General features: G+C 25.5%; 8 protein-coding genes across 12 annotated transcripts; 3 read left to right on the top strand and 5 right to left on the bottom strand.

Moving 5' to 3' along the window:
* Nucleotides 1-1,317: 1,317 nt before the first annotated feature.
* On the top strand, nucleotides 1,318-4,154 carry LOC126900632 (prolyl 3-hydroxylase sudestada1). The gene is made up of 8 exons (XM_050676487.1): nucleotides 1,318-1,622; nucleotides 1,757-2,062; nucleotides 2,683-2,891; nucleotides 2,946-3,080; nucleotides 3,139-3,335; nucleotides 3,406-3,527; nucleotides 3,589-3,770; nucleotides 3,841-4,154. The coding sequence occupies exons 1-8, from the start codon at nucleotides 1,571-1,573 to the stop codon at nucleotides 4,018-4,020; spliced, it is 1,383 nt and encodes a 460-aa protein (XP_050532444.1). The 5' UTR covers nucleotides 1,318-1,570; the 3' UTR covers nucleotides 4,021-4,154.
* Nucleotides 4,155-5,615: 1,461 nt separating this feature from the next.
* Nucleotides 5,616-7,016, bottom strand: LOC126900633 (peptidyl-prolyl cis-trans isomerase-like). The gene is made up of 3 exons (XM_050676488.1): nucleotides 6,801-7,016; nucleotides 6,099-6,315; nucleotides 5,616-5,980 (listed from the first exon to the last, which is right to left on the bottom strand). Exons 1-3 carry the CDS (start codon nucleotides 6,999-7,001, stop codon nucleotides 5,772-5,774), a joined length of 627 nt encoding a protein of 208 aa, XP_050532445.1. The 5' UTR covers nucleotides 7,002-7,016; the 3' UTR covers nucleotides 5,616-5,771.
* A 1,019-nt stretch (nucleotides 7,017-8,035) lies between these two features.
* On the bottom strand, nucleotides 8,036-9,184 carry LOC126900937 (peptidyl-prolyl cis-trans isomerase-like). Of its 2 annotated transcripts, XM_050676974.1 has the most exons (4): nucleotides 8,955-9,184; nucleotides 8,568-8,784; nucleotides 8,253-8,514; nucleotides 8,036-8,142 (listed from the first exon to the last, which is right to left on the bottom strand). In XM_050676974.1, the coding sequence occupies exons 1-3, from the start codon at nucleotides 9,021-9,023 to the stop codon at nucleotides 8,300-8,302; spliced, it is 501 nt and encodes a 166-aa protein (XP_050532931.1). In that variant the 5' UTR covers nucleotides 9,024-9,184; the 3' UTR covers nucleotides 8,036-8,142; nucleotides 8,253-8,299. The 2 variants fall into 2 exon arrangements, with proteins under 2 accessions (XP_050532931.1, XP_050532930.1); XM_050676973.1 differs by lacking the exon at nucleotides 8,036-8,142 and having other exon boundaries at nucleotides 8,195-8,514.
* A 1,657-nt stretch (nucleotides 9,185-10,841) lies between these two features.
* On the bottom strand, nucleotides 10,842-12,534 carry LOC126900938 (prefoldin subunit 1-like). Its single transcript, XM_050676975.1, has 4 exons — nucleotides 12,367-12,534; nucleotides 11,984-12,106; nucleotides 11,283-11,411; nucleotides 10,842-11,199 (listed from the first exon to the last, which is right to left on the bottom strand). Exons 1-4 carry the CDS (start codon nucleotides 12,391-12,393, stop codon nucleotides 11,074-11,076), a joined length of 405 nt encoding a protein of 134 aa, XP_050532932.1. The 5' UTR covers nucleotides 12,394-12,534; the 3' UTR covers nucleotides 10,842-11,073.
* A 4,109-nt stretch (nucleotides 12,535-16,643) lies between these two features.
* Nucleotides 16,644-20,818, top strand: LOC126901270 (doublesex- and mab-3-related transcription factor dmd-4-like). 2 transcript variants are annotated; one of them, XM_050677654.1, is made up of 5 exons: nucleotides 16,644-16,822; nucleotides 17,875-18,013; nucleotides 18,095-18,343; nucleotides 18,553-18,712; nucleotides 20,538-20,818. In XM_050677654.1, the coding sequence occupies exons 1-5, from the start codon at nucleotides 16,664-16,666 to the stop codon at nucleotides 20,671-20,673; spliced, it is 843 nt and encodes a 280-aa protein (XP_050533611.1). In that variant the 5' UTR covers nucleotides 16,644-16,663; the 3' UTR covers nucleotides 20,674-20,818. The 2 variants fall into 2 exon arrangements, with proteins under 2 accessions (XP_050533611.1, XP_050533612.1); XM_050677655.1 differs by having other exon boundaries at nucleotides 17,875-18,010.
* LOC126901272 (GTP-binding protein Di-Ras2) lies at nucleotides 19,847-45,874 on the top strand. 2 transcript variants are annotated; one of them, XM_050677658.1, is made up of 3 exons: nucleotides 19,847-19,856; nucleotides 40,426-40,756; nucleotides 43,164-45,874. In XM_050677658.1, the coding sequence occupies exons 2-3, from the start codon at nucleotides 40,451-40,453 to the stop codon at nucleotides 43,449-43,451; spliced, it is 594 nt and encodes a 197-aa protein (XP_050533615.1). In that variant the 5' UTR covers nucleotides 19,847-19,856; nucleotides 40,426-40,450; the 3' UTR covers nucleotides 43,452-45,874. The 2 variants fall into 2 exon arrangements, with proteins under 2 accessions (XP_050533615.1, XP_050533614.1); XM_050677657.1 differs by lacking the exon at nucleotides 19,847-19,856 and adding an exon at nucleotides 34,619-35,433.
* Nucleotides 24,864-28,354, bottom strand: LOC126901273 (uncharacterized). 2 transcript variants are annotated; one of them, XM_050677659.1, is made up of 3 exons: nucleotides 28,333-28,354; nucleotides 26,479-26,767; nucleotides 24,864-25,590 (listed from the first exon to the last, which is right to left on the bottom strand). In XM_050677659.1, the coding sequence occupies exons 1-3, from the start codon at nucleotides 28,334-28,336 to the stop codon at nucleotides 25,419-25,421; spliced, it is 465 nt and encodes a 154-aa protein (XP_050533616.1). In that variant the 5' UTR covers nucleotides 28,337-28,354; the 3' UTR covers nucleotides 24,864-25,418. The 2 variants fall into 2 exon arrangements, with proteins under 2 accessions (XP_050533616.1, XP_050533617.1); XM_050677660.1 differs by lacking the exon at nucleotides 28,333-28,354 and adding an exon at nucleotides 27,349-27,513.
* LOC126901269 (exosome complex component RRP4) lies at nucleotides 45,863-51,239 on the bottom strand. Its single transcript, XM_050677652.1, has 6 exons — nucleotides 50,950-51,239; nucleotides 50,286-50,523; nucleotides 49,959-50,093; nucleotides 47,359-47,535; nucleotides 47,162-47,290; nucleotides 45,863-46,200 (listed from the first exon to the last, which is right to left on the bottom strand). Exons 1-6 carry the CDS (start codon nucleotides 51,069-51,071, stop codon nucleotides 46,120-46,122), a joined length of 882 nt encoding a protein of 293 aa, XP_050533609.1. The 5' UTR covers nucleotides 51,072-51,239; the 3' UTR covers nucleotides 45,863-46,119.
* Between the last annotated feature and the right edge of the window lie 8,155 nt (nucleotides 51,240-59,394).

Here is a 59,394-nt window from a genome sequence, read left to right on the forward strand (position 1 = left end):
AAAAAAAAAAAAACACGTCATAGTAAAACCAATACTTTCTCAGCTTCGCATCGGAGCTAAAACTACTTCTGTTATTCAATTTTTCATCAAATATTATGATTAGTATATCAAAATAGTTTGATTTTTACTGTAGAATACAAATTTTTTAGTTTCAAAATTTTAAGTTAAAAATTGATAGCGTGGATATCATAATTAACGCTATTATATGGTATATTTCTAGTAAGTCTCAAGTAAGCTTAAAATTAAAAAAAAAAAATTATGCAGTTTGGCTGATATTTATGTATATAATAAATAGAAAAAAAAATTATTCACTTATCATAAAACCTTATACCTTTTTTTTTTAATTAAAGTGTAAGATTAAAGTTTCGGAGATCGACTTTTTTTTATCCACTCTAATATACATGTAACGAAATATGTAAATAAAAAAATAAAAATTTTGATCGAAGTTACATTGTGTCTTTAATAACCTGCCAAATTGCATTTATGGTGATTTTATCCTACTGCCTATAGCCTTATTAGTGATAAATACACCTTCTCCTCATTTACAGTCAATATAAATTATTCGATTAAAAAGTGATATGTTATACTAAGCAGATATACCCTTTTCTATCTATATTCAAAAATTGAAAATTAAATATATTGTCAACGTATTAATGAATAAGTAAGTTAATTTTTATTGATAAATAGGTTAAAAAAGGTTTGGATACCGCGGAGTCCATTTTAAATTTTACTAACCAGTTTTGTTTATAGAATTTGACAGATGAAAATATTAAAATATATACGGTATTTTTTTTACTTTATATTCGCCTTCTTATGTAATCAAGCTAAGCTGCATAGGAAAGTAACAGTCCCAGAGCCAATGAAGTCGGTATGAAATCAATTCGTGAATTAAAACAAGTTATTCACAAAATATTAAAATTTTTAACGTACTTGATATCAATATGAAAATAAATTTTTAAAACTGCACAAAGTACTGAAATTGGAAAAAATTTGAAAAAAGACCAACTATATGAAAACTAGAACTCACTAGAAGTTACCAAGTAAAAAATCATTCAAAATTCAGTAAAAATGATTTATTTAAGCTTTATGCCTATATTGTCATAAGTTAAAGGAAGGACAATGCTCAAGCGCAATCTATTGAGTATTGTTATAATTTTTTTAAATATTTTCCAGACTTGAAATGTTGAGTCCTTATCATTATTATATGATATAAATACAAGCAAAAATAGTAGCCATTTTGAAAAATAGATAACATTTGTTATGTTTATCAAGTTATATTTAAATTTATTTTTTATCTGTCAAACTATATTAAAGAACCATCATATTTTAATTATTTAGACACTTATTAGCTAAGATTCATTAAAGAATAAAAATTGAATCATAATTTTGGTAAATTTACTTAAAAAGACTGTGTTCAAGCGATTTAAAATAAATATGTTGAAATCATCATTCAAGACAAATAATAATTTATTTTATGAACAACTCAATATTATATTTTTTTAACTGAAATTAAAAATCCAATTCTATTTATCATTTAATAATTTCAAAGTTTCCGTATAATTGCTAAATTATGAGTTGTACAAAGAATGTTCATTTTTCTGCAGATTCTATCAAATTTAGTGGTAAGTATCATAAATAATTTATTTAAAAGATTCACACTTTTGTATTTTTATTTTATACAATTATTTTAAGATGAATTGCCCATTAAATCAAAAGTAATAATTTTGCATTGTTTAAATTAATTACATTTTTTTAGATGAAGTTACGAAATTGGATGCACCTTTTAATATATACAAATTTGATTGTAAAGATATGATATCAAATTCTGATGTATTTAAATTACGCACAGCTTTATTAACTATGAAATTTAAGAAAAAATCATGTGATCTTTATTCTTTTGAACAATCACCAGATTTTTATCGTATAACAGACGAAGAAAAACCTAAAGAAGTACAGCAGTTCTTAAGTGTTCTTGCTGAAATAAAGAAAAAAATTGCTTTGTTTTTGGAAAAAACGTTTAATGAAACAACTAGTGTTTCATGTTCTATGTATAATCAAGGAGGTAAAATTTTGTTCTTATCCTTTTGTGACTTAAAAATAATAATAAATCATTACAAAAAATGAAAAATTAATAAATCAATAAATTACTGAAAAGTATTAATAATGCTGAAACAGATAGCTAATTAAATTTTCCTTGGACCTTGAATAATGGGAATAATGTTTAATAATAAACTTTTCTAACTAATGAATAAGTCAACTTTTAACTATTTTTTTTCTTGTATAATATGTATAACGAATAATTTTTAAAGAAATAATAAAATATGAAGAATTAAGGAATAAATCTATTTAGTTAAAAATTATTTAAATTTTCTAAACAATCTAATTTACCGTGGCACATTAAATACAATTTAGTCTATAGATTTAAAATAAAAATATTAGTATTATTCAATTGTTATGATAATATTATTAAAATTAATTGTTTAAACATTTCATTTTTATTTATCCAATCTATTTTATTTAATTAGGTAGTTCAATGAATTTTTAAATGTATGAATATTGTAAATGTTAACTAACTTTATTAATTTTCTATATATTGTTTTCATTAAATAAACATTACTTTATAAAATCGTTTTTGACATTTTTTTTTAATGTACTTTGTAACATATTTTTCTTACACTATAGATTATTTACTTTGTCATGATGATAGAGTTGATGATAGATCAGTAGCGTTTATTTACTACTTAAATTACGATTGGTTGAATGAATGGGGTGGAACTCTTGATGTATATTCCTCAGATTCAAATTTTAATGCCAAAGAAATAGTAAATAGTATCAATCCTGAATTTAATACTATGATATTTTTTCCTGTAGGGCAAGATACTTATCATCAGGTAAGGATCATAGTTGAAATACTTGAACTAATTATTAAAATGTATATATTTTAGGTTGCTGAAAATGTATCTAATTTTTCTCGAATATCAATTAATGGTTGGTTTCATTGTGATAATTTAGTATGGAAACCCTATGATCAACAAGTTGAATTACCAAGTCCTATATATCTACCAATTCAAGTTTCTAGGGTAAATTCATTAACTTAACTAATAAAATTGCTACTTTTCAAAATAATATTATTTATAGAGTAAAACTTGTGCATCAATGTGTATAGAAACTATTTTTGAGGATCCCGACTATAGGGAGGCAGTACGTGAAATGTTTAATAATGATGGCTATATAATGTTGGAAGGGTTTTTTAAGCAAAATATGGTAGATATTCTTTCCAATGAGATTTTCTCTAATGATTTACTGTGGCAAGTTAAAGGGCCTTTGAATAAACGGTAAACAAAATTACCTTTTCATAATTATATTTCTTTAATCATTAATAATATTGTTAATTATTACTAATAGGCATTACAAATATGTTAATCTTAATGAACTGCCTTTTAAAGTATTATTTGTTGTAAATGTGATGAAGACTGATTTCATGTTTGATTTTTTAAAAGAATGTACTGGATTAAATTTTTCTGGAGGTAAAATTACTTTTCTTTCATCTTCTCCTGATACTAAATTTTATATATATATATATTATAGTTTCAATAGAAGTTCAAAGATGGCATGGTGGCCATTATATGGTATCTGGTGGTAATGATGGATTGGATCATTTGAATGTGTTAAGTGTATACTTATTTTTTAGTCAGTGTTTTGGTGAAATGTCTGATACTATTAAAGATGATCTCCATTATGTATTTGAAGAACGTCATACATTGCAACCAGTAACCATAAAATAATTAGTTTTTTTCATTTTTTAATGTTTTAATATAAAAAATTATTTTTTTTTCTTAGAAATTTGCTTGCAAACCTCAAGATAATACCATTTTCTTGGTAAAACGTGATTCTAATATGGAGTCTTATGTAAAATATTGCAAAAAAGTTGATGGGCATGCTTGGACTGTTATAATAGCAAATTATTTAATTAATGAAAATTTAGAATGTTCAGTTTCAAGTGAAAAAATTAACATTTAGTTCAATAATTTTTCTTTTTCATTATTGTTTTGTTACTTCAACTATTTTTTTAGAATAATTAAAAAGACATGTGATACAATCATCAATTATTGAATTTTTTAATAAAATAATAAAAAGCAAATTTTTGTATAGCTGGTGTTATCTTTGTTTTATTTGTGGAATTAAAGTAACAATGTGATGTAAACTTTACTATATTGTATTCTACATACACAGTATACACATATTGTATAATAGCAATTATTTTAAGCATTTTTTATAAAAAAATAATCATAATTCGCTCCCTTTAAAACATTACTATGATAAAATAAAAAATTAAGAGGTATTATAATCAAGAATGATCAAAGGAAATTTTTTAAGATTTTGAAATGTTTAATAGACAAAGATTTTCTGCCTATTTATTAAAAAATCCAATGATGTACCATAAATTTCGGCTTATGCAGCCTTATTATCAATAAATTATTACTTTTTAGCAATTTCTGTACCCAAGAGGAAAAATATCACAGGTTTTGTTCAAAAAAAGAAGATTTGTATAGTTTAAGGGCGCTTTGTGTTGAACTAATTATTTTAATATCTAAAATAATTTTTAATTTTAAAGGAGTAAAAAAAATACAAATATCCATTATTCTCAAATATTATGTATAATATATATATAATATAATAATAATCATTTTATGATTATTTAAAATTTAAACCCAGTCTTAATCATGGATACAAGCCAAATTTACTTCCATAATTACAATTTGTTTTCAATTAATATTTAATTATTTTTTAACTTCATAACCGAATCTTTTTTTTTTAATACAAATATAATATAATTGAATGTATTAAGTTTTGATAATATCTTTTTTATATTTTTAATAATTATCAAAGCAAATCTACAACATAAAATTGCTATAAAATGTTTGCCTTGTTCATCAAATAAAAACATACGTATATATACTGCTCCTAAAAATCATTACCGTCATGAAAATATCTCCAAGCATTCTTATTTAAAGAAAATTCCATCCAGTATTTGCTTTGTAATTTAAAAAATTTAATTATTCTGCTATCACAAATTGTATATATTTAGTTTAAAAAATATTTGTAACTAAAATTTCGAATAATGTTATAAACAATCATTTAAAATACTAGAAGCATGTCAAATTTATTTCTTCATTAATTATTATTAGATGTTTAATGTTGATTATTCTCTTAATTTTTTCTGGGTATAAAGTACAGAAAAGTTAGTATAACATACCTTTTATTTGACTTTTAATTGGTCGAATATATATATTAAAAACTGAGATGTAAAAGTAATTAAGGGTAGAAAAAGTAAAAAGTTGAAAGATATTGGATATTATTCAAATTTTAAACTAAAAAAATATTTTCTATGTACCATTCATATCATCTCTACCCAATGATAAAATTTATTCTTCACTCAATGCTTAATTTTATAAGTAAAATATAATCAAAATATTATGCAATGTATTACTTTTGGAGATAGTGCTTAATTTGATAAAAATAAGTAAGGTAATATACAAATTTAATAAAAAATATAAACCACTTTATTGACTTTAATTTAAGATTATGATATAACAGAAAACCACGGAGACAAATTATATTAACTATGTAAATTTATTTCCAAATTATAGTATTAATGTTTATCCAAAATACCAAAAGTATTAAATATCAATTAATGTTAACTTAACATATACTTGTTCCATATTATTTTTGAACATTCAAGATGTTAATATGTGATTATAACTGTTTAATTAAAGTTCACCACAATCTTCAACAACTACTTGTTTGGTAGTTTTGCCACTCTGTGAACCAAAGGATTCAATTTTTTTGACAATATCCATACCTTCTACTACTGAACCAAATACAACATGTTTATTATCCAACCATGCAGTTTTGACGGTGGTAATGAAAAATTGACTACCATTAGTATTTGGACCAGCATTAGCCATAGACATGATACCTATGTTAATTAAAAACAAATTTTTCAATACAATAAGTCTTGAACAATAAATATGATTATTTAGTATTTCAAATCACTTATTAGGTATATATTTGAAAATTTATTAAAAATAACAAACCAGGTCCAGTGTGCTTCAATGTGAAGTTTTCATCTTCAAATTTGTTTCCATAAATTGAAACACCTCCAGTGCCATTATGGTTAGTAAAATCTCCACCTTGACACATAAAATTGGGGATGACACGGTGGAAAATACTTCCTTTATAACCATAACCTTTCTCACCAGTACATAAGGCACGGAAATTTTCAGCAGTTTTTGGTACAACATCACTTCGAAGCTATCAAAATTAATATTTTTTATATTAAGTTTCAGTAGATACAGGTAATTGTAATTATTTGCTCTTATATTAAAATATCAAGTTTTAATACATTACAAGTTTAAATACAATTATTCTATTGATAACAAGAATTCGGGAATATTTTAACACAATTAAATCATTATTTAAATTATAGTAAACCTTAATAGCTTCAGTTAAAAAATTGAAATTAAGAGCACCTCAATTTCTATTGAAATTTTCCGTTAACACGAGGTGTGAAATCTTCATGTTCCAATTTATGTAAAATGTCTTTATTAAAAATTTCAAATAATAAGTTATAAGGAAATAAAATTATACTAACAAAATTATACTAACAAAATAGATATAATAGAAACATAAAAATCATTGACATTAGTAAGAATTGAACACACATGAAAAACGTGGGTTGATAGATAGAAAGAGCGACATGTTTTTTGGGATAAATTAATCTTTTTTAATATTCTTACCTCGATTACAATACGGCCAGCTGGTTGACCACCAACGGACATATCAAAAAATACTTTAGGTAAACTCATTTTGGCTGATTTTGGTTTAGCGGAATATGAGCGACTAGCGAGTCCAAAATTCCCGAAGTGATTTAATGGAGTGGAGCCGTAGAACTGATGGAGCGGCCGGTGGACGAACAAGCGGAACGCGGTAGTCGCCATTGTGATTTCATCAACCTGTTTTATAGGTTATGCGGCAGTTACCTAAGGATACTATTGACGCGCTACAATCCAAAGAGGAAAAAACTCGTCATTATATGAAATAACCAAAGAGTTTATAAATGAATATCCTTTGAAGTAAATGCACAAAGGTCCGTTTGACAAATTTTAATTTTTACCAAGACATTTTAAGAAAATATTTTGGATATTTCTGAATACTATTCAGTCTCTAACCAACTCATACAATATTAAAATTTAAGGAATGGAGACTTTTCTCATCAATATAATAACTACCACATGAATGTTTCATATAAGAATTAAGTGATTAATTCATTAATATACAATGTATAAAATAAGTAAATGAACTTTAAAGATTTCATCTTAAAAAATCGATATAATTTTATTATATCAACCACTTTTTATTATTTAATTTATTCTCTCAAAAATTATCCTATAAATATTTAACTATACAATATGTATTATTTGAACTGTCTACTTTTTATATAATTATCTGACAATATTTAACCTTCACAAAATTTGTATACATTTTTATTTTAAGTTGATAATCAGTACTTTGCAATGAATAAATGGTAAAATATTGTATCTAAAATAATATTATTGACTAATTTTAGATAATTTTTTGTATTTGTATTTATACCTAAGAAAATTATTCATTAGTGTTCTAGAATAGTTATAAATTTTACCAAACACTTAAAAATATATAGAAATAAAAAAAGTTATTTTAAAATACTTATTATTCAAAAATTGTATCAATTATTTCATGCATAATAAAATTATTAAAATTCAAATAATTTTTTTTTCATAAATGAATCTATACACTCTCCACAAATAGGCATTTTTCTTTAGAATTAGACAAAAATACAAAATTAAAATTTAAGGTTGCGTAATTAACACATTTAGTTTTAGATTTACTCAGATTTATAATTTGCACATTAAAAACTTTAATTTCTAGTTATTCAAATATTATATAACTAAATTAATATTAACTAATAGATAAAAAAAATTTCTTATATGTATTGTTAATTTTTATTATTTTTTTACTTCTGACAATGCTTACTAAAATAGTTTTTAACAGTTAAAAAAAAATACAGTTGTAATTTTTTTTTCTTCTAAATTTGACCATCTGCAAGTTATAAAATATACATCAATAAATAATAATCTATAAAACTTAAAAATATGTATGAATTAGATGTATTTAATAATCAATTAATAATGAAATATTATTTCCTTTACATTAACTTAATACTTTGAGAAAGAAATTAAGTATTGATGTAAAAAAATTATGATGAATGTTCTCCACAGTTAGTAACAACAATTTTTTTCTTTGTTTCGCCAGTATCACTTCCATAACTTTCCAGTTTTTTCACAACTTCCATACCTTCAACAACAGAGCCAAATACTACATGTTTATTGTCCAACCAAGATGTTTTTACAGTAGTTATAAAGAATTGACTGCCATTCGTATTAGGTCCAGCATTAGCCATTGATAAAATACCTAAAATATAGTTTTATAAATGATAGTTATAAAAATACTATTAAATATATTACCAGGTCCTGTATGTTTTAATTGGAAGTTTTCATCTGGAAATTTATTTCCGTAAATTGATTTGCCACCAGTTCCATTGTGGTGAGTAAAATCCCCCCCTTGACACATAAAATTAGGAATAACACGATGGAAAGTACTTCCCTTGTATCCAAAGCCTTTTTCACCAGTACAAAGAGCACGGAAATTTTCAGCGGTTTTGGGTACTACGTCACTGCGTAGCTAAAAAAAAAATTATAGTTAAAAAGTTTAAACATGAAAATTTGCAATTAATTGAAAAACCATAATTTAAGAAATATCAAATAATAAAGTCATTTAATATTCATCAAAATATCATTTATATGATTTGACAGAATTTTCAATTAAAATATATTAATAAAACTAAAACATACCTCGATAACAATTTTACCAGCGTCGACGCCATCAACAGTCATATCAAAAAATACTTTAGGGTTGCCCATTTTACGTTTGATATTGTAGCTTTTAGTCAGTAATAAGACTTATTCACTGATACATAAATAAAAAAACATTCAAAGAATATGAACACAATAAATTGATACTCTTACAATATTAAAAAGACTTAATCAATAACGCTAAGTGCCGAGAAAATTTAACGACTGTTAAGACCTTATATAATCGCTTACTTATCGACGTTTGCGATAGTTTATAACCTCTAGATAACGATAATACAATTTAACAAATACTGCTATTAAGGGTAAATGAAATTACAGGAAGTTTCATTAAAATTAACAATAAAGAATGTTAAAAGTAATAAAATATATTTTTTTATGTACTTATAATATTTTTAGAATGATTGAATAAAAATAGCAATATTATCGATGTTATAAAATGGAACCGAGAATCGATTATACGAATACAAAAATAGGGTGGAGTTAAGGCACCGGTTAGTCAATATGGAATATGTGCTCAATTTCGTATAATTATTTTTATGAGGTGTTATTTATTATTTGAACTATAATGATTACTACCGAATATAATATATTAGGTGATGTATATTGGATATTATTTTTATAACACCTTATCTGAATTGCTTAAAATTTTCAAATATTCTAATTAAATGAAATTATATTTTCGAAGAGCAAAATATCCCTTTAGAAAAGTGGAGTTATTAGTGGAAGGGAAACACTTCTTGGGGTGAATAGATCCTCACCTGTTTAATACTTTTCTTTTATTCATATATACTCCCTTTAATACAGATATAAGTTAACAAAAGTTATATTTTATTACTATTTCAACGTTTGGGAAAATACATATTTCGCCTAAGAGTTGCTAAGAATTTTTTTAAAACGTAAGATACCCCTGAATTCCTAATAATATAAAATGATTTTGTAGCAATGCCGAGACAAAATACGTATTTATGGTGCAATTAATCAATTATTTCAAAACTAATTAAATATTAATGTATTCTAGCTAATATTCATTTTAACTCACTTGTGGGAAATTCATTTTTTATCAAATTAAATAATATCAAAATCTTATAGAAATAAATTTAGAATACAAATAGATTAAAAGTTCAATTACACATTTTAAATACCTTATATTTTATAAAATAATTTTTCAACTCATCTACAAGAATAAACAGTACCAGATTTCTCAGGTCTCTAATATATAGAACAGCTTTTAGAGGTCTAATTCTTTTAACATTGCCTTTTTTTTTGTTTTTATATATGAAGGGCAAAATGTACAGTTTTAACATAATAGGTCCATTTTTATTCTACAATATATATTTTTTATTTTTATACCCAATTTTTTTTTATGACTAAATAAATAGTGTAAATAGTACACTATTTATTTAATTTAAAAAAAGTAAAAATAAAGGGAGGTACAAAACTTTATTTTTTTTAAATTTGTTAAAAACTATTGACTAAAAAAATTGTATCAAACTTACAAACATTTTGATATTAAAATTTGAATTAATAAAAACTGATAATAAATATTCAAAAATAATAACAAAATTTATTTAAATCTAAATATTTTCCATAATGAGAATAAACACTCAACACTATATCCTTAAAGAATGTACCACACACAAAAAAATGTGTACATGTTTGAAATATGATTTAGTTAAATAATTTTAAAATATGTATAATATTTTACTCATATATTGGAAATGTAGAAAAAATATTTAAATAATGTTTAACATTATAGGCTGGTATAAAAAAAATATTTATTTCATAGCAGTTATTAGTTAGAATATTACAAATAAAAATATGATTAATTTCAACCATAGAGTAATAAAAAAGAAAGCAAGAATGTTTTAACAAACAAGAAAAGAGTTAATTTTATTTTGTTTTGATTTGTTCAAATACAATATTTAAATTATCAAAAATAAATATATAAGTTTCATGTTTTAATTATTAGTAATACATTAAGAAAAAATTATCATAATTTAATATTGCAATATTATTTGAATTATTTTATTAAATGTATAGTAAAGGCTGAAAAATTAATGGGTTTTAATTAATAAAATAAATTAATATAGAATATATTCTAAGCTTTTGAGCTAGCAGCAGAAGATTTTTCAGTTTCTTTATCTCCTTCTCTTTTACGCTGAACCATCTCTCTTAAATTATTTTCACTTTCTTTTAAATTTTTATCCAAATATTGTTTACTATTCTATAATTAAAAATGAAAACTCATATTTAAAAATAATCAATGACAAAATATGTAATATTATATTTAAATAGTTGTTTAATTACTTCTAGAGTTTTAATTTTTTGTTCAGTATCATTGTTAATTTTATTTAAGTTTTTAAATACATCATCTCTTGGTGTTAATATGAATGCTCTTCCTAAAGCTTCATAGGTTTTAACATCTTTAGGTATTGTCTAAAAAAATTTTTTTATAATTATGATTTTTTGTAACACTAATTTAAAACAAAAAAAAATTCATTCCTTTACATTAATCTGATTGAATTAATAATTTATAACTCAGCATAATGAATTTAAAAGAGAACTTTCTTTGCAAATATTTTTCTTGTTTAGTTTTATCGAGTAAATAATCAATTTAACTTAATTAGTTGTTAATATTATAAGTGTGGTGTGATGGGGTAGACACACTGGATGATGACAAAATTCCAGTATTAAGGCATGCCTGCCATTATAGTGTACAGATGGATGACCATAATTGCGTTTTACAGTAGCAAAAAGGACCATGTCCTCAATGCAGATGACAATGGGAAACCAATGTATTTATGTCTTCCCTAGTAATACTAGTTTACCTTAGGGTATCTGGTTTATCTAAACACCAGAAACGGAAAGGAAATAAAAAAAAGGTTGTTAATAGTTGTGCCGAGTATTAAATAAAGAATATTTATTGAAATATCCTGAATTTATCATAGGCAATTCTAGAGATTTGATCACTAAAATTAAGTTATTGAGTAAATTTAGGATATTTATACCTCTAATTCTTGTTTCGTAAGAAGATTATGTTGCTTTGTACGTCGTAATGTTTCAATTTGTAAATCAGCAAGCTTGATTTTTTGGGAAGTATATACTAGTTTTTCTTGAAGTTCATGAAAAGCCTAGAAAAACACTACATTGTATTAAAATTATATATTAATGTAATCATGATCTGAATCAATATTAAAAATAAAATAAAATAAAGATAATCAAACAAAATAGGTTAACTAATACTTTAATTATTCTAAATCAATTCCTTACAATAGAATAAAAATATAAACATATAGCTATAAAGAGAATAAACTTAAGCTATTTATATAGTAATTAAACAAGTGTCATATAAGTACAATTGCTAGTTTTAAATGACGACATAGTATCTTACTCTTTTCAAATCCATATCCACTTCCATGATTGCGACAAGAACGAAACTTTAAAAAATAGTACTATTAGAACTTATACATGCGTTTATTAATTTTACTATGATTAAAAATTTGTAAATTACATTACCATGAATATGATAGATAAGTCATTGATATTATATGATGATAACGATAAGTGTAATATCTCTAAAAGCAAATTTATCCTTAGTCAATTAGATACCCATTTTCTAAATTATTAGAGATGGGATTTTTGACTCACTGATATGAATCTGTACATTAGAATCAGTTCACTCAAATGAGCAACTCCCAAATCGTCGAATCTTAAAAGGCGCGATTCTGACTTGTGAGTTGTAGAAGTTTGTGGAACGCGAATTACAACTCGCAACTCGCAAGGCATACTCATAGAGTGCCTTCTAAATGCGCCTTAATAGTTATCTTAGCTATATTAATATCAAATATGAAATATCAATGAATTATTGTTTTACACAAATGTGAATAATAATTTATTTTACTCATTTGTTTATATATATTGAAATTAAATTAAAGCGCGAAAGAAATGAGAATCAAATTCAAATTGTATGTACATTATGGAAAAAGTAGTTGATTATTACTAATTAATAATTTTATGAGATAATAAGCCTCAAACCCTGATTTTTACCTATAAGATGGTTGAGCTTATTTTAAGTTAAAACTTATAATCATTCAATAGTTTGATTCCTTTTTTCTTCTGTTAAAATTTTGGATTCTCAATACATACCCACAATAGTTACACAAAAAATAATTTATTTGGTTATTTGATATTTATAAAATATTTTTACTAATTATATATAAATTTGTTAATTATTATTGATATAAAGAGTAAATTTAAAATCTAAAAAAACTATTTTTTTTTATTATTAACATCAACATATAGAGTTATTTATGTGTTAAATTAGGTATACAAATACAATGTAGGTGTTATCAATGTTTAATGTTTAGTACATGCAGTGAGAAAAATAGGTATCTTCTCTCGTATATTTCAAAATTATCTTGCATGCAATTACAGATCTATTCTTGAATGAATATTGTTCTAAAAACTGACATATTATGTATAATCTAGTCTCATTTATTTAAAATTTTACTCATTGTTTCAACACTGTTTCCTGTGATTACAATAAATCTTGTGCACAAAATCGAAAATTGTGAAACACTTTATTTAATTTACAAAGGTATTTTATTTCATTTTAAAATGAGTAAATCAAGTGTTATTTGGGATTTTTTTCAGCTTGAAGCAGTTAATATTTATGTAAAGTGTGGACTTTGTCGTATAAAATTAAAAAATAATCATTCTTCGACTTCAAATTTAATTAGACATATTAAATCTAAGCATCCATTAGAAAATTTATTAAATAGACTCATGTAATAGAAGAGATGATTGATGACCCAAATATTACTCCATCGACTTCTACTTCTGTATGTTAAATCTATACAGGGTGTTAGTAAATGGTATGTCACGAGTAGTAGGGTGATATTCAGTAGGACCTAAAAATAGCGAAATCGAAAACTAAAATTTCCTATCTCCAAAATTGGGGGTTTTCCGGTTACCCCACTTTAAATTTTATTTTAATAAAAAATAAAAATCACAACGGTATTTTCCACGAAATTCTCATATAAATTGAGTGGTCACTCAATTTTTTGTAACTTTCGTGCCCTCTCCTGAACTTTGGGTTCAAAATTGGAAAAAAATTTCACTTTAGTGTGACCCATTAATTTGTATTGAAATTTTACTGGGAGTTCTGTGATGCAGTTTATTTTTAGTTTAAACGATTATATAACGAGAAAAACTGGAAAGAGCCACAAATAATTTGGTATTTTTTATAGCTATCAGCGCTATAATTTAAAAAAAATTTCCCTCATTCCCGATAATAAAGAGAAATGTCCTTGTTATACAACATATATTTTTAGTTTTCACTTTATATTGAAATATTGTTTGAATACTAGACGGATGTTTACAAAAATTTTTATTAATAATACATTAAACTTTTGCCTTGCTAAAAACATTTTTTTTTTTTGAAAAATGAATAATTATCCAAGCCTCTGTGGGGGTTAAAAATCATAAAAAATTCTTTTATTTTAAATTTTAGATAAGGTTCAAAAAAATTTATCTTTTTAAACATACAAATGATAAATAATACAACGTACTTAAAAATAAAAAAATAAAAACTATCCTAAATTTCAATTCCTAGTAGTAATCGGACATTAATTGATTTTGTAATGTTATGTATAATAACGAAATGATTTCATCATTCAAAGTTAAAACTTGTTTAGTGTAATATATGATTAAAAAGAGGAAAAAGTGCCGTCGACTTATCATTTATGAGTAATCAACCTCTTAAGTAAAAAGTCATATAATTTTTGGTACATATATTCATTTTTATTTTTATGTGTTTCAAACACTGATTGAAGCGTTTACGAAAGTGATTTAAATAACTGTTAGATATCAATCAATACTAATATAAAAAAGGTTTCACCTCTATTTTATTGGATCTCTACTGTACTTTACTTTTTATAATTTATTTTTTATGCATTATTATTAATAATAGTGAAATTTATGATTTTAAGATAACCAAAATTAGAAATATTTATTTATTAAAAAATATTCGACAATCTTAAATATTTGTGTGAGAATAAAAACGAATTATGAGGTCCCTATGTATTAAATATTTCAAACACACGGTGTAACGTTATTACTTATGTTATCTTGAAATGTAATTATAATGAAAATAGAGGCATATCCAGAGAGATGGGCGGGCATGTTTCCCTCCAATTTACAATGCTATGTTAATATAAAAATGTATGTTAACCTTTTTTTTTTTGCTTTCAATCAATTCAAAATGAGTAAAAATTGGTAATATAAGTTTTCATCGTAGTTTGTCAGTTGAATTTTATTTTTTAGCCCTCATTATCAATTTCTTAATACGCTATTTAGTAAAATTTAATTTGAACTATTTTTGGTATAAGTAATTTAATTCAAATAAATTTTATACAATAGTATAAATATAAAATAGTAGTACATATATATAATACATATACTATCCGGAGTATGGATTAAAAAAAACAGAGTGAGCATCTGGACTTCTTTAAATTTAATTTAATTGCCAAAAAAACATAAATTTAACAAATAATATTAATAAGATAAAATAACTGGAAGTAATTATCTGAATTGAAGTCTCTATTAATTGCATCTTAAATTGATACAAATCAGTAAATTTGTAAGGAATTTTTATAAAGCAACAAAAAAAATATTTCTCAGTTATTGTATGATATAATTATTACTTCAAAAACCAGTGCGTTACACAGTCAGTGATGGAAGGGTTAAAATGTATACAATAAACTAAATTACAAAAATTCCTTGTTACACGATAACAAAAAAATATGCTATATTAGTATTGTTAATATATATATATATTGGTAATATAATAAAATATACATTATACAGACTAACTTTTGAATATATTCAAAAGTTAGTCTGTAGTGAAATTTTAGCCATGCAATATTACTCAAATTTCTCTGAAGTTCAATTAAAATTTATTTAAATTACTACTTTTACTCAAATGTGTAAGTAAAATTTAGATCTAAGGGGTCTAATCAAATTTCTGGATGCATATCCTTCTAATGTACGCCAATGCATCACGAAACATTTCAAATGTTTCAACAAAAACTTGGGTTATTTCACATAAATGCTATTGTCCTTTATGTAATTAACGAGATTTTACTATTTTTTAATCGTTAAATTTAAAATGTTAATTTAATTAATTTAATCGAATAAAAATTAAAAATAAGGGTAGTTAGTGTATACTTAAAAATAAATTCGTCTTTTTTTATAATTATTTAAGATTTTATGTGTAATTTTCCTTAGATGCCATATAAATTTTATCTCATATAAAAGATATATTATCAACAATGAATAATAAAATTTCTTATAATAAAAATATATGCTAATTTATTGCATAGTTAAGAAAAAAAGATATCCATACAATATTTATATATTACCCCATAATAAAGGAATACAAAATAATATTTTATATTATAACATATACTTTACACGCGTATGTTTACTATATTTAACCATATAGTTTAGAAAAAAATATGTATTTTACTAAATATATAGGCGAAACCTTTGCTGTAAAATCCAATATTGCTGGCTTGAAGTCAACCAATAGTAAATCGACTCCGCCTTCGTGGCGTTTTCACATTTTTTTGACAGCTTCCGAGTCGAAATCTTTGTTGTGGTCGCATTATCTTCAATTTGCTACAAGCATGGACAACACCGAAGGAAGACGACCTAAATGTGCAAGGTGTAGAAATCACGGCGTTATATCTTGGTTAAAAGGTCACAAAAAGCGATGTTCGTTCAAGGAATGTATTTGTCCAAAATGCAATTTAATTGCTGAAAGACAGAGAGTAATGGCAGCTCAGGTAATACACTAATAATTAATAATTGTCAAACAATTTTTTTAATACGTTATGTACAATTTAGTTATTAAATTGAATAAGTAAAGAAAAGTAGTTATGATTAGACAGTATGATTATTTCAATATTAAATTTGAGGGAGGAATTAAGGTGTCGTGACGAGAAAAAAGAAATAGTTATAAAGTTGTTTTTAATTTTTAAGAGTGCAAAACAAGAGTCTTAAATACATTAGTCTTAAAAAGTATTAAAACACCCAAGGATTAAGAAAATCATTATAAACAACGATATTATAATTCTTCAGTTTAAGGGCTTTCGTGGCATAATTTAGTAAAATTTTAGGGATCCCAAAATTGATTAATTTAACTAGGAGGTAATCAATATTGCCATCAAGTGAATAATAGCGTTTTATTTTATGTTGCCAAGAAACAAAATACAAAAAATTTCTTTAAAAAATTTGTTTTTTTTTTAATGAATATTTTCAATTTGTTTACGTCTGAAAATTGAACCATATTTCTTCAAAAATTATTTATAAGAAAATTATATATTATTTTTAATTATTTTAACAAAAAAAAAAACTAAATTTTGTCTACTTATAGAAATAACAAAATGGAATTCTACAAAAAATGTATGTCAACTGTCAATATTATTTCAACTTACCTGTTTCCTTACTTACTGAACACTCTCCATCTCTCTCTCTCTCTCTCTCTCTCTATATATATATATATATAATTTTAAAACACTTAAATTAAATAATAATAAGTTTAATGTGGTCCTTCGACTGAGTAGTCTGACCACACTTATATAAAGATAATTTCTTAATGATGTTTGTATCTAATGATATAATAATACTTAAAATAGCTTCCAATTAAAATAATTTGTTTCCAACCGAATCTTAAACATATTACTATAAACGCAAATTGCAGGAGGTTTCGAGGGATAAATAACATATAAGTTTATATAAAAAATAATTTAAATGAGGAAAAATATATATAATGAGCACCTCCAAGAATTTTGTTAAAATTACACCTATACATACAACACAACTTATTTGTTTTTAGGTTGCTTTGAAAAGGCAACAAGCTGCTGAAGATGCAATAGCATTAGGATTGGCTACAGCCACTACAGGAACTAAATATGGATGTTTACCACAAGGTCCTATTTTTGGTATGACTGTGCCAGCGTCTAAATCTCCCGGTAGTATGTAAATATGTACTTTATTCGAATGAAACGTACCTAATATTTTTAATAAATATTTAATCTTGTTTTATTTTTATAAAGCTTCAGAGGAAGAATCTGACCGTACAAATGACAAACAATTTACTACTCTCCAAATCTCATCAAGTAACAAAGCTACATTGCCTCCAGGATCTCTTGACTTACTGTGTCGGTTGTTCCCAGATAAAAAACGTTCAGTTTTAGAGTTAGTACTTCGTCGTTGTGAGCATGATCTTCTTAAGGCAATAGAACATTGTGTGCCGCTGTGTAAGACTTTGGCAATTGCTTCCAAAACTAAGAAAATATATTCTGGTAACTAAAAATAGTTTTGATTGAAATTAAAAAAATTGGAAATTATTGTTCTTGTATATCTCTTAATAGACTGCATTTTCTTGTTCTGAAATACTTTAAAAACATAATTTTCTTTAGAAGATCAATGATCATCCACACTAATCCCATAAATGGTTAATATATTACAATATTTAAATTTTGTTTAAATTAAATTTACAATTTTGTTATAGAAAAAAATGAATCAACCACAGCAAATATTGGATCAGCATTTATGCCGTGGGGTTTACACCGAGAACCTCCAGTTGCTCATCAGAATGCTAGGAGACAACTGGCTGCAAGATTGACATACCACGTACCAGAACCAACAACAACATTTTTTCATCATTTTAGGTAGGAAAATTTAATTTGATTTGTTTCAATCATAGTTAAAACACTTTTAATGAAAAAAAAAATTCCTAATCATTTTATTTAGAGTTCAAAGTGATAATTAAGTATTTTTAATCTCAAATATATTTACCAACATTATTGTATATTGTTTAATATTTAGGTTGTAATTAAAATTAATAATAGTGTAGAATAAAAATGGAAGGTTAAAACTACATCTTACTTAGGAGAGATGTAGTTCAAAATAAGCGTATCCATACATTTTGACCTACTTTGTATACTGTGTATACATCAAAACAGACAATCTAGGCACAGGTTTTTTATAACATAATAAATTAAAATTCAGAACTTTGTATTAAATATTTTAAAAGTTTAGATTTTTTTTTACTTTTAAGGTATGTTTGACTTATTATAAATTTAAATACATATATTTTATTAAGACTTTTATCAAATGATATGTGTACATAAGTTAATTTTTTGAAGCTTTATGTTCTCTACCTAATTATTTGCTTTAGTTATCTCAATTAAATCGATTAATCACGACCCCAGTTCTAAGTTATGCGGTTAACGAATAACATTATGTGTAAAACATATCTATTTTGTCGTACTCTGGAAATAAAGTTTTTCATGTAACATCTTATTTAAAATGAACTTTCTGTTGTATAATATTTATTTATTTTTTATTTTAAATAATTAATTTTTAATTATCTCAAATATATATTTTCAACATTATACAGAGTGTTGAGTAAGTAAGGAAACAGGTCAATTGTTATAAACAATGAGAACAATAGAAACCCATTTCCATACTTACTGAACACTCTATAAAATAACTATGATAACATATTAAGTAGACATTTATAAAATTACCAATATCTAAAAACCATGAGGTCAAGGGGCTAATATGAAGCTTAAGAGGGCTAGACTCCCATGTCCACACCTAGTTACGCCAAAGTTCAAGTATCAAATTTATTTATAAAAAAATTAAAATAAAATAATTAAATCTTTGAAGTTTAAAATAGGTAGAGTCTTTTTGAAAGAGTATTAAAAATGATTGAGTGAAATAATGACTAATTTACGGTTTTTGTCAATATTAAAAAAATGTATGTATAAATTGCATATAAACATTTTATACATGCATTTGATTTATTAAGTGATTTACAATCAAGTATGTATTTGAAAAAAACTATTGTTATCTAATGTTTAATGGTATTTCAATGTTATTTAAATTATACCAATTGATTGACACATCCATTAAAATATACCCAACATATTGATTCAGTTTCAAAAATAGATTTATATTTACATTATAAATTACACACATTAGTCGTTCGCTGCCGTTTTATAAATACTCTTTTTTCTTAGAAAATACATTTAAGTCTATAAGAAATTCAATAATTAGTGATTGTATTTTTCTTAAATACAATTATTTTCTACTAAAAGTTTATGCATGCAAGATAACTCATGTATCATTAAAGTTCTTATTCGGATATATTCCGGTATTTTTGTATATATTGTTTACCTAAGAAAAATATTACCCACATACGTATCTATATTTAGTTTACTTAAACTAAGTACACCTTTAATTTATAGAATTTACTTTTATATTATACATTTTAAAGCCTCGCCTTTGACTTTAATTTCACGTTATAAATTTATTATTATTCTAATATGTTGGGCAGCACACTCAATACACTCCCAAAAGGCGTCATTTGGGGGTTGTCAGCGCGAGCTAAATATTTAGATTTTTTAAATTTAAAACTAAATTAATGTATTTTATAGTTAAATTAAGTGCATTAGTGAATATAAATAATAATTAATTCATTTTATTCAGGACTCAATCTTCAGGAGTTTCATGTGCTCCACCGTTTTATATGCCCCCGTTTCTACTCGAACCTGCAGATTCTTGTCATGTGGCCAATTGTGTTGAATGTTCATCAGCGTCTGTAACTACCCATCATCAAATATGAGTTGAAATCATTGAAAATATACTATCAATATTATTATTTTATATAATTAGCTTGCGCTTTTTACACTATTTACAATTTTATTGTGAAAAATAGTTGGCTTTTTTTCATTGGCTAATAGAAATACATTAATAGTTCAGTAAACAAAATGCACGTTATATTATTATTATTATTTAACTCTATTGAAATTAAAAACAGATAATGGATATTTTTCTTTTAGCGTAACCATAGAAAAATAAATGCTCATCTATTAAGTCAAGTATATTAACTACAATATTGATTCTTAACATTTAATACATTTGATTAAACAGTTATTTAAGTAAATTAATAAGTAATGCATAAAATGATCAATGAAAAAAATAAATTACGTTTATAAATTTCACTTATTAGTTTTATGTTGTTGGTTATTCAATAGCGGAACGGTACTAAAATTAATATAAATTGAAAACATTTTATTTTTTGCTCTTTAAAGTGATGAATAAAAATTAATTAGCCAAGTCACAGAAAAATATTGGCCATCTGGTCTAAGGATTGTTGTTTTGTAGTCATCTGAAAAGGCATAAGAACTCATCTCTTGAGAAATAATTTTTTTGTCGTCGTCTAATATTCACCACGAAATACTGCAATGACACAACACTCTGTATAATAAATATGTTATTACAGTAGAGTATTTTATACTTCTATGGCGGACTCTCTCTCTCCCTAGAGATAGTAACGCAAATTCAAAAACAAACACCCTGCAGTGTACACGTATAATAAACACAGCACCAACACACATCAATCAGTTCTGTGCCCTGTATTAGATTTCCTAGTGTTTAGATATCGCGTTAACTCACCGCTCGGTAACTTAATAGTAGTGTTTACATTCGATTTCACGGGACGTTTGATTGAATAACGTCCGCTTAGTTTTTCTTCTTCTCTTTTATCACTTCCTCGCTTATAATGCAAGGTGAGCTTGTACGTTTTACTGTTGTGTTTATACAAGTTGTGTTTCTTAAGCTTAATAGAAAATATCTACACGTCCTAACCCGTATTAATGTACTGAGATGATTGTAGAAGCAAATCTACAAATGGTTATTAATTTTGTGACACTTCCTGCATTCGGCGAATATAATTATTGAACGTTGACGACATTTGGGACAGCTAAAAATAAACGAGTATTTAAAACAAACCATATGAATTAGAGAAAATTTTCATTTGTACTTAAATACACTTATAAATTTGAATAATATTGAAAATAGTTGAAGAATACGATCTGGGTGGCCCGTTTGCATTAGTTTGTAGTCGCCTGTCTGTCTGGCTTAAACCGACATAACTGACAACGCCAAACGGTTCGACACACATTTGGAGCAAATGTGACCCGTCGACTGTCGATAAAACCAATAAAAAAAAAAACGCTAAGGGCCAAGTAAATGTAATTACCATTGTTTGTTTATATAAAATAAACACGGTTGAGTTAAAAGGAAATATGTTTTTATTTTTTTTTTTTTCATAAAATCCGATTGTTGGTTAATGGATTGCGAAATTTGTTCAATTATTTATTTCAATATATAACATTTACTTACAGTACTGATTTATTATTTTTGTTGCCAGTTTGAAAACTTAACCAAATTATGTTTGTCTGGAAGACAATCTGAAAATTTTGTGGGTTTATTTTTAATGTATGAGAATATTTGTTAAAAAATATTCTTATCAAAGAATTTATTATAGTTATAATTGATTTAGATTGTACAGTTAGCTTTTAAGTAAGATGGAAAATAAAATTACTAAGAGGCAAAAACTTTTGTTTACAAAAATCAATGATCCGGATGAGATTGTTTTCCTTCCAATAAATAGTTTGTTAAACAGATTATTGAACGAAATAAGTCAATAAAACTATAATTATGTTACAATTTAACTTGTTAATAGATAAAATCAAAAATGGTAATTTCGTGAGTAGAATTTTGAGGCAGGTTGATATGTTTTTCAAAAATACTAAAGAGGTACATTGCTGTATATTTCTAACTCGCGCGGAAATAGGAGATAATAAAGTAAACAAAGACGAATAGTGATGATAGGAGGGTTGAGTAAAAACAAAGGCTACTAAATCCAAAAATTAAACTTTTCAACTAATTTTTTATATACTTTTAAGAAAAAATTGATATTGAATTTGAAATAGAATGACATAATTAAAATTCATACTAATAGCAGACGCCCACAGTAAAATTTGCAAGAGTGAAAAAATTATTAACAACAGTTTAAGCCATGGAGACATTTCCTCATGCCTTATGGACTAAAATAATGCGATCCTTACCCCTGAAATTCAAGCGACAATCTAGTTTTTTATAAAAAATTATACTTACGAAATATTATAAGCAAGAAAACAAGCCATCAAAAAACAAAATAAATAAATAAAAATACATTTCTATGTTAATTTAATAAAATTGTTCTACTCTCCCGCCAAAAAATATTCTTATATACGCATCTATTATATCATTAATTATGGCATATAGCAATCAATATATTTTCTAATTAATACATTTCTTACTAGAACATTAGTAACTTTATCAGGGCTGTTTTTAAAGAGTGATTCAAAGAGACAACAGTCCCCCAAAAACTTTTAGAGACGTACGAGTATGTTAATTATAAAGAGAATTATCTATAAATATTATCGACATACGGTTGATTAAAAAAAAAATAATAATTTTATAATTGGTAGTTATAATTTATACGATATTTTATTTACTTTGCTTTTATTTTAAGATTGTAATTATAAGTTCAATAAAAGCCAAGAACAAAAAAATTGATTTATGATAAAAAATGTAATTGAAAAAATTTTAAACTTTTTTTTTGTGCTTATAAATGTTATTTAAAGGGCGATTAGAAAATATTTGAGGGTTCTAAAATTCATGTAGCCACCCTACATCAAAATGTTAAATATTGTCGTGAACTTTATTATTATTATTAACTATTAGAAATATACTGAGAAATAAATAGACAATACACTTTATTTCATTTATCCATAGATAGTACCAAACTAACCCTTCCCCTAAATAACGCTTAAATAATAGTTGCCATAGAATCTACTTTAAATTAACAAAAATTTGATATCTAGGATTGTATGTTTTTATTAATGACCAGAAAAATTTTCAGATTTTTTTATAGAATTCACTTAAATTGTAGACAACATATATTTTTTTATTATTTGTTATCCTGTGACACTTAAAGTTCTATAAAATAAAATTTTATAATTATATACTAGTGAATCATTTTCAAATAGGAAGAGAAAAGTAAAATGAACTATTATCAATAATAGTTTATTTTAGCTTCGATGCGAAGCTGAGAAGATATTGGTTTTACTAAGATGTGTTTATTTATTTATTTTTTTTTTTGTGTCTGTTACCACTTTTTCTCAGCTCTCACCGAACCGATTTCTTTCAATGATATGTCAAAAGATCACAAATTGTATCTAGTCGAAGACATTACCCTCAAAAATTGAAAAAAATTCCCTCGTTCCCGTAAATGGGGGAAACCTCTAAAAAAATTACGAATTTAAAAATCGCTAATTTTCGAAATTTTTTCAATTTTTTTTACTAAAAACTGCCGTAACTTTTTCAAAAATGAACATATCAATATAATTCTTTTTTATATAGATGCATAATATCATTACCTTTCATTTGGTATATTTTTTTCATAAATTTAACCCTTAACCTGCCCACAAGGAGGGATTTAAAATGACAACTTTTTCACAAAAAATTAACTTTTTCAACTTAACTTTGAAAATGTTCCGGAAGGTCTGACACTTTTATATATATCTTAAATTAAAGNAAAAAAATAAAAAAAAAAATAAAAAAAAAACACATCATAGTAAAATTAATACCTTCTCAGCTTCGCATCGAAGCTAAAAAAAAATTATTATGAAAACTCATTTTTTAAATTATAAAGATAGTAACCAACAATTATATAATAAATTTTTTCAGGATTATAATCTATACCACAGCTATTTTGACCAATAGGCAAAAACGTAAAAGTTGGTTTAAAGCAATGCACAAAAAAGATTTCTATAAAACAAACACTTTATTATTTATTTATTATATTTTAATAAAATTTATTATTTTGTTGTATTGATGTATTTAATTTTTACCTACCATGCAAAACTACCTCGAGATTAAAAAAATTCTTTTTTCAAAGTTATATGATAAAAAGTGATCATATGAGGCTTATTCTAAAGTTATATTTTGTTCAATAATCTTATACATTATAATCAATTGCTGATGTACATTGCTAATTACATTTATTTTAATTAATTGTAAATTAACTAGTAAAAAAAATAAATAAAAATAAAGTAATTTTATGTTTACATAAAATAATTTGTTAAATAAAATGTCAGGTGTGTTCATAATTTGAGATTATTCAATGTTTTAATGGTTTTATACAACCATATTAACATATTCATGTAAACTTCAAACAACTTAACATTTCTTATGAAAAATTAGGTACACTACAATTTATTTTTAAAGGAGGAGTATACTTTATCATGCAAATGGAACAGCCATTACAATAGATTTATCATTTTTTACAAATATAAATAGTTTAGTATAAACCAAGCTAATAAATACTCAAAATTTTTAAACATTATTAATTTATACATATCATAATTTTGACTCTATAATTAAATTATTAATTAATTAAATAGTTACTATGTAACATATTGATTTTTCATTAAAACTTCAAGTATAAGGAGACATTTCATTTTATAGCACTTTCTATTAATTGTTTGATGTTTTTATATTTAATAAAAATTTATCACTGTCAGATTCACCATCTGGACTACTGGCAGATATTTCATGCTGTTCTTCGTGTTTTGTCAATGTAACCATACGTGAAAAAACTTGGTCACAATATTTACAAATATACTGACGAACCTCACCATCATTAAAACTAAAAAATTTTTTATTAAATTAATTAATTAGAACAAGCAAATAAGATGCCGGTCAAATAAGATGCAAGGGAGGGAAATTTCAACTTGGAATATTAACATTATTTCAAAAAATAATACTTTACATGATTTTGCTATAGTATTCTTGTTTCATTTGAAAAAAAAAATGAATGAAATTAAATGTATAAAAAGATGAATAGTAAATAAAATGTTTGCATTATTTATAAATTATTCAATCATAAATTAAAATTGATGGAAAAAAGATCATCAAGAGAAAAAAATTATGTCCATATTTGGTATTTTTTTATGCGAGTTCTTTTGTAATAGGGAGATATTTTTATCATAAACCACTTAATTACTGACAAAATAAATACAATATTAAAAAAAACAATTTAGTTTTTTTAATTACATATATTTATTTTGATAATAATTTGATTAAGAACATAAAAACTTTTGAAACAATATTTCAAAAGTTATAAGTGTTTAAATTTATAAATTGAGGTGAGGTACTGGTACTGTTATTTACACTATTATATATTTCGAGGTTGCACTACTCTTCTCAGTCAGATATAAAGATGTTAATAACTTTTAAAGTATTATAATACATAAAAGTATTATTGAACTATTATTTTTATAATTAGATATATTTTATTAGCCAATTACATATTTATGTTTTCATTTATAAAAATAAAGTAATTCCCCCTATAAGTAATAAATAAATGATGCTAAAAGTTATTAGTAGATGATATTTCAAGAAATATGTGTAATTTAAAAAAAATCAAAATATTTTTTTTAATATTTTATTTATATAATAAACGGGTCATCCTACGCATAATATATAGTTAAAAATATAATATAGCACTATTAATAATTCTTTTTTATGTTCATACTTGACTTTTGGATGTGTGTCGGAGTTTAATTCGTATGTAGACTTTTTACACTCGGCCAAATGCTCATAAACTGCATTTTCACTCAATAAACATCTTAAGCATATTTTACAGGTCCACATAACATCATACCCTGGTACATCATCATATCGCACCATGTTTCGAGGGCAAAATGGCTTATTAGGAACAATAGTATTTTCATTAAATTTTTGAACAATTTTTTTTGATTTTTTTTTCTTACGCGATTTACTGGCTACAAATGGATTTTTTGGCATTATTTGAAAATTTGTACCTGTATTAAAAATCATTTCTAATTCATTATTATATTACCTTAAAAAAAATTAATAAATACTTATTCTACTACTAAAATTAAAACATATTTTAACTTTACAATATAACATGATAAAGTGCATTATACTAAAAAAATTGTGTTACATTAAAAAACAGGTATACAAAATGGTACTTAGTAAATGTTTGACAGTATTCCTTTGAAAATTGAATAATTACATTTTATGTAATTGACTTATTAACTCGATAGTTTTAATACAAATAAACAGTAGTATTTGGGGAGTATATGGCGTTACCAAATAACAATTATTTGAACTAACATATATCCTAAAATTCATATAAAAGAAGATTTTTTTGCAAAGCATCACTGCAAATAACCATGTTAATTGCAATAATAATAATACCTTTCATAGATTTATTAGTATGATTGATTAGAGAATAAAAACTCATGGAAACGAATCATATGTATAATGGGGTTTTAATCATGAGGCACTCCTATGCACTCTTTTATTTTAAATTAGGTAGCCAACATAGAATTAGATAAAAAAAAAAAAATATTATACAACAATTCTAAAATGAAATTACCTGATTAATGAATTATTCAATTCGTTATTCTAGCAATATAAAAATGACTTATTATAGCATTATCTAACTTACAATTAATGAAAATTCTTTGATATTTAAAAAATGGTTCTAAAATTAATTAAAAAAATTTCTTTCCGAGTTAATATAAAAATTCTAAATTCTCGAGAAAACTGTTATCAAACGTCGTAAGATTATAATATTATTGTTGATATTGAGATAAAAAAACTTAAAAATGTGTAATTTAATACCAATTTACTAGATAGCGTAGCTAGTAGTTTAACTTAATTACAAACATTTCCAAGCATTCCTAAAAATTTTAAGCAAAAACAGATGATTTAATTTTTTTTAATTATGTGTAGAATATTATAAAATCAGACACTACTACTAATAGATTTATTTTGTTGAAATATAAATCTATGGCTCTTTTACATTACTCAAAACGTCAGTTTTAGTGATTTTTCAGGAAAGAAAAAATAAATTTGATATGTTAATAACATTTTATAGAATTGTCATTTATAATAACAATAAATAAATCTTCTTGATAAAATTGACTGAGAATTTTTAAGTAATGAAAAAAACATCCTTCTTTATTCAAATTATAAATATCTAAAACACTAATTTTTGTGAATTATCAGTTTTTGTTTATAAGCAACAAAAAACAATTAAATAGTCATTTTTCTTGGAGATGATATAGTTCTAGAAAAAAACCTTAAACGTGCATATGTATGTTAAACCTATACATTTTTGCTGGATTATGAAAGTCGTATAGCAAGAAAATAAAGGTACTTGATTTATGTGAGTAAAACAGCGAATTACTTAGAGTAAGTCTTTTAGATAGGTATTTATAAGTTTGAATTTAAATATAGATCGAATTCTCCTTAAATAATGTACAATACCAAATATTAAGCCTTATAAATACTATTAACAGTATATATTTAAATTGTATTCTAAACTTCATAATAATAATTGTAAAAAATAACTAACGCATTGGTCAATTTAACGTAGAACAAGTGGTTGTTTGTGTGTATGATATTTGAAATTTCAATTGGAATTAATTTAATCGCTTTTGATGTGTTTTGTATCACATTCGGACATCGAACAATCGTATTCCAAACTGGACATTTCAGAACGTTTTCCGCGGAATTAGTTGTCGAATTCAAGATTAACTGAAATATTTTCAGAAATTAATTTTTTTGGAGAAATGATGGGCTCAATGATTTGTTGCACTAAAATTTTGGTTAAACCGTTATTTCTCTCTTCCGTCTTGAGTTCTCTATGAGCTTCATATTTGAGTTCCGTGCGCACTTCACAATATCTTTTAGATTCTTTCGTTTTTGTAAGATGATACGGTTTTGACGGCACAATTTGCTGCAACAGTTTGTCTTTTTTCGATTTACGATATTTTTTAGATCGCTGCGCTGCGGTAAGTGGGAGGTGCTTTCCATAATTATTTCACACTTAAGAAAGTTTTTTTCTTTGGTCGTTTGAGATATAAACGACGTATTTTTCAAAAATTTGTTTTGCTCCTTTTCCTCACGTTTACGTTTACACAGTTTGCGTTGACGTTCTGCTGGGGTTTGAGCAATCGTTATGATTCATTATAAGTAAATTCCATAACTTCAAGAATAATGAAAATCTAAATTCAAATTTACAATTATTATTACGATATCGAAATAATAACAAACGCGACGAACGACGAATGAAAAACGACTACAAAATTAAAATAATATCGAATTCATTCTCGATTAATAAGATTTGTCAAAATAACAGCTCACGTCGCTATGAGCGTATAAATTTCTTGTCAATTTATTTTCTTTGATATAAAATCTCACTTTTACACAAAAAAATGTGTAAATTTGAAGTGACAAGAAAAAAATATATACATCTGGTACCAATACCTTTGTTTCGCGAGACTGGTTACTGAAATCTTTTATATTAACTAGCGATACTACTAAATTTAGCTTACGGTGTTGGAGCATATATCTTTTCTACAATGTGAATTAGCTACTATTATCGAGTATTCATAGTTGCAATGAGAAATGGGCGTAATAGACGTTCGTGACGGTGATTTGTGACGCAGATTTCAGAATGACCTCGATCAAGAGACATGTATTTAAAAAAAACTGAGTGTGTTATTAATAATATCTGTATTATACAATAACAAAATTAATATGTATAGATACATACATTCCTGTAAATAAAATAATTTAATTAGTAATTGATTCATCACTGTCTTTGTTGGAAATAATAATGTAAATAAAATAATAATTTTCTTTCATTGAGATATAAAGGAGAAATGTATAAAGCGATTTTAGTTTTCAAAAATATTTTAATTTAGTCATTTGATAAAATGATTCATTTTGGCATTTATGTTGCATATAATTTCTAAAATAATATTTTTTATTAATTCATATTCTAAAATTACTTTGTATTTCGTTTAATATAGGGGCGTTATTTTAGTAAGCATAAATATTTTGAGGCTATTATTTAGAGTAATAATAAGAATAATAATAATTATTTAAGAAACCTCTTTCTTTGGGGGAACCGCGATGGCCCTTAATGGGCTGATAAAAGCGAAAAAAAAAATTATTTAGGGTGGAAGATATGATATTTTCATATCTCTAATTTGGATGTTTAGAGATTGAAACCAGATAGGTTGTACTTATGGTACCTAATGATAACACAGAATTTTGAGCACGCAAATGATGCTTCTGGTTCAAAAGTTTTTTATATTGTTCAATTATTTTACTAATTGTTTCCCATAAATAATATAAACATTAGGGTGGCCCTTAAAAATCGAATGTCTTTTTTTTTTTACGCTACCCCTTAATTTTTTTTTAATGGTCAAAAAAATGAGCTGTGCAAAATTTGGGACCAATCCGTTAAGGTTAACCCGTGCCCCCGGGCCTATTAAGTTGAGTTATAGAGTCAAATTTAATAGAAATAACTGATCTATGTCTCATAACTTTTTTTGCTCTTAACTTAGAATAATAAAAGTAAAACTCAAGTAAAGGAAATTTTACAGGAAATTCAAAAATAATAACTTCAATGTTGTTTTCTCAATAAATAGCCCACAAAAACACTACATACAGTAAAAAACATGTAAAAGTCTTAAAATACGTTATAACTGATTTTGTTGATTTTTAATTATTTATTTTCATTTTATTTTTTGGAAAACGCATATTCGTTTAAAAAAAGATTCTAGAAGTTTAATTTTTTATGCCAAGTACGATAATTATATTAGATTTATTATTTTATGGACAGTTAATTAATGATTAATTACAAACCTAACAGTTTAATTTAATTGTTATTAACAATTTTTAATTTATTTTTTTTTAAATAATAATAACTTTAAAAAAAATATTTTAACAATAATTAAATTATATTATTATTATATATTTTTTGATAATGTACTTTTTTTACAATTAGGAAATTTTTTCCGATAATTACTTACTATTTGTAAAACGTATTGTTTCTGTTCTTCATTTGTAGTTAATATATTAATGTAGTCTTAGATTAATTTAATGCCACGCTAGGCTGTATCATTAATGACTCGTAATTTACTTATAGTATTTAAAGCATTTATGTAACTGTTGTTCGCACTCCAAAATGATGGATCAATTTTCAAAAAATCAGTGTTCAGATTAAATAGTTGTAAATTTGATGGTAACTTACTACCAGTTATTTCGTGAGAATAATTACCAATAAGATAAATATTAGTTCGTAATACTTTAAAAGACGCTAAAAGTATTGTACATTTGTGATTAAAACGTATCATTTAATATATAATAATAAACAGGTAAAATATATTTAACGTGTTCACAAATTGTCTGCTGCATTTATACGACACAAATTATGTCAGTTGTCGAAAATAACTCAAATATACTTATCTTTAATAATAATATAATTGGTACTATCTTAAAGTAATTCAGTAAACCAAAATTGATATATTGATACGACAAAATGTAATAATACAATCAATTTTGTTAAATTTGTAATTAATCATTAATTAACTGTCCATAAAATAATAAATCTAATATAATTATCGTACTTGGCGTAAAAAATTAAACTTCTACAAATTTTTTATAAATGAATATGCGTTTTCCAAAAAATAAATAATTAAAAATCATCAAAATCAGTTATAACGTATTTTAGACTTTTACATGTTTTTTACTGTATGTAGTGTTTTTGTGGGCTATTTATTGAGAAAACAACATTGAAGTTATTATTTTTGAATTTCTTGTAAAATTTCCTTTACTTGAGTTTTACTTTTATTATTCTAAGTTAAGAGAAAAAAAAGTTATGAGACATAGATCAGTTATTTCTATTAAATTTGACTCTTCGACTCAACTTAATAGGNTTCTATTAAATTTGACTCTATAACTCAACTTAATAGGCCCGGGGGCACGGGTTAACCTTAACGGATTGGTCCCAAATTTTGCACAGCTCATTTTTTTGACCATTAAAAAAAAATTAAGGGGTAGCGTAAAAAAAAAAAAGACATTCGATTTTTGAGGGCCACCCTAATAAACATATGATATATTAAAAGATTATAGTCAATTATAATTTATAAGTAACACTTTTATTTAAAAATTAAAAACTTCTAATTATTATTATTTGTTATCATATGATTGAACTATTCCTTATTGATAAGAAATGTGTCCAATCGGTATTTATAATATGGTGTTGCCAAACGTACAAATACGATAGTTTACATGCGAACGTTTCAAATAATATTTTTAAATATAAACGTTGGTAAAGATAATTTTTAATTTGAGTGAAACTATAAACAAACGACATAATAGTGTTTGTTTTTACATTTGGAGTAAATATTGAGCAAAGACTACTTTTTTTTTTTAATTTTTGAGTAATAGTGTAAAGTATTTTTTCCAGCTAAAACACGATTATTTTTCTAATCATTCGTATTTTAAAATCTAATACCATCGGAGGCATAGGATATTTTCTTGTTTCACCGCAAACGGAATTGTTGTCAAGAAATTTTATTTAATACTATGTGATAGAGTGCGCTTTTCAAGGATCTAGTGAACCAGTTGTAACAAACGTAGTTATGTACACCATAATCATTGAACACTCGAACCAAAATTTTTTGATTATGTCGTTCTCTGTTCATTCATTATTATAATTTGACTTCATTTAAGTCTGCTATCACCGTATACAGTTCTCTGTCGCTAATTAACATATGTTCATATATATGCGCCATTATATGTTTATACCGCTGTTCGAACATTTATTTTAATCACTTTGTTTTTTTTGTAGTTTGGTTCGTCGCTGTTATATTTGTTACCATTTTAATATTTAAGGCCATTTTTAAAATTAAGTTATTTTGATGAAATCTTCTATATATTTATGTACTATTTATTTAATCATTTATGTATCATGTAAGTTTAGACGACGCTCACAAAAGTGACACCTCTCAATTGCTAGCCTATACCAATCGGAGCCAAGACAAGATGTCATTCCAGTACGGTTTGGTTAGTTGGATAAACTACCTTGTACAAGACAAATACATCACGTATGGTTGTATTTCAATTTATATTGATTTTAGTGTAGTAGTTTTATTTTTGTTTTAACTATAGAAACAAAGATAGATCTAAGGGCCTTTTTTATAATTATGAAATAAAATAGTACTCATGAAAAAATTGGTCTAGAATGTCATTCTAATTTATTAAGACAGTAATTACACATATTGAATAAGAATATTATAAATACAGTTATCAACTATATTTGAGTAGATAACCATGATTTAAAAATTTAATGTGCAACACTGTCTTTGTTGTAACAACGCGGCGTTTAAATTAGGCAATTCAGGTACATGACCGTATTGAGTGTTTTGGGAGGCAGAATATTTAATTACAATTAAATAAATTTCATTTCAAAATCTCAATCAATATATTTTTTTATAGAATTTATATGAGCCGACCTTATGAACAATAAGATTACACAAAATTTACAACAAGTCATAAGAATAATTAAGAAATCAAATTGCAGCTTTGTTGATATAGGATTTCAAACAATTTTTACGTATTCTTGCTCATCATTCAATATCATCTCTGACGGTTGGTATTATCATATCTTTGCGAATATTATCTTTTTTTTTTTTAAATATGAATGCGTTAATAATAATTCGAAGAGTTATGTTTTACATAGATTATATTCTTTAATTTAAGCTTTGCTAGTATAGTCCTATAATTGGATACCGAAGGTCCAGATTGGTTGTAAGATAGCTATATATAGTAATATTTTGTTTTCTATTAATAGTTACGATCTACAAACAATTAAACAAATTATTTTTCTTTTTAACCAATGCTTGAGAATATATTATTTATATATATATATATATATATATTTTAATAAAAAAAAAATTAACTACCTTGTTATATAAATTTGTTTACCTTAATTATTTCAACTCAATGTGTTAATAAAGTAATACAAATATTATACAAATTATTGTTGTTCTAGGAAAAAATAAAAATAGTTTAACTTACTTTCTATTAATCTTATAAAATGTATACGCCGTGTATTATTAATGTGAATAATAGTCTCGACTACAATTAATGCTACACATTCATGTCTAGTGATAGAATATGCGTTTCACCATTCAGAACGTCTACGTAAAATTTTATTTTTATACAAGGTGTTCAATAAGTAAGGAAACAGGCCAATTGTTACAAACAATGAGAATAATAAAAACCCGTTTCCTTACTTACAAACACTCTATATATTAAATTCTATGTGAGTAGTTTGTAATATTATAAAACTTACTGGACTTTTTAGTATTATTTTTGTATGAGATGAAATTTTGTTTGTCTGTCATAATTAATATTTATAATACAGCAAATAAGTGAGTACCTTAAAATAATGGTTTCATTTAATGTACTGATATAGAGCTTTGACGTGGGATTGTTGAGTACCTATTTTAATATTATCCGTTAAGCCGACCGATGTAAATTCACAAGCCCCTGTGCGATAACGACGCGGAAATTGTGTGGGAATTTAACAAACATAAAATGATTTTAGATAGACATTAACGCAGATTAAGGATTTCTCCATTTGAACATTTTTATTATTATTATTATTGTTATAACATGTTGTTGATGACGATTTAATGTTTTCGGCGGCTATGTGGGCGTAAGCCTAGCGACGGTCCTTTTGCGTCATTCCGTGAGGGGCAGTATGTGTGTGCGTTTTTTACGCATTTACCGTCTTTCCATCTCCATTGATGAGTTGAAAACTCTGATAAACTTGGTCAAATCTCAACGGAGCCGCTACGAACGCTGTGAAACACCGTCTGTGACGTCACCGTTTCTTCCTCACTACATCACCACCGTGTATAATACACATTGAGAGAGGCGTTGGCTGAGGGTGAGTAATTGTACGTTTTTGGCGACGTACAGGGCGCTTACGTTACTTGTCTGTAAAAGCAACAGTTCTATCGTTTTAATAAAGTTTTCATCGACTTTTTTTCTAAATCCAATAGTTATTCTAAAATGGATTTACATTTAAAAATGTTATCTAAAAAACTGAAGAATCGTGGGAATCACAGTTAGTCTAAAAAATGACGGACTAACCCCGTAAACACACTGTATACTAACGTACTCGTGTGCACTACTCTCTGCGATACCGGTAACAGAGGGCTCTACTAAATGGAACGGGCAAGGCCGGAGGTGTTCTTCCACTACCGTTATGGCGTGGCTACCTACCCGTTCGCCAATGTCTTTGTATTGATCAACCTTACCGCGCGTCCCGTTGAACAGTAAGCGGCAAGGCGGCGGTCCACGCACACGCAATGCCAACGAAAAACGGCAAAATAATTAGCCACAGACGAACCATGGTAGTGTTCGAACATTCCCATCGAATTTCGTCGTAATCGTATTTAAACACTTGGAGTTGCACGATTATTCTATAATTTACCGCGGGACACGAGAGTAGTACTACTCCACAGCTGAATCCTTAAAAATTAATACATATAAAACGGTACTTATGGATGTGGCGGCTACGGCGTTGCACCGAACAGACGAACTGCAACACTTCAAGTCATAAGAAATCGTCGGCACGATTTATTAAGTGAGTACAATAGCTGTGCTATCTACTTGTTGTTTTATGCTGACACAGTAATTAAATTGCTCTAATAGACGCCACTATTATAACCAGGTTGACCAATCGTGGGCCCAGTTCAATTTATAACTATGGTCTCCTAAAAAAAATTTTCCTTGGAATCAATAATTAATACACAACAAAAAATTCAATAACCATTACTATCATAACTATGTTAAATATATACAAGATTTATCATTGTCCGCTAATTTTCTTCAAAAATAATAGTTTTGACAATTTTTTTTTAGTTTAGTTTAGTATATATTTAATATTATTTATTTGTCAATTTATAAAAATTAAGTTGTTGCCCTTACAAGATAAAAATGATAGACTTTGAAAATATTTAACTACTTAAAAAACAAAATGTAAATACTATTGGAATAAGCCAACATTTTAAAATTTATTATTACATAAAAATAAATCTAGTAGTCAACGATAAATCAATTATCTATATATTAAAACGTAAAATTTTATTTTTTTAGAGTTAGATACAAATAGCCGACTTACTTCTGGCCACAAAAATGAAACAAGTAAAAATAAGATCTTGAAATTGTATTTAAATTGCAGACTATAATTATTTAAATAGTAATTATGGGGGATGTACTATCCTCCGTAATCTACTAAGATACAATCTGATGTTTTAAATGTATTAAATATAAAATAATAAATAAAACAAAATACATAAATAATAATCTTACTTTTATTTAATAATGATATTTTTATAAAAATAAATGGCAACTTATATTGTAGCGTTGACAAACATTTTCGAGCTTTCAGTTCACAATACTTGTCAATATTGTCGTCAAAATTTATGTTTGTTGTAATATTTATTTTTATTATTACTTTTTACCTATTTTTGATAGTCGCCAAAACTTTATTTATACTTAATGATTATAAATGAATATACAACTAATATTTGTCGAGGACCCCCATTTTGGATAGGCCCTATATAAATGTGCCAAATGACCTTCTATAAATAAGCACTGATTATAGAACTGAAACACTGACAACATAGCGTAATATGGTACTATTGAAGTAATAAAATGTATTTCAATATTTGTATGTGTTCGTTAGCTATTGCATAAATTGTAATTTGCTAATATTACTTATCGTTTTGTATGAAATATTTTTGGAAGAAATAAACATATTTTATATGTTTATACTGATTTTTTTACTAAATTAAAAAGAAAACGAATTTTAACGTAACAATATGTTCTACATATTATTAAATGTCATCATACCTGGTATTGAAGTCTCACTACTCTATCTCCAACAAAAACTTTTTAAAGAAATATTTCTTTATTAACATGTCTATGTATTTTGTAACTGCTAAAGTGGTTGATCTCCAAATCAGACCAAATCTTCTTTATTGATGTATTTATTCATTCGTGCTGTGGATTTTCGTAGTTTATGGGATTACAGATAAATTTTACAATAAGAACTTTCACAGTAAATTTATTGTGCTTATGTTGTCTGATTTCCATTTTATTATCACCAAAACTTTTGATTTTAGTATAAATGTTTCAATTGATAAAGTTATGTGATAGCAAAACGTTATGGAATATAAATGATTAGTGCGAAAGAAAAATGTTTACATTGCAGAACTAATGTAATGCCTAATGATGTTTACGCTATTTTTGTAAATTAAATTAAACGTTGGAATTTACAAATCATTAAATACTCTTTTAGATTACATTAAATTCCAATGACGTGTTTCAAATATAAATATATTATAAAAAAATAGAGGGTATAAGTGCAAACTGCTTGCACCATAAAAATAAAATAATAACACTTATTAACTCATATGTTAGTTTTTATGTCAGGAATTAAGTTCATAGACCTCTTAAAGGTCAATCAAACGATATTTGTTATCCTCTTTACACCCGAAAAAATATTTATACAGAGTTTAATGTGTAGTCCCTTTATCAAGATAATATTGAATTAGTTTTTGCCTCAAGTTACACAGTAACAACACGTAGGCAAAAAATATGTTTAATTTTCAGGGTCGAACCATTTACACTATAGTTGTCGCAAGTTATTATCAATAGAGGTTGGGACTTATATAATAATAATTGATGACCATCAATGTGTTTGAATCAACCCTTAAAGTTTAAGTAATCGGAAAGTTTCTATTGTGTTTTTGATTAAATTTATCTAGCGGCTCATCTATTGTTCAATTTATTGTTATGACTAACTTAATAGTTTCGGTTAACTCAAAGGATAATAGAAATCGAGAAAAAATGCAATTTTTGTTTCTTGTTATTTAAAAATAATCTAAAATTAATATATTTTTGCTAGTCGTGTATTTAATAAAACAAATTGCATTCGTTTTTCAGTAAACACAGAGGAAATGCATTTTTCGGTAGTTCTTTGATTGTAATATTATTCTAAAATTGATTATTGGTGAAATGAGCAAAGTCTCGACTGTGAAAACTAGTTATTGTTATAGTTTCAAAGTAGATTTCTTTTTTTGTTAAAACGAGTTTTAACACAATGAATTGAGTTTAATAAAATGTCTAATTTGTATACAGTTTACAAAGCTACTGGATATTAGAAACATTTATTAAACGAAGAATCCATCTTCTTTTTTTAAACTATAAGCAAGTCGATTTGTGGTTAAATTTTAATAACGCGGTCATTAGTTCCAAGAACTGTGACTCAAACAGGCATTTGTACATTTATCCTAAACCATGCGGGAATAATATTACACGCCTTGGTAACTACGTTCGAACAGCTCAAATGTTTACCGAGGCCATTAATTGTTGTGACCTAGATGAAAAAAAAGCGAGCACGGAGTAGTAATTATGAGAGATTAACGACAAAGGTTTTTCTTAAAGAAAATTTCAAAGTAAAAACAGTCGCTATTGTTTATATCAATTTCATACGCTATTCAGTGTTTTAGTGGTACTTTTGAGCCAATGAACGGTATATACAATGTTTATGTACACAAACTTTAAGCATTTTCACAGGTCAATGACAGAGCTACACGTTAAATTTCTCACCGAAATACGTTTGTTTATTTACTGCGCACTTGTACTTCAAACGAGTTGGTGTTACCTATTAGGAAATGATGAGAACTTGAACGATGTCGGTAGAGATCATATCTGTTAATGAAGTACTTGTGATAAACAATATAAATAATTAGAGAAATAATTTTTTTTTATAAACGGTAATGATTTTATTTGTGTAACTACTGTACTAATAAATTTGCCATGGTTGAATCATAATATTTGTATTAGGGTCACTCAGACTGTAGTAGTGATTTATCCATTTTTTAATGTGTTTTCTTTGAAAAATTTGCCACATCAGATTATATTTTACGGGCCATTTCATCATAAACGGATCAAGTAAATTTGCTGTCTGTGCTCAGTAAAATATTACATTAAGAGATATTTCTTTTCAAAAATAAAAAAGGACTTAAATACTTAGGATTGATTGAAAACATATTAAGATAGCTAATGTTTTTATCTCTTTGGTAAAAAGTAACGTACAACATTTATTCTTTACCAGGCCTATAAGCTTTTTCTTGGTAATTTTTAGGTATCCAAATGTCAGAAAAACGATTATGGGTAACTGAAAAGAAAAATTAGTAAATTTTATTAATATAAATATTTTTTAGCTGTTTTATTCTATTGGCATTTACGTATTATTCGTTCAAGTCAATTACTACATTTTATTTTATATTATTCTGGGATTTGTAGACTCCGTTTTGATTATAATGAGATTTACTTATTAAATTTGTTAAAGTAATCTAATATATTTTTATTGTGATCATTTGTAAACCGTTGTTAGGTGGCTCCAAATTAAAGTAATGTTTATCACGCTATATTACTGAGTTTTGGCATCATTTTGATTTACCTAGACCTTGTACTGTTTTACAATTGTTTGCGTATTGCTTGTTCTCAGGATAATGTTTACTTATGAAATAATTCAGTTTGTATATTTTATGATGCCTAGAATTGAGATGTGACTCAAGTATAAATAATAAAACAGAATTTGTAGTCTGTGGGTATTACTCAAAGTTTCTTAGCATCACACACTTTAAACTTGATTATAAAATATTGTTTGTGAATGATGCCAGTGAAAAAGTCGAGCGAGAGAACTTATTCACTCTCGAACAAACTTTTTTACATTATTGATTGAACGAAATACTATATTGCATCACAGAATATTTTTATTTTAATGTTTAAGTTAAACTTTTAGATATTTTCCTTATTTAACATAAACAAAATTAAGTCCCTGTCAAAAAAAATTATTTCTGCTGAATTAATCATTCACAAAATGAAAAATCAATTGACGTTTTTTTTTGTCGTGAAAAAAATCTTTAAAAATCGAATATCCAAGAAAGTCATTGTGTTGTTATAAAAAATTTGTTTACTTTATCTAAAAGGATGTCGGATTTTTTAATTTTTAATACTTCTGAATTAACAGTGTAATATTACGCAATAGATATGTGTTTTTAAATATTATTTCTTAATGTAAAAATTAGATATTGCTTACAAATTTTCGTACGCGTTATTGTTGAATAATTACTAAACGAATTTTTTTATACCTCATTTTTCCGTTGGCATTTTTTTCTTATACGAAATAGTTTATTTCAATTTCAGATAACGTTGCTATGGATTTTACCTAATCGCATTTTTTAGGTTTATCATGTGTCGGAAGCGAGATACTTGTGTAAAATTTTTAACATAAAATTTTTATATATATATATATACATTCTGTTGTTAGTCATTCATTCTTCTTCGTCAAGTAAAAAGTGTTAAAAAATAACAATAATGACTCTTTTCTTGGGCGTTTTTCAAAATATTTTTTTAGTTAATTGTTTACTAGTAACAGTAAATAAAAAAATGACAATGATTAAGAGCGAATCGTTCACATTATTAAACGTTAGTTTAGTGTCCGTGTTGGAATTTCCACATGTATTTTTAATATAATTAATCAATTTTAAATTTTTAACAGATAATACAATAAATTCCTATCCGGCATGCCGGAACAAAGTAACGACTACCGGGTGGTAGTGTTCGGCGCCGGTGGCGTAGGGAAAAGTTCGTTGGTGTTGAGGTTCGTCAAGGGAACGTTCCGCGAATCTTACATACCCACCATCGAAGACACGTACCGACAAGTGATAAGCTGTAACAAGAACATATGCACGTTGCAGATCACCGACACCACGGGGTCTCACCAGTTCCCAGCGATGCAGCGGCTGTCGATATCTAAAGGACACGCTTTTATATTGGTCTACTCGTGTACTTCCAGACAGTCATTAGAGGAACTCCGACCCATATGGCAGGTTAGCATTGTGTATTATTTCTGAGCCTGACTCTGAGAATAGTATAGACTTGGAAAAATATGTTTTATTCATTCACATTCAGCAGCAAAATAGCCTGTAAAACAATAGGTAGATTGTTACGCAAAGCGTACATTTAAAACTTAAAAATAAAGACAAGGACCTCTCTGAGAACTTAATTTGTATAAATCTCACATTGAAATCTGGCTTTGAGCTTTCTTTTTTTTGCGTTGAAAATGTTTAATGATTTTGAACAAGGAAAATTTTCAGAATCTTAAAACGAGAGGCTGGGTTTTATGATCAACAAACTTGGTACCTCATAATAAAAATAATAATAATAATAATTCTACTAAAAGAAGTCAATTACTAATAAATAGAAAATAAATATCATCTTTCAATAATGTCAATGTAACATGTACGTTTTATCATCCAAATTAAATTTCTCTAGTATAAATTGATTTTGTGTCAATAAATTTTTACATTGTTGGTAAAATTTTTAAATCGTTGCCGTCAATAATTCATAAATAAAATATTTTTAAATGACAAATGATCACAAGAAAAACTTATAATTAAAATTAAATTCAAAGTAGTGCCAGTCTTTTAAATTACATTTTATGGCTACTGTTGTATTATTTTATGAGGTCGTAAATAATACTACAGTGAGGTTAAAAGAAAATGCATTAATGTATACTGGTGGCCAAAGTGCTTAAACGGCCCATATGAAGCTTAACAATAATTATCCACAGATTAATGCTTTGGATCCGTTTAATAACGTGTGCGTCTTTGTAAAATTTTAATATAAACTAGAAAACAACTCGCGTATGTTAGGGATAATTTTTTGTGTTTCATTTATTATATCAGTTCTATAAACTAAAACAATATGTTATGAAAAAAATAAAACGCTGTTTAATTTTGAAAACTTTTAGCAGTCAGATTATGAGAAAATATTGTGAAAACTTTGCCTAAGCTCTGAGTTTTCCATAATAAAAATAAAAAATATATTTTTAGTATTCACGTTAGTATCAGTGGATAGAATATTTATATTGCCTTTTCATTTTCGACAACAAGTTCATATAAATAAAGAACATTTTTGTTTATTAAAGTATCGAACAGTGAAATTTGTAATACAAACAAAATTATCAGATGTTTAAAAGCAATTTTATTATTAGGTATGATAATAATATAAAATGTATGACGTACATGAAAATCAATTTGATTGTTTTGAAAAATGTATAGGATTAAATTCAATAATATGCTTAAAATAAAGCATCAATTATGAGGCATTTCTATTGTATTGTTACTGTGGCGATAACTGACAATGCTGGCACTTAATTAGTATAGTATTTTTTAATATGATATAGTGAGTGTGTATAAAAATTCGATTGTAAATAAAATTCAGTTAGTCAGCACAGGAGAGAAAAAATTTTCTTTACCCTATCGAGTTATTATAAAAAATTGAATTGCGAGCATTATAACTGGAGAGTGGCAACTCTGAGTCATCACAATACATTCACATGAATAGATTGGATCAAAAATACTATTACAAAGAGAAAAAACTAAAAGGCAAACATTATCCGGACTGTATACACATCATAGAATACAACCACAGGCTGTGTGGATCCAAGGGAGAATAGTTTACCGGATTAATTTGATACTCACGGTGTCTAATTTTATTTTAAACAAACTGTATTTCATTTCAAATAAAATACGTACGATATTGAAAATGTCGATCGATTACATTAAAGAGAAAAAGTTTTTACCCTTCGCCCACTAATGTTTACTCAGGTCGTTAATAATCCGAAGGAGAAATTTTTTTTGATTACCAATAGCCACGCCACTTAGATTTTTAGGTAAACAATAATGTTGTTTATGCCTAGGTTTTACGTAATGTTATCACTATAATAAACATGTTTGTTAAAAAGTGTTCACATGAATTTGAAAAGTACATGTAATATTTTTGTTAAATAGAAATTAAAATATGTTTAACTTTAATTGTTGGGCTTTTAAACTATTTGACTACTTCAATAATTTTGTGTAAAATTGTATTTTGTCTGTAGAATGAATGTGCATATTTTATAGTAAATTATAGTGTTTTTATTTCATACTATTCTACAAGATTGTTTTTTTTCATTGTCAAATTAAATAAAATTTAATAGACATTGAAAGATTGTTAAAAATCATTGTTAATTTTCTTGTCAAGAAATAGAATTTATTCCAATGAATATTATTTATAAGATGACTTTAGTAAAATGAATTGAATGATAGAATATACCTTAAAATTTTTAATTGCTTATTCAATGAAAAAACCTTAGAGTAGTTAAAAACTTGTAGGTATTTACAATCTTTTGTATTTAACACGCGTTTGTAATTAAATTTTTTTTCTTTTAATTAATGAAATTGTTTTTTTTAGGTGATTAAAGAAACAAAAGGTGCTACAGAACTTTCATCTATACCGATTATGTTAGTGGGCAACAAGTGTGATGAAAACGATACGAGGGAAGTGACGGCTGAAGATGGCGACGCAGAGGCTCGGCGGTGGGGCTGTCACTTTATGGAAACTTCGGCCAAAACTAATCACAACGTAAAGGAGTTGTTTCAGGAGCTGCTCAATTTAGAGAAAAACAGGAACATATCGTTGCAGCCGGAAAAGAAATCTATGCGAGGTCGCAAAATTCGGGAAAAGTGTATGCTTATGTAGTATATAATAACGTTCATCGGATTTGGACTACATAACATTTAGTTCTATAAGTTTTACGCTGGAGTTCTTATCGATTTTGTAACTTTTTGATCGTTTCACAAACCGTAACTATAGAAAATATGAAGCATGTCAACGTGATACTATTTCCAAAAATTTGTTTGTGATAGCAGCAAACAATTAGTTTATAAAAAAATGCTCGTTGCAATAATTTGTTGCCAAGATGTAATATTTAACAACCAGGGTCTATGTAGCTCACCAGAAAAAATCTTTAGGTTGGTTTTTAGTTTATTGCAATTTGTAATACCAATACAAAATCTAAGAGACAATTAAAAATAATATTAATTTATAACATGTTAAGGAAATTCAGAATCAATACTAGTATAAAACCAACCAGCTTGTAAATTTTATAGCTAAAAAATATCTATTTAAAAACAACTAAAAACCAAACAAAAATAATTATTCATTTTGTTAGAGACTGATAAATGCTAAATTAACAACACCAATTTATTATGTTAGCAAAGGTGAGTTGTGTTGACAATACAAATAGCATGATTTATATGAGGTGAAAGTAAAAATGAATTTTTATTTACTTAGAATTTTAAAGCTACTTAATGGCATTTTATTATTGTAATTCATGTGATCATGAGCAGAATATAGGACCAAAATACTTAGTAGTTTATTACGTTCAAAGTTTTACTGTTTTAATTGTATAAATTAATTTAAGTAGACAATTTTTATAAAAAAATAATAGTGAATAATCATACATAACAACCAGGTAGGTATCCAATAGAAATTAAAGTTGTGTAAAACAAGTAGATACATATATTATAGTACAATTATAATTATATGATGATATTTTTTGTTTTAATTTGAATTTGAATGGCGACTATAATATAAAATGATATAGTTTGTGTTATTAAGATCGTGTAGATTAGTAAAAATCCAAAGAGTGACATAATATACTATGTGGTAGATACACAAAATCTTTTTTGAATTCAATTGGTGCCTACTTGATTGTATTATGTATAACATTAATATTCATGTCATGAGCTCATTATTTAATGAAGAAACAATTATTACTCGTTTTAATTATTAAATTATTTCCTAATATTTTTAGGTAAGATATTTGCTTATCTTTTTATTGAGATATCATATATTGTATGTTGCACTGTGTAAATAATATTTTATTAAATAATGTAGTTAATTAGTAATGATAATTATATTTTTAAATACAAGAAATTTGGTAATTTTTGTTTTTTAGTCAAGTTAAATATGTTTAAAGTACATATAAGTATACAATTATTTATAATGGTTACAGCTTAAACAGTTGATTTGTTACTCTAGTCAAGTAAGTCAAAAATGTTGGCGATATCATGATTATTATTAATGGATGTAAGTAAATGTATCATTCATTCATTTAATAAGATCACATTATAGTTCCAGATAAAAATGTTTTTCCGAAAAATATATAACAGAATGACAGAAATGGATAAGACATTAATTTTTTTGGATTCTATTAAACATTATAAATTGTCATAAAAGAAAAAATTCTACAATAGTATGTAGTTAAGTAATTTTTTATTAATCTCTTTAAGGTTAAAAAACCTAAACTTTAATTTTCTTTAATGTAAATCGCTACTTTTAGTTAGATTATGTAATAAAAAAAAATTCCAAAATTTTTTTATCTGATCAACTGTTTTTGTTATTAAATCACTTAACTTTAACAAGCAATAATTAGAATGGTTTCAATGGATAAAAAAAATTACAAATCAAAATTGTTTAAAATATAAATATTTCTTTAAATGAGCAAACTAAAAATAGGGATTCTCATTAAAGGTAATTGATGTTTAAATTTTTTAATCCTAAAGGTCTGAAAAAAAATTGATCAACTACATATTGCTATTGAATGTTTTCCTTTAAAAAATTAAACATTTTTAATAGTTTCCAAGAAAATAAGTGTCTTATCTTTAATCAATCATTCTGTATATTGTTGTTTACATTTATATGTTTTTTTTAATTTTCAAAATAATCAATTATAAATACGTGTTAGAAATCTGATAAATAACAATGAATCAACAATTTTCTTTTAATTTTTTTTTTATGGTAAAATTAACTGAATATTAATAAATATGCCGATTAATTTTTGGAATCTCAAAAGAGGAACATACATGTTTGATATATTTATACTTAGATACTTTTATTTTTATGGTTTTATTTTTTAGTAAAAAAATTGTTTTGTTAGGCTAATGCTCAATAAATTTTTTTAACGTTACAAAACAATTTTTCAACTATAATGTTCTTTAGTATCTAATATTAAAAACAAAAATGGCTATAGATTGTATGGTAGGTAGTAAAGTAATTGTTAGGAGCTTTTAGTTGTTAAAAATAAATAATTATGTAAAATTGATAAATTTGAGTGATTAAATAAATAATTTAATTCAATGTTTTTTTATACAAACATTTTTTTTAAATTCAAATTATACGATGAAAACACACTAGTATTTTAATGTTATATTCAAAATTTAAAGGAAAATAATCATTTATACATTTTTTCTTAATAAATTTATTCATAGTTTTTTCTTTTAGAAAACATATCACAGAATTTCCTTAATTCTTTTTGTGAATAATGCATTTTATATGTACTTAATATTATTTCATTTTTTTTAAATTATTCATCCATGGCTTGTAATCGGTGACGTGTAAGATTAGCAACATCATAACAAGCCTCAGCAGTCAATAAGTCTGCAACCTGAAATAATTTATTTGACAAATGTAAAACTGTTATAAACACATGAAGTACCTTATATAAATTTTAAGGGCTAGCCTTTCTATACTTACTATATCTAATATTTTGTTATATTACATTTTTCAGTAAGTTATAAATTTTTCACCATTATAAGTAGTAACTACAATTATACTATTTTAGAAATACTGTGCCAAGTAAAATTATGAAAGCCTTAGTTGGATTTAATTAAATAATCTATGTTCTATAATCATTTTTTTTTTATCAATATTTAAAACAGGGAATGTGAGTAGATCAAGTAGATGATAAGATTGACATTGTGTATTGACATTTTTATTTTTGTTGTCAACTATATTTAAATCAGAGTTTCATCATTTTTTTAAATGTCATTGTTAAAGTAATATAAATTTATTGTTTCAATACAAATTATTCTGTGTTTTATTAATCTTCTATTTTCACTGTATTCTATTCCTAGTTATTTTAAAAAAATATGTAGAAATCAAACTTGCTCAAAGAATAAAACCATTTTTTAATTAGATTATATTGCAATATTAAAACTAGTTAAATTTGTATGTTATCATTTTAAACTTAAGTTAATATAGATTTAAGATGTAAGAAGAGGGTAGGAAAGAATAAATGTTTTGTTAATTAATAGCATATTAAAAACTATACATTTTTGCAAATAAAAATGAGTTCATATTTTTGTATTTTTGAAGATATTGCATCAGGCATATATCAATCACCTTGTATTCATATAGTTTAAAAATTCTTTAATTATAATAGAGTAAAACAAAACCAAAAATATTTTAAATAAAGATTTAATAGTTATTAATAACCAAATCTTGATAATGATTTTATAACAAATATTTGCTTAACATAAAGAAACAATTAAAATATAATTTTTTTCACTTTTATTTATATTTATTTTTTTTAAATAAAAATATTATACTATAATATTTTTACTCACAGTATACTTTGTTGATTCTTCTAAGGCATATTGTATACTAGTATCATATATTAACATTTTGTAATATGATAAAGCTAGTATAATATTACGTACTCTAGATATTATCTGTCTGTCTCCAATTTCAACAACCTATTACCAAGATATACCACAGTAATATTTTTCATAATAACATTATAATATTTTTTAAATTTCAATACTTGTTGAAGATCTACATCCATACTACCACCATCTTTTTTTTTATCATTTGTCGGTTCAATCCATACATAACCATTGTTTCCAAGTATAACACTAACACCAGCTGATAAATTATGGAAATGATTTTTACTGCGCTTAATTAAGTTTGATTGTACTTTAACTAATACTCCCTGTTCCAACTAAAAATGTATTAAAATATTTTAATAAATAAACAATAAAATAAATGTTTAGTGCACAGTTAAGCCATTAAAAAATAATAAATTGAAATAAAAAAATATTCAATTCATGACTTTCAAATAATAGATTAAAAATATATTTATTTATTTAGAGGACTTGCAAACAGTTTTATATTTAAAGATAGAGGTTATTATACAGTTTTATTAAATGTAATGAACTTAATGTATGACACTATTAAAGTAAGCTTTAAATTTTTAATGGATTTCATATAATGTATATTATACACCTACTAAAAAATTATATAATTAGTAAAATATCTATTTTATATATCTAGCTATTATGAACTAATAGCTTTATATAAAAATTTATTTGATACTGTATTTATGAGTTTATATATAGGGTGATAGATTTTCAGTGAAAGACACTCATTTTCTCAGAAACTATTGAAATTTTTAGATTTTTGCAAGGAGTTAATTATTTGGTTTGAACTGTAGTGACATGCAGTTGAATAAATATTTTATTCATACCTTCAAGCATAAAAAACTGTAATATATAGTGTGTTCAGCAAATAAGGAAATAGGTTTCTATTGTTCTCATTGTTTGTAACAATTGATTTGTGTCCTTATTTACTGAACACTCTATATAATATGTCTTAATACATTTTTTACTTAATCAGCCCTTCATGTGTTACTGCATGTTAAAGTTAAGTAATTTGTTATTGATAACTTTTTTATGATGCCATTGTTAAGAATAACAGAACTCTTATATTTAACACAAGTTTAAAGTTGACATTATTGGTCACGAGTGTGGACAATTTTTATTGATAATTATCATGAAAAATAATTTATGCTCTATTTAAGCAGATTATTACTGCCTTCAATATTAAGAAACACATATTAATGATCAATTTTTAAATAGTCTTAAGATGGAAACTGTTGATTGATTAAACAAAAGTTTACAATAAGTTAATATGTATAAAGAATTTGTACATTATCAAACCCCAAAATTTTTAATTAAAATTATTTTAGCTAGATATTGAAAAATATGTATTAGCATAAAAATTTGTGTCTTAATTATTAAAACGGTAGTGCAGTAGGATCGCAGCACAGTATGGACAAGAATAGATGATATCTGACTGTGATTAAAATCACTATCATAAGAAACGTTTTGATGCAAAGCTGTAGATAGTGTTTAACTCTAAGAAATTGGTGGATTATTAACTCAGAAATTATTAAAAAAAAAATTTAATTTCATTTAGGATTAAAACTTCCAACCTCATGCATGAAAGACACAAGTGTTACCAATTCAGCAACATGTATGTCATATATATCTTCTGTGGATAAAAATAGCAGTTTAAGTTAGTTCAAATTTATTTTTCTCAACTTAAAAGAAGCAAAATTCTATTCTATGTCAATTAGATTTATATAATATTTATGAAAATCAATATACACCCCTTGTAAGGTTTTTAAAATAAAATAAAACCGAAAATTTTAACACACAATTAGTATATTTATGAATACAGTAACCATTTTCATTGTGAAGACAATGTTAAGTTCAAAATTTTTTTTGTTCATATTAAAGTGTATGACAAGCTTTAAATTAAGATATGTATAAAGGTGTCAGTATTTCAGGAACAATTTTAAAAATTAAGTTAAAAAGGATCTAGTTTCTATTAGTATATTTAAAGATTGAACCCCGCTGTATAAAGGGAAATGATTCGATTTAAAAAAAAAGGATGTTCAATGAAAGAAGTATATAAACAATGTTTATCATAAAAGAATTGTATTGATTCATACATTTTTCAAAAATTTATAGAAATATAAAGTTAAAAATGTAATATATAAAATCGAGAATTTTAATAAAAAATATCATTTATTGTGAAGACAAAAGAAATTCCAAAAATTTTTTTTCCATAATAAAGCATATTAAATTAGCATTAATTTAATATATATATAAAAGTGTCAATATTTCCAGAATACTTTCAAAAATTAATTTTTGTGGATAAGTTATCATTTTAAATTCTCCCGTGGCCAGATAAAAGGTCAGATTTAAAAAATATATATACCAAATGATAGGTAAATACCGCATGTATCTATAGAAAAAAAAAATTATGTTGATTATATCCATTTTTCAAAATAATATGACATTTTTAATTTTTTAAAAGTTTTTAAATAAAAATTTTCAATAGTTTCTGAAATAGAGTTTCTTACCCAAAATAAATGACTGTATATATATATATATATATATAGTGTCCATTTTCTTATAATGTTGGTTAAAATACAATAAATAATATAAAATATGAATAAAATCCGATTGATAAAACATAAAAATTAGCTATTCCTTAATGTTTTGTGTTTTAATTATTATTTGTGGTAAATAGGACAGGAACCTAAACAGCTATTTTAGCACAAAATATCTATATTACTTTTCCATATTTTAAACTTCTCATATGTAATGATAATGATCCATCAGCAAACATAGAATGAACTTCAGCACTTATAAGATCACCTTCACTTAAATAACTTCGCATAGATTGTTCATCTTCCATTCCTCTTCTTCTCTATAAAATATTTTGGCTTAATATATAAAAAACAGCAACTTAATAATTAATATATAATTAATAAGTATAATGATTATCAGACTGACAATCTAAATAATAATCAATAAAATTAAAAACTTTCTACGCTCTAGATATATAAGTTTATATTGAATAATAAAATAAATTAATAAATTAAAAATAATTAATACTTACTAATTCTCCTCCTGGTAATTGTATTGATGTTAATAACAGTACAGCATCGAGCCTTGAATTAATTTCTATTTTCCAACGTTTATGAATCAACTCGGTAACACGACCTACAACAACATCGCCAATTTCTCCATTGTAGCGACATCGTAACGGGCTAATGGTTACTAGTTTATTAATATTTTGTTCAACCCCTGCTACAGTAGCTTTTAATGAACCTTTAGATGCATAAGTTCCATGACCTCTTGAAAAACATAAAACAATCAAATATCAACTATTAGATTATTACAAAATATATATATTTTTTTGGTTGCATAAAAATATCAAACCATCACGGGATAATCAATCACTATTCATTGCTACCATTTTCAAGAGTAAGGTCTTTTGAACAATAGAAAAAATTACAAGTCCATTATCCTAGAAATGGTTTGTTGGAACAATTACAAGGCTGATACTTAATTTAACAAACTAATAACAATACACATTATGTACCATTTCAAAAAAGACGAGATATTTTAGCAAATTTTAAATCTTAAATCAATGTTGTTATTCAGTCAATATTCCAATAATATAAAACATTTAGTGTTCAATAAAGAATTTAATTATTATAAGATGGTCTACAAAATTACAAATATCTATTTACATAAAAATTAGATTAATAAACTAATACCTCATAAATCCAACTTCTTCACGAATTTTTTCACCAGGCGTAAATATAACAGGAGGATTTGATGTAGGCTTTAATATGCCATGTCTAGTTTTTTCCGATGCTAGTCTAATAGAAATATTCATGATAATTTGAGTATAAAAGATAGATATTTTTATTTAAAATCAAAGTTCACGCATCGTAAAATGTTTTAAATTTACTTATTTAAAACTATACTAATTCTTAATTCATTAAAGGAAGTATATAATTAATATTACTACATATAAACAAAACAGTTTAACATGTGCTGTTAACATGTCTGTTAACGTTATAATTATTATATTATAAACGTGTGTATCGATTGATAAACATAAATGAGCGTTGATAACAATCTGTTATCACTTTTATGAATGATGTTGAAATTATGTAAAATACACAAATTTACTTATACAATTATTGTTATTATTATAATGTTAATGAATGGATTTTATTTATTTAGAAATGTATATATTTACGCGTAAATAAAAAATTGTTTTGTTCTTAAACTATGTAGCTTTATATATGTTTCTGAAAGTCCTACAATTATGGAATTTTAAGCAAACAAATGTGAAAAGAAGATCGAAAAGTTGAAATACTTATAAAAATCATTTATTTCGTAAGATGTTAATTTCCGACTGGGTTTATGAGAATCGATCTGACTTGGTTGGGGAGTATTTTCAGTAATCTGGCCCGGTTTACTCATGAATTATTTAAACCAACTATACCGCGAGTATATTTATGCTATGTATAAAATTTTGCATTATTTTGATACTTAAAATAATTGTTGAAATCAACATATTGCCGTTTAGCGTAAAAAGGTTCTTTTGTGCAAAATAATAAAATAGAATATTTTGATATTCCTAGACTCAGCAAAATACTCTAATAATAGATATTTAATTTTTTCTGTACAGAAAGTTTAAACTTCCTGCTTGCATTGAAAATTTCTACTTTAACCGATATATGAAGTTTACTAAAACTAAATATTTTATCTCATCTTTAATTATGTAACTGATATATTAATTGTTTACAAATTATGACTAAACTCATAATAGCTAAAGTCTATTACAAACAATTGTTTTTCATATTGTAAAAATGTTCATGTTCTAAGTACTCTTGTTACTTGTTACCTGATTGTACAATATCAAGTTTTCAAAAAAAAATATTCTTAGATCAGATTTTGAATTAAAAATAAACTTAACTTATGTCAATTTTATAAAATTTAAACTTTTATTTAAAATAACAGGTATAAAGATAATACTACATTTTAAATCAATATCTGTAGTAGTTTAACTCTTTTAAAAAACACTTAACAATCTCGAATAACATTTTCTATTAATATTATCTTAAGAAAATATAATTCAGTCTCCTCATTTATCTACATAAGAAATATCACACATTTTAATTAATTGTTATAATAAAATGAACAGCCAAAATATTTAAAAAAGTAACAATATTATAATATTTTTTATATGCTTTAACCGCATATTTTCTATTTGTTTTCAAATAATATTATTTAATAAAAAAAATTCAGCTTTTTGATATTTTTTTACCAATATCACATATATTAAATTACAAAGTATATACAGTGAATTATTAACAGTTAAAATATTTTCAAAGTTAACAAAATGATTCTCTTTTAAGATTATCATAGCCATTGCATATTTTGAAATATTAACTTAATAAAAACTAATAAAATCATTATTAGAATATTTATAAAACATTTCATAAGATTTGTCTTTTGCAAAATATATCTACTGGATTTTCAACTGTTTATTTATCTCCGTTAATTTTTCTATTACAAATATCCTTTTTAAGTAATGAAGTTGTTTTAAAATCTTCTAGACTCATTTGTATTACCTCAAATGCATTTTTTTGAAGTACTCTGAATAACTTTTTGATATTATGATTTTTTCCTCCACATGTATAGTAACTATACATAATTAATGTACTATATTTTCATAATTTTCTATGAAGTGTAATAAGCATGATTCAATTTCTAGTGGGTCTTATATTTCATTACAAATATTTATATATAAGCATGATTTGTGGTTAAATTATGTATTCACAATTTGTATGTACTTAACTGCCTTTTGTAATAAGTTACTTTAAAAGAAAGAGATGGAGTAACAAGTGTTTTCATTAGATCGAATGCAATTAAAGTTACTTTATTAAGATCAGTCTTGCATAACTCTACATAAGCACTCATTCCAGTTCATGCTTATTCGGCATTTTTGAGATGTAACTCATGTTCAGTATTTAATTGTACTTTTTCATGTTCAGGAGCAACTTTAATTTTCATATTGTGTATGTCATACCGTTTACAACTATTTGATATAGGTGAAAGAAAAGATATATTAAAATCTCTGTAAAAAATATTTCTGAATGTACATAAAGACTGGTTCATTGCTAAATTCTTGTTTGTATAGATTTTACATAATAGAAATATTTAAATTAGGACTTAAAATTTTTATCTAAGTTATCATCTCTTCAATAATGAGATTTAGTGGTTGGAATTTTTTTAATGAACTATCATATAAGTTAAATGATTTTTTGAAATATTCTTTACAAACTTTAACATTAATACCTGTCTAGCAAATAATACATTCAACTAAAGTCTTTCCGTGAATTTTAATTCTTAACATAGTTTCTTTTTTTTATGACATTTATAAAGGCTACATAAATATGAAGTTTGTAGATCAAAACTTTGTAATGAGTAGTATGAATTAAGGCGTCTGGGTACCGACCGCTTTTTAGTCAAAAACAACCCGTTTTTGTTCCATCAGTACGACGAAACTACTGATGCGATAAGAATTCTGAAAACATATCTGAATTCAGCATCATGTCACTTAGGTATCGGTCAGGCCATATTTTTAAAATTTTGATGTTTTTAACCCTTTATTACAGTTTTTATTTTCGAATAATTTTAAAATTTTCAAAATAATTTTTTACGTTGAAGGAATCACACTTTCAAAAAAGTGGCCTGACCGATACCTAAGTGACATGATACTAAATTCAAATTTGTTTTCAGAATTCTTATCGCATCAGTAGTTTTGTCGTACTGATGGAACAAAAACGGGTTGTTTTGTACGCTCAAACTAATGGTTTTCAAACAGTAGCTGTTAAATGTGACATGCTCGTGCGCGTTTGTGCATTATCCGCTGCAGCTATTTTATTGCCCATAGGTTGCTAGGGCAATACCGACTGCCTAAAAATAGTTACAATGCATACTTGATATTATACCTGTATATATGATATTAGATTATTTGCTTTTATCTTATTTGCAAACCTGTCATCATTACATAGTAAGAAACAAATTTTGTTGTTGTATTCCTATATAAGTGTCGCTAAAAAATGGGAAGTCATAAAAAAATATCTGGTGAGGTAAGAATATATAAAAATAATTTTTATACACTTTCTTAGTTTCGATAGAAAACTGAGAAGGTATTAGTTTTACTATGATGTGTTTTTTGCTTGTGTCTATCCATATCTGTACCTACTGGACATTTATTGTTCAACGATACGCCAAAAGATCAAAAAATATATCTTGTTGATGTATTCAGCATTATATTTTAATAATTTCTCTTTAAATCTGTCACAAAAACGTGTTTTTCTCAGTCGCACACTATGTTATCAAACTAGATCTAACACTAAGTAACTGATGTTATGAATAAAATGAATTTTAAACTACATACAATAAAAATAAGGAAATCATTTTTTTAAAAAAAGGTGGTCAGATTTGAGTGATAATGAGATATAACCTATATTTATTATAATACGAAGTGCTTAGAATTCATGAGGTATAAGTGACATTTCAAAAAAAAAAATGATTTAGGTACACCATCAGACTGAAAATTAATAGTTCTTATTAGAAGAAAAAATTTGTAAATAAAAAACACATTATTGTAAAATCAAGATACCACTTCAGCTACACATGAAAATTAAAAAATAAATACAATATACATTATTTTGGTAGAATGTTTCCAATTCTCAAACTAACATTTTACTTGACATACCGCAAAGTTTGCGGCGCAAACAAGTAACGAGGAGAATTTAATAAATGAGAGAGTAATTTTTTCACGAAGAAAAATTTTTAAAGAAGGGCAAGGTTAAAATATAATTTATTAGAAACAAACATTTTTTTTTCTTTAGAAAAATTGGAGATGATAGTTTTTATGTTTTTTTACCATTGTCGCCCAGTGCACAAACTCTTGATACTTGTAAAAAAATTTCTTCAGAAGTTAACCAGTTATTCAAAAAGAGTTAGTTTATTTTTTATAGTATTATTTTACAATGAAATTAATACACATATTTAACTATTTTAGTTATAATTTAAACAATCGTAGAATAATAAATATTGAACATTTTTTTAATAGTTTGAAATCAATTAAACACGAGTTATTTGCCTGTAATTTTTCAAATCTTGTATTTAAAACTGAAGTTCAAAGGGGTTTTTTTTTTCCAGAATTTCACTTTGAATGTAATTTTTGCAAAAAAAAAAGAAATTATTTATTCAGAGGATCCCAAATTAAATGATTCTGTTAGTATAAACACTGCAGTTGTTACTGCTACTTTGAATACTAGTCAGGGGTTTACAAATTTAGAACAGTTTTCTGCTGTACTAAATATGCCATGTATGAGTAATAAGACGTATCAAAAATATCATGATTATATTGCTAAGCTAACTGAAAGAACTGCATGGAATTCGATAGAGTTAACGGGGAAAGAAGAAACAAGGTTTGCAATTGAAAATGGATAAGTGAATGATAAAGGACTTCCCATAAGAATAGGCTTATAAAACTTAAATATTTTAGTGTGTAAATAATGTAATTTTGTAAATTGAATTCTTATAATTAAAATTAGTTTTTTTATAGTTTTATAACTTCAAAATAATCGATGTGGATCTCATATGATTTAACTTGTTTTCTGTAAATATTTAGTTTTTCTTAATCGTCGAAAATAAATANATTTAGTTTTTCTTAATCGTCGAAAAAAAATATTTTAATTATTTTTATAATTAATTAAAATTTGTGAAATCATGACACGTCTATTAGTATTTACAGTGAGGCTGGTTGCTAAACTATAGTTTTTATACTACATAAAATAAACGTGTGTCGTTATCAACATAATCGTATTGCATCAAAAAGTAAGGCAGGTACACAACCGGTTTTGTTATCGACTATAACACGACGAAAATACTCCCAATAATGGACACTCACACNTTAACACGACGAAAATACTCCCAATCATGGACACTCACACTAATAATCATTTATTTCTCACACAACGACATTGCGTAACATATAAAAACCGCAAAATTGCCTATATTCGACCCCTGAAAAAAGGTCGGTACCCAGACGCCTTAAATATATTTTTTCTTTGCTCAAATGAAAGTATGTTATGACATTTTCTACTACACAAGCACTGAATATTTTTGTTTTCTTTTGCTGGGATTAATTAATCCCTACAACTTACATATTCTTTTCCAGAAGTTCTTAAAGTTTTTCAGATATTTTTTTTCCATTTTGATTGATTTCTAAATCTTTGTTTTTACCGTAGTTATTTTCACTTTTTAGATGATCAGCTTGATTCACTTCAACTTGTAATTCCTCACTTTCACTTTTAGAACTAATTATATGATTATAATGTCTGATATGTCATTAAATTCGGATGGCACATACAATGTCAATGAATAAATAAAGTCAAATAAATATTTAGATCTGTAAAATTGTTTTTAATTAACAATATTGTGTTGTTTGTATGTTGAATAAATTTGTTATTATATTACTTATAGACACCATGAAGAGTGTACGATGTGAGTGCTAATATCAAAAACTTAAAAATATTCTCGAGCTTCGAATCTTTGATTTATAGAGCCGTACATCAATTTCACAAAAGTCACAATCTTCCTACATAATGTTACAGAAAATTCAAATATAACTTTTATCACATTGTTTATTTGTAAATTATGTGTTGATATGTATGGAACTCTAATTAACATTAAAACCTACCAGTCACATCTGATTTGAATAATTTCTTAGCTTTATTTAATACAACATTATTTTTTTTTTACAAATTTTTAATAAATAATAATACGTTCATTTAACGAGACTACCGACATAATCTCAGCTAGACGCTCGTTATATTTTAGTTTTTATTGTTATATAGTAATCACTGACATTTTTATAAAATAAATACAGTAATACTCAAATAAAATATTATCAATAATTAATTATGAGAAATAAAATTTAATTATTAGTATAATTGTTGAACACATACTCTATATATTCATATTTCATACGAAACTTTTTATTTTATACATCATTCGTAATACTAGTAGAACAAACTGTGTTTACATGAATGTTTTTCTTAATGATAAATGATGAAAGATTGAAACTTTTAAAAGTCTCAAAAATTATTTATTACCATTTGCAAGACAGAAAAATATGATAGATAATGCTTTGGTTTTAAGTGGTAAATCTTGTTATGTTGCTTATTTTTCCACAAATATAAATAATATGTAGGATATCATTATTTTATTACTTTAACGTTTAATAGCTTGTATTTTTTACTAACAAAAAGATGTGCTCAACTCATATCTATTTAATCTTCTTTTTGGTTATTTTTTAAGAAGACAAAAAATATAGATCTCGTTTTTAGGTCAATACGGGTCCAAGACTTCACGGTAATTAGTAAAATAATTTAAGTAACAAACAAAAAGGATTTTAAATTCTAATGTTTTACTATTTTGTTTAAAAAATATCAACAATTTTATCAAGATGAAACTTAAAAGACATTAATATTAAAAAAACGATTTTTAATAATTTATGATGAATTTATTACTATATATGTATTATTACATTTATTTATACACTAGTGTTTAAATAAATTTATTACAGCTACAAAAATTAAAAGAATAATTTAAAAAAAAAATTTAATCTTAGTATTAATAAACTTAGTATTAAGTATTAATAAAACTTAATCACTATTAGCGATCATATGGATTATATACTAGTACTGCTAATCCCGCAAATTTCACGAATATTATATTAAATAAATTATATTAAATTTTTAAAAGTTGGGGATAAATATTAAATGTATTTGAAACAATAAATTTATAAAAATTTAAAAAAACTACGTGAATACGATTAAATAATGTACCATTATTTTTTATGTAATAATTAATTTTTTATATGTATTTTCTTACAAAAAAGAAAACGGTTGTAACGTGACAAAAGTATCTGGTTGTTTTTTTTTGTCTATTTGTATATATATATTTGTGTTGAGCCGAATGCGGACTGCGACGGCATTTGTTGGTAAAATTATCATGATAAGGTGTTGTGATTTGTTTATGCGCGTGCGAGATAGTCAGCTGTGTACTACTTCGGACCGGTTCATGGACGGCATTTGTGTGTACATTCACCCCGCTCCTTTCCTATCTTGAACGTCATTTGCACTGCTCACCGCATACATTGTCGCCATATGATTTAAATTGTTTTTAATAATTTCCGGCACTGGGTATTTAGTTATTTTTTGACCCCTACTCTAAAGGCTAGCCGTTTGGTCGCCAACGGACCGCCGGGTCAATCGTCGGACGGATTGTCGGGGAATAGCCATAGTCGGAACTGGTCGTACTATTTCCCGTCCGTAGCGGTCGTAATTTTTGTTGTGTGCGCTACAACTATTTTTTATATCTATACATTTTTTATACGTGAGTGTCCCCTGTTCGTTTATTATGTAAATTTTTTGTTTAATGGCGTCGGCTAAACCTGCCTCCAGCTTCTTGAGCCCTTAGGGGCTGGTGATGTATAATTTTTGTATATAATGTTTTGAGCCAGTTATTTTTTAGTGCGCCGTGCCATAAGCACGTGTAGCGAAATTGTTTATATTTTTTTATATAGTTTTTCTTATATAGGTTCCCTTAGTTTTATTTAGATCCCTCAACATGGCAGGCGTGTTCCAATACCACCTGTCATGTTACATATATTTTTTATAGGTTTTAGAATATGTTTTATTGGGTGATGAAATGTTATTGGTACAATGTGGTGACGTAGTGCATTTTATCCCGGGGTGTCCCAACGTCTTGCAAGCTAAGCCTAACTGCCAAAAACCAGTCGCTTACTTGGGACGTATACCCGCCGTGCTTAGCGGTAATACCGCGATTAATAGCCGGCGGGTACCCGAAGACGTTCATCGTATTCTCTAACAATAAAAGTGTAGGTGTAAACTATTTTTTTTATTAATATTTTTTTTTTTTTTTTCTCTCTTTCTTTGTTCCCCTTTAATTTGTAGACGAGGTTTTTTGACCATTCGGTTTTTTGCCTCGTGTTAACTTAATTTTTTTTTTTGTTTTTTTTAATAAAGTCCCCTTAATTTAACTTAACCATCATCTGTTTCTTCTTTTTTGCGTGTTCCATCTTCAATGGACTCGTG

The sequence above is a fragment of the Daktulosphaira vitifoliae genome, unplaced genomic scaffold, assembly GCF_025091365.1.
Source record: "Daktulosphaira vitifoliae isolate Bord-2020 unplaced genomic scaffold, ASM2509136v1 Scaffold_3, whole genome shotgun sequence".
Lineage (NCBI taxonomy): Eukaryota > Metazoa > Arthropoda > Insecta > Hemiptera > Phylloxeridae > Daktulosphaira > Daktulosphaira vitifoliae.

Coding starts and splice junctions, on each gene's coding strand:
- LOC126900632 (XM_050676487.1), top strand. CDS start 1,571: ATGAGTTGTACAAAGAATGTTCATTTTTCTGCAGATTCTATCAAATTT. Junction 3,081..3,138: donor TACCAATTCAAGTTTCTAGG/GTAAATTCATTA, acceptor TATTATTTATAG/AGTAAAACTTGTGCATCAAT. Junction 3,336..3,405: donor AAAGGGCCTTTGAATAAACG/GTAAACAAAATT, acceptor TATTACTAATAG/GCATTACAAATATGTTAATC.
- LOC126900633 (XM_050676488.1), bottom strand. CDS start 7,001: ATGGCGACTACCGCGTTCCGCTTGTTCGTCCACCGGCCGCTCCATCAG. Junction 6,316..6,800: donor CTGGCCGTATTGTAATCGAG/GTAAGAATATTA, acceptor TAATTTTGATAG/CTTCGAAGTGATGTTGTACC. Junction 5,981..6,098: donor ATTGAAGCACACTGGACCTG/GTTTGTTATTTT, acceptor TAATTAACATAG/GTATCATGTCTATGGCTAAT.
- LOC126900937 (XM_050676974.1), bottom strand. CDS start 9,023: ATGGGCAACCCTAAAGTATTTTTTGATATGACTGTTGATGGCGTCGAC. Junction 8,785..8,954: donor CTGGTAAAATTGTTATCGAG/GTATGTTTTAGT, acceptor TTTTTTTTTTAG/CTACGCAGTGACGTAGTACC. Junction 8,515..8,567: donor ATTAAAACATACAGGACCTG/GTAATATATTTA, acceptor ACTATATTTTAG/GTATTTTATCAATGGCTAAT.
- LOC126900938 (XM_050676975.1), bottom strand. CDS start 12,393: ATGGAAGTGGATATGGATTTGAAAAGA. Junction 12,107..12,366: donor TGGATATGGATTTGAAAAGA/GTAAGATACTAT, acceptor GTGTTTTTCTAG/GCTTTTCATGAACTTCAAGA. Junction 11,200..11,282: donor AAAAAATTAAAACTCTAGAA/GTAATTAAACAA, acceptor TTTTAATTATAG/AATAGTAAACAATATTTGGA.
- LOC126901270 (XM_050677654.1), top strand. CDS start 16,664: ATGGACAACACCGAAGGAAGACGACCTAAATGTGCAAGGTGTAGAAAT. Junction 16,823..17,874: donor AGAGAGTAATGGCAGCTCAG/GTAATACACTAA, acceptor ATTTGTTTTTAG/GTTGCTTTGAAAAGGCAACA. Junction 18,014..18,094: donor AGCGTCTAAATCTCCCGGTA/GTATGTAAATAT, acceptor ATTTTTATAAAG/CTTCAGAGGAAGAATCTGAC.
- LOC126901273 (XM_050677659.1), bottom strand. Junction 25,591..26,478: donor GACACACATCCAAAAGTCAA/GTATGAACATAA, acceptor AAAATTTTTTAG/TTTTAATGATGGTGAGGTTC.
- LOC126901272 (XM_050677658.1), top strand. CDS start 40,451: ATGCCGGAACAAAGTAACGACTACCGGGTGGTAGTGTTCGGCGCCGGT. Junction 40,757..43,163: donor AACTCCGACCCATATGGCAG/GTTAGCATTGTG, acceptor TGTTTTTTTTAG/GTGATTAAAGAAACAAAAGG.
- LOC126901269 (XM_050677652.1), bottom strand. CDS start 51,071: ATGAATATTTCTATTAGACTAGCATCGGAAAAAACTAGACATGGCATA. Junction 47,536..49,958: donor GAAGTTTAAAATATGGAAAA/GTAATATAGATA, acceptor ATACATTTTTAG/TTGGAACAGGGAGTATTAGT. Junction 46,201..47,161: donor AAGAATCAACAAAGTATACT/GTGAGTAAAAAT, acceptor AAATTATTTCAG/GTTGCAGACTTATTGACTGC.